At 31.9% G+C, this 52,201-nt stretch overlaps 4 protein-coding genes and 1 long non-coding RNA gene across 7 annotated transcripts; all 5 read right to left on the bottom strand.

The window, feature by feature from the left end:
• Positions 1-3,550: 3,550 nt before the first annotated feature.
• LOC133697387 (very-long-chain 3-oxoacyl-CoA reductase 1-like) lies at positions 3,551-6,795 on the bottom strand. The gene is made up of 3 exons (XM_062119880.1): positions 5,844-6,795; positions 5,662-5,731; positions 3,551-4,016 (listed from the first exon to the last, which is right to left on the bottom strand). The coding sequence occupies exons 1-3, from the start codon at positions 6,479-6,481 to the stop codon at positions 3,762-3,764; spliced, it is 963 nt and encodes a 320-aa protein (XP_061975864.1). The 5' UTR covers positions 6,482-6,795; the 3' UTR covers positions 3,551-3,761.
• A 2,374-nt stretch (positions 6,796-9,169) lies between these two features.
• On the bottom strand, positions 9,170-11,173 carry LOC133697935 (very-long-chain 3-oxoacyl-CoA reductase 1-like). Its single transcript, XM_062120769.1, has 3 exons — positions 10,470-11,173; positions 9,659-9,728; positions 9,170-9,566 (listed from the first exon to the last, which is right to left on the bottom strand). The coding sequence occupies exons 1-3, from the start codon at positions 11,144-11,146 to the stop codon at positions 9,291-9,293; spliced, it is 1,023 nt and encodes a 340-aa protein (XP_061976753.1). The 5' UTR covers positions 11,147-11,173; the 3' UTR covers positions 9,170-9,290.
• Positions 11,174-25,857: 14,684 nt separating this feature from the next.
• Positions 25,858-29,198, bottom strand: LOC133695754 (uncharacterized). Of its 2 annotated transcripts, XR_009842527.1 has the most exons (3): positions 28,820-29,198; positions 28,274-28,343; positions 25,858-26,294 (listed from the first exon to the last, which is right to left on the bottom strand). It is a non-coding gene; the product is annotated as an uncharacterized LOC133695754 (long non-coding RNA). The 2 variants fall into 2 exon arrangements; XR_009842526.1 differs by having other exon boundaries at positions 28,274-29,198.
• Positions 29,199-30,082: 884 nt separating this feature from the next.
• Positions 30,083-34,890, bottom strand: LOC133696993 (very-long-chain 3-oxoacyl-CoA reductase-like protein At1g24470). Its single transcript, XM_062119307.1, has 3 exons — positions 33,829-34,890; positions 32,369-32,438; positions 30,083-30,383 (listed from the first exon to the last, which is right to left on the bottom strand). The coding sequence occupies exons 1-3, from the start codon at positions 34,470-34,472 to the stop codon at positions 30,138-30,140; spliced, it is 960 nt and encodes a 319-aa protein (XP_061975291.1). The 5' UTR covers positions 34,473-34,890; the 3' UTR covers positions 30,083-30,137.
• A 1,208-nt stretch (positions 34,891-36,098) lies between these two features.
• Positions 36,099-43,916, bottom strand: LOC133697518 (trans-Golgi network-localized SYP41-interacting protein 1). 2 transcript variants are annotated; one of them, XM_062120133.1, is made up of 8 exons: positions 43,582-43,916; positions 43,275-43,481; positions 39,864-43,169; positions 38,910-39,771; positions 38,177-38,826; positions 36,880-37,039; positions 36,718-36,799; positions 36,099-36,493 (listed from the first exon to the last, which is right to left on the bottom strand). In XM_062120133.1, the coding sequence occupies exons 1-8, from the start codon at positions 43,663-43,665 to the stop codon at positions 36,391-36,393; spliced, it is 5,454 nt and encodes a 1,817-aa protein (XP_061976117.1). In that variant the 5' UTR covers positions 43,666-43,916; the 3' UTR covers positions 36,099-36,390. The 2 variants fall into 2 exon arrangements, with proteins under 2 accessions (XP_061976117.1, XP_061976118.1); XM_062120134.1 differs by having other exon boundaries at positions 38,934-39,771.
• Positions 43,917-52,201: the final 8,285 nt, after the last annotated feature.

The raw sequence follows: 52,201 nt of genomic DNA, 5'->3' as shown, positions 1-52,201 counted from the left end.
CATACTTCTAGTAAAGAATTGTTACTGTCAAGAAAAAAAATACATGAATGAGAAAAGATAATTTGGACTAAAATAGATTCATTTCTCTCCAGAATCTTAATCACTATTTATTTTTACAAATATTTATTTTAATTTTAATATAATTAAATAAGAATATATATTTTAAAAGGTATTTTGCTCATAATAAGAAGTTGAGTAGGAGGTAGACGGAGTGGATTCATATATGAGAATAATACATGCTCATAAGCATGAATTCTAAGCACTGACTTTAAATCGTGTGTGTTTCTTTATTTACCACACAAAAAATTATGTAAATATGTTCCACAATAAAACACACAGAATTTCAATGTAAAAACATTTTTTTTTATATGGATATTAAAAGAAACTAAAAGTGATCCTGCTTTCAATGTATCGCCATAATTGTTCACCATCTCATAAAGATTTATGAATTGGAGAAGTGATTTTTTAAAAAATTTAATTTGATTTTTAAATTTTGATTTTATATAATTTAACTATTTTAGACCCAAACTAATACACAAATGCATATTTTTTTTTTGAGTGGGAGTGTTAAATTAGAAGACAGAGAACTAAAATGATAAAAACATGTAAAATAGGTGGCACATTTGAATTTTTTTTGAAAAGTTTATTTTAGCCACTTATTTTTTTGAGCTCTCACGTTACTGGTCCTTTTAATTTTTAAAAATTCAATTTTGATATTAAATTTTATTTTTTTTATTTTTCAGTTCATTTTTTTGTGGGAGGAGAGAGAGGAACTTGTTGATTTTTAGTATATAGAGAGAGAATTACCATTGATGTTGATTCCACATCAAAATGGTTGATTTTTATGCTTCATATGATGAGATAAGCTTGAATTTGGTGTGTATTTGTTTTTATCTTAAAAGTGCCTAAAAAAATAAATCCGAGCTCATAAAGATTTTTGATTTCAGGTTGATTTTAATTATTTGAACCATTTTTTCTTTTTTGAAGTTTAGGGTGCCATGGATTAGTTTAACAAAGTTCATAGAGTATTTTCTAAGTGTTTTGGGTTAAAAATAGGTTAAAAATAGATTTTTGAGTGAAAAAAAACATGAACCTTGTTTTTCCATCCACTAAATCTGAGGAATTCAGATTAAGCACCGTATATTTTTTTTTGAAAATAATTGGGTTGGACGACATGTCATCCACCCTATTAACTTAAAAAAGTATTATAGGCCCCCGCGAGGGCCATTTGTTGATGGGCTAGCGCTTGGCTTGACTTATCAGGTCCAACAATGCCTAGCCTCATTCTTTTCTTTTCTTTTCCTTTTCTTTTGATTTTTTAAATTAATATCTCTTTAATTTTTTTTTTAAATTAATATCTCTTTAATTTTTTTTAAGTTTATATTTAATTAATACCCTTTATATGTATTTGTTTTGGTTTATTTAGCCTTTTTTAAATAACAATTATTTTTTAATTATATTTGATATATTTAGTTTTTAAAGAGGTTAATATGATTCATACGTTATTTTTTTTATATAGGTTAAATTCATTTTAAAAAATTAAAAATGTTCATTTTTTATAATATTTTTAATATGTGTAGCCTTGCATATATTTTTTTATTCAATAAATTTTATGTGTGTATCGATTTCTATTACAAATTGATTTTAATAAAAAATTTTATTAAACACAACCAAGTAAATGATCCGTGTTTCTATATTAAATATCTTGATTTACATTTGTCTTTTAATTTTTTTTATTTATTGTCAGTTTTTTTCTCTATCGAATTATTTTAATCTCATGATCTGAAATACTCGATAGACATGTCATATTGACATATCTCATGTTCAAGTCACAAGATTCATGTGATAGCCCAACTTTGCCTTAGACAATTTTTTATTTATTTAATTGTTGTTGTTGTTACTTTATTTTCTTATCGTATTATTAAATTAATTGAGATTTAAAATAATCATCAAATTTCTCTTATTTCTTTAAAAATATAATCATCTTTTAAATTTTTTTTTTATTAATCCACCGCACCAGATAAGCAACGAATCTAGTAAAAGTCTAAACATGCATTCACTTAAAAGAAAAAGAAACCCTCGTAGGGGATTAGTAATGTTGGGAATTCCGACCGGTGATGTTCTGATAGTTGCTTATCGGAGGCTTAAGCACACTGACACAATATTTTACGTGGTTCGGCAAAACCGCCTACATCCACGGGAGAGGTTCATTTTATTAGAGATAGAGAAAGGATACAATAAATACATGTAGAGGAGGAGGATTACATCCACTTTACTCAACTCATCAACTCTCTTGCTGCATTTGCAGCTGCTGCAATGGCAGCAAGGTTGCTACCATTGCAGCCCCTCACTTTCTCTCTTCTTCTCTACATTTCTTACAACTCTCACAACTCTCTCATTTTGCTCTCACATAATGCCTCTATTTATAGGCATTTCATGGCAACCTTCTTACTTTGTTGTCAACATTGATGGCTGCCAACTCCTACTCTTCTTCAACAAAGATGGCTGCCAACTCCTCTTCTTCTTCAACAAAGGTGGCTGCCAATAGTCAATGGTTGTTGCACATTAATGGCAACCAACCTAACAAGTAATTCTATGATTCTTGTTTTTTTATATAAATATTATATAATCTCTTTTTAATATTTAGTTATTATAAGACACCCAAGATGTATTTATTGTATAATTCTAAACTTTGAGAAGACACTTATTTTAAGTGTACAAAAATGAAAGCATATACAATTTTAACACAAAGACTTGCTCTAGTGGAAAAAGGTTGGGAACTGAACAACGAGATGTTCAACCATTGATGAGTAATCAATCCAGGATAATTCTCAGTTTATCATAAATGGTCCATGTTGGTGGGCATGGCACCTCCAACATTTTCAATTTTACACTTGAATTCTCATTTTTTTTAATGTTATTTATATTAGTAATCGGTTTTATATATAAGTGTTCTTGGAATAGTTGATTTGGTTGTGAACCTAAATTCCCATGACTTTGTTTCTTAAAAGAACAGGAACTTGAGCATTTAGTTAACATGAATTATCATAATAATTGTCAAGGTAATTTAAGCTTTTTTACTGTAAGTTGTAAGAAAACTCGATTAAATCCTTGAATTGCTGTCCTTATTCCAATCTTGCAGAAGGCATCGCATTTGTCGTTCATTGTTTTTCTGCCCACGGCCGTGGAGCGGTTTGACATGAAACATGCGTGGATCTTCCCTCGGCTGTGGAGAAGAAGACATGAAGTATGCCCCCATCTTGTTGGGGTTTGTTCCTGTAGTGTGCACGAAAGCGCGGAAGCTTCAAGTTAGACCGCAGTAAATTGGCTGCTCTCATGCAGGTGAGAAAACCTGGAGGAATATCAGATTCGTTTCACATGAAGAGAACCCTGTCCTAATAAAATCAAGATCCTAATGCTAGCCAAGAAAAAAAAAATTATATATATATATATATATTGCAACTTCTCCCCATACGGGCAAGTCTGCGTGTAAACGGCGGAGGGAAAAAGATCTTCGTTATAAATGAAAAGGGGAGAAAACCAACTAGAATTTTATATGCTTAATCATTCTTGCTTTTATTAACTAGTAAAATTATCAAGGCATACCAATGGTCCTCCATTCATAATAACCAAAAGGCAACATGAAAACGAAAATGACAGGAACGTTTTGGAGAAGGTCAATTACAAGAACACAATCAGCATCCTAAAAGTTTAATCCACAGACCAAACTCCCTGGCTAAACCAAAGTGGAACGATACTGTTCATTCATCCTTTCTAGAATCTTTAAGCTGTCCTCTCTTTCGAATCCTAAGGCAAAAACCTAGTCGCCAGGAATCAACAGCTGATTCTGGCAACAATTGTATCAAACCCCAAAGAAGGGAATGGGGCCAGTAAGGTGTGCAGCGAGGTTCATAGCCTATAGCACGCAGACCTGCCTGGGCATAACTGTCTGATGAAGGAACCCAAAAGGAAGATCTCTTTATTGATGCCATCTTTGTTGCAACGTAAAGGGGAACCTGCATCAAGAAATCCCTTGGTTGATCGAAGAAGCATAAAACAAAGGAAAAAAGTGTGTGTGTGTTATCCACTCTGGCAACACAGTTCTGATGCTCAAACCAAACCTGATAATAAGCAGAACATGTTCATCATCCTGTGTCGAATAAGATCTGAAAATTATACTGATATATTTATGCAAATCAAGAGACTAAAACTCAGGATGTTGGACCTCCATCTCTCTTGATAAGCACAAAAGGAAACACTTCTATTTACAAGATGAGTGGTATACTCAGGAAGAAGGGGACACAGATCACAAACAACAGATAGACAAGGCTTGGTGATTCAAATACTCAAAGCTAAAGCCTTATCAGTTATCAAAGTCACAGCTTTAGGAATGGTTTGCTAGACGGGTAGCTCTATTGCATATGAGGTAGCTGCACCATTGATTTTACTACTTGCCTAAATGACATCTATTTGGTTAATTTCTCCAACAAGCATTTAGGTGTGGGTTTTTCCGTATGCTTCAGTGTTTATGATTCTTCCCACTGGAGCTGTCAATGTTACATCGCCTTTATATTTCCTTACCCTGTCACTTGCCAACTTGAAGTTATATAACATGTATTCAATTAGTAGCAAGTTCTAGTATCATCTCACATCTAAAACTCTAAATCATCTATGCTTCTCACACTAATCATACTAGCCAATTCAGACAAATGGGTAGAATAGAGGGAGAAATTCAAAAAGACACGAGTAAGAGAACCAAAAGAAGGAAAAAGATGATGAAGCATTAATGGATAAAAAATACAATTAGCATGTTATAGTCCATTTCACCAAATATAACACAAACACATATGATGCTCACTGTGATATCCACGGCTTTATTGATTCTAGTAGATTGCCTTGTTAAAAACTGTATAAGTTCATCACTTCATCTTTTGCTGATTATGATAGGTAAATTATTTAGGTTTGTAACACTTGAGGATTCGGTAGGGCCAACTAACACTTAGAGACAGAAGAAAGTTGTTACAACAATTAAGTGCACGAAAGCATCCTGTGTTTATCAATAAATCTGTTATGAAAACGAAAGAAAGATAGCCTCTACCTAACAAAATATATTAGAAAATTCAGTCATAAACTTTCTTGTTGACTGAATAAACCACTAGCTTGCATAGAAGAAATAAGATACATCCTATCCAGATTTCTAATAAGCAAATCATAATTTATTATATTTAGTGTCCTCCGTTATTGAAAAAACATCTGTTGGGGTAACGACAGACCATACATAAAATCATTTCCCAATCATGGCCAGTAGCTTATAGCACTGGACATGCAGCTATTCCATATCGATCAATTCATGTTTCTGAGTTTAATAATTACTCTAAATGGCGAAATACAGATAAAGATTACTTTTTCTCATTGCCTTTAACAAAGAGCAGAACTCTGATTAACGCAACTAGAAAGAAAATCTCACCACCATCTATGATTGAAAGTTTACTCAAATACTGTATCTATATTCGAAATTTCAGATGCGAAAATCATATAAGCAAACTCATTATGACACAGTCACAGTTTGACCAGAACATCAACATAAACTAAATCTATTACATAAAGATCAGGATAAGTATTGAAAGTAACAGAGTAGTGTAGAATGAAGAAGCACGGTACCTGACACTGCACATCAATCCCACTTTTCTTGTATTCCACATAAAGGCACCTTGAGAATTGATCGATGTACCTGATAACATACACAAAATAAATAAATAAATAAACTAACATGAACCTACTGCAAATCTCCAGGAATTAAGACCTTACAAGTAAATCACTAGGACATAAAAAAAAGGTCTTACGCTTTAGTAGCAGCATAAACAGCATAAAGAGGATCAGAAGGGATTACAATGGCAGCTCCAGAACCAATATTAACAATAGCACCCTTCTTCCTCTTCAACATCCCAGGCAGAACAGCTTGTGTAACTTTAGTAGTACCTTCAACATTCACTCTAATCAAATGCTTCAACAGCTCCTCGTCAACCTCATGAAAGAACCTGGCATAAGGATAAGAAACCCCGACATTATTAATCAAGATACCAACATCCAGTCCTTCAACAGTCTCCTTAATCTTTTGAACACCCTCGTCAATATCGCCACTGAAATCAACAACAACGTTCTTGATTTGGACATTACTGTATTTGGATTGAATTGAAGTCGACACATCTTTGAGTTTATCGGGATTTCTGCCCACCAAGATTAAATTGAGACCCTTTCGAGCCAATTGGAAAGCGAATCCTTTGCCAATACCGTCAGTGGGTCCAGTAACGAGAGCCCATGATCCGTATTTCTTGAGATTCTTGGCAGGTCTGAGGAAACTAACGTAGACCCATTTGAGAGAAGCGAAAAGGAACTTCAGAAATGAAAGAGAACCCAGAGTGAAGAGCACAAGAAGCCATGAAGGCTGAGACTTGAGTTCGTCAACGAAACAGAGACTCATCTTTTAGTTTTTGTTTTGGATCTGAGAAGCGGGTCTTGATGAAGACTTAAAAAATGCTATGAAGAAGGGAAAAGCTAAGCTTCTGCTAATATTAATAGTGTAGAAAGTGAAGATTACAAGGAAAGCACAGGATAGGGAGAGTGAGGAAAATCAAATGGGAGATATAGGGTTAAGCAAAAGCAGGTAGAAGGACAGCGGACTATTTAATGAAATTTGATGGAGAGATGGAGAAGGATAGAGAGGTGGCCATGGAGCGATGAGGTAGATGATCTGAAAACCACCGCATTTAACTACTATACGGCGACAGCCAAGACAGTTTAGTCTGAACTCTGAATAACATTTATGATAAGAATATTAAAGTTTTTTTTTTTTGTTTTTTTTTTTTCAAATTTCCGTTAACAATATTCACCGATTAGCATCCATATGTAGTATTACTATATTAGATATTGTAAATTGAAGCATACACAGACTATTAAAAAGCAGTTATTAAACCCAGTTCTGATGACCCGGTTAAAGGATCAGGTTTCTAATTTTATAAATCAATCTGGATTAATTTAGAAAAATAAAAATATATTTAAAATTTTAATATTTCATATAAAAACTCAAGAAAAAATTTATATGAATATAGGCTATACATGTTAAAAATAATAAGGTTTAAAAGAATATTTTAAAAAGTTTTTATTTCATATTAAAAAGATATTATGTTATACTTTTAAGTTGATACATTTAAATAAAAAAAGTTTTTTTTATTTCACATTAAAAAAACATAACTTTTTTCTTATGAATATAGAATATATATACTAAAGGGTTTTAAATCTCACATTGAAAAAAATAATTTTTTTTCTTGAAAACATAGAGTATATATACTAAAAGGTTTCAAATCCCACATTGAAAAACATAACTTTTTTCTTGTGAACATAGAGTATATATACTAAAAGGCTTCAAATCTCACATTGAAAAAATAACTTTTTTTAACATAAAATATATATATTAAAGGGCTTCAAATCCCATATTAAAAAGATACTATGTTATTTTTTTGAGTTGAAGTATTTAAACCAAAAAGTTTTTTTATCCCACATTAAAAAAACATAATTTTTTTTTGTGAACATAAAATATATATACGAAAGGACTTTAAATCCCATATTAGAAAAACAATTTTTTTCTTGGAAATATAGAGTATATATACTAAAGAGTTTCAAATCCTACATTGAAAAAACATAACTTTTTTTCTTGTAAACATAGAGTATATATACGAAAGTGTTTCAAATCCCACATTGAAAAAATAAAATATATTTCTAATATTTATATGGTAAACTTTAAAAAGTGTTAATAACCAACTAAAAAAAAATGCAAAAAAAGGGGTATAGGAGAAAAACCATATTAAAAAAAACACCGGGTCTCGACCGAGTTCGCTAGGGTCATGGGTTGATCTTCCGGGTCGACCGAGTCTTGCCGGATTGTTGCACCAGCCGGTCTTTTAACAAATCCAGACCAGTCTAGCTACCGGATCAACCTACCAGGCTGACCCGAGTCTAATAATAGTGTTAAAAGGTATTAAATATCTTAAATAGTGAGAATAAAAATTGAAATTGGACGGATGAAGCATCCATGAGATATCATGTACATTTATGAAAGCATTTTTATAAAATACCTCCAATTATTCTAAAAAAATGTTATGTATTTACTTATTTTGGATTCGTTTGAGGAATTTTGGGTATATATCATGAAAAATAAAATATAAATCCAGTACTCATAAATCATGGGGTAACTCTAAGGAACATAGATTTAATGATTTTTTTTTGTTTTTAATAATTCTTTAAATACTATTAGTTTTTTCCATATTAAATTAGGTTTATTTTTGAATTATTCATATTCAAATATGTGTATTTGTCAAATTGAAATTTGAAAATTTCATCTCTTAGACTAGGTTGAGTGTAAAATAAACCAATTTAAAGTTGATTTAATTGACCCGTGACCCAATTAATTGGGATGAAATTTAAATTGAGTGTTTTTTTTTTGTTAAAAAACAATATTATTTTTATTTTTTTATTTTAAATAATTCACCTGGCTATTTCACTCAATCAATTACCTTGTCCTGGATTCACCCTAATAACCATGCGAATTAGACTAACTACCCAAGAATAAAATATTAGTTAGATAACCATTTGGGCAAGCTAGGTAGGTAAACAACCTCTCGAGCTTGTCCAGCTTTTGGATTGGAAATCTGAAGGCATCATTGCTTGCCCGACAGGTAGAGATCTGTCTCACTGCAATTTTAGCAATAAAATCACTCTGCTACAAAGTCATGAGTTCTTTTCATTTTTTTTTCTTTCTTGAACGATAAAAGTAAGAGCTCCAAGTTCCCAACCTTCATTGTTTTGAAAGGCAATTAGCCTTAGGCGAAGGGGTAGAGAGCCCAGAGGCCTCCCCATCACGGAGAAGGTCGTTTCGGGTGCCTTTCCATTCACTTAAATCTCGATGCCCTCCTCTGTTTAGTGGTAACAATTTAGCCCCATAACGTTCAAGTAATGGTCGATTTAGTCCTCTTCTCACCAACTCACAAACGACGAAAAATGGCATGGATGCATGAAATCAACTAAATTCTAATTCAAGTTTCTTGCTTTTTGCAATTTGCTTGTGTTTGATGGCTTTCGTGGAAATAACCCTTGAACCACATATGGCATGATCTTTTTAATAAACATGGAAAGAGGATTTTTTAATTTCGAAACGAGTCTAGCACAGTAATATTATACCGAACACCTGACATTTATAATTTCAAAAACCCCTTGCAGTGTCCATTTATAATTCATTAAGTTTGTGCTGCTGCTCGACCCTGAGCTCTCAAGGATTCCTTCTCCAATCTCTTACGGCGAAGCCGAAGAAAAAAATGGTAAGTGCACCAATCTAGTAGTGTGTTAGGCAATGCGTCTAAGATAAACCTTTGCACAGAGTGCGAGCAAAGTGGCATGCTCAGATGCTCATAGCCAATGCATCTTATGCTTGCTTTGGCGTACATTTCCGGTGATGCAATCAAGAAAAGAGATTTTTTGAACTTCGTCATCTTCGTTGCCACAAAAAGTGGTACCTGGCGGCTCACAGAATATTAACAGCAGCAACGTCATCTTTGTTGCCCATTGGCATTGATAAAATGGGATATGGAATTAATAGCTAAATTACCTGGCATTGAATGTCAATTCCATGATGCTTATATTCCAAATTGATGCATCTTGAAAACATTCCAAGGTACCTATATATATTAGTTGAAAATGCTTCACACGTACAAATGGATTTTACTGAGAAAAAATGCTTCCAGAGATATATATTTCTTGAAATTACAGAACATTAATTACTAATTATTGATGATCTCGTTGTAGGACATATTAGCACTTCAAGATTTATTTTATTTTTTTCTCATTGGTAGTTCCAGCTTGTGTATGACAGTCTAAGCCCTAGTTTCCACATTCGAAACCTTTCTGACATTTGACTTCATTCCATTTTTTGTAGATCAATTATAAATTTGGGTTTGGTGGGTTGAAAATCTAAGAACTTCACTAAAAAGGACTTAATTTACTTCAATAGAAAGTGAAGTGTAGATTTATGAGAGAGAGAGTGTGTGTGTGTGTGTCTATAGTGTATATAAAAGAAATCTTGAAAGGGAAATTAGCACAATTGGTGAAGACGGAGCTTTCTGTTTAGTTTGCAGAGGGAGGGAGGCAGGCTGATTTTTCACCAAACCTTGATAAATTTGTGTCATCTTGCTAGTCTTTTAAAAAATTGATGATTGCTTCAACAATCCACACAATTCTACTCGTCCAGTTTAATTATAACCAAGTTAAACCTCTAAGTTTTCTTTTTCCGACGATTAGATTGGTTTTTTAAAATGATTTCTATAGTTAATATATATAGCTTTTTGGATAATCTATTCCATTCAAAAAATAGAGAAAAAAGAAGAAGAAATAATTTAAGAAATTAGCACATATAAACATACGCTTTGGTTGAGGCATAAATAGCGAACAACGGGAATGAAGGAAGGACGGCGACGGAGGCGGAGCCCATATTGACTACTGCACCTTTTTTCTTCTTTAACATAGCAGGAAGCACTGCCCTAGTGACCCAAGTTGCTGCCTCTGAATTCACCTTGATAAGACTCTCCGTCATCTTCCAGTCAACCTCATGAAAGAACCGAGCATTAGGGTATGAAACTCCAGCATTGTTTATCAGAACACCAACATCCAACTCTTTAATACTTCCCTCTATTGCCTTTGATATCTCCGGTCCGCTCAATGTTGCAAAGTCAGCCACAACGTTTTTTATGTCTACTTGCTGATCACCAAATCTTGCCCGTATTTCATTTGATGTAGCTTCAAGTTTTGAAGGGTTTCGACCAACAAGAACTAGGTTAAGACCCTTCGATGCTAGCTCGAAAGCAAGGGCTTTGCCTATCCCGTCGGTGGAGCCAGTGATTATAGCCCAAGAGCCATACTCCTTCAAATTCTTTGGTGGTCTCAAGAACATGACCCATATCCACCTGATAAAACAGAAGATATGCTTGCAAAGAGAAACAAAACCCAGACAACTCACTGCTACCAGGAAAACAGTTTGTAACTCCATTTCCATAACATGTGGTAGGTGAAATTGCTCATGGTATATGATCAGTGCACGCATGTGTATCTATATATATATGATATACCGGGTTTGTCAACTTGTCCGCCTGGACAGCTTAACATCATATCAATTTAAAGGAAATTAAATGCTATTGGTACGACGTTCTTTCTTTTCTTTTCTTTTTGAGTAAATTCTTTCTCCTTAATTTTCAATCTGATTTCCCCCTTTTCTTCCTCAAACGTCAGCCTAAATGCTAATGATAACTATCATTATTTTTGTTGAATCCAAGCTAGCCGCATATAGGTTTTTCAGAGAATCTTTTATTTTTAGAATTAAAAGAAACTAAAAGGGATATTCATTTTATTATGCACTTATTTACTGTTAACTCTATGTGGATTGAAATAGTTATTTTTTTTAATTTTTAATTTGATTTTTAATCTTTTGTTTTGTACAATTGCACTCTTTTAGATTCAAATTAATAGCTAATAAATTCTTTTTATTTTTTGAAAAAAGAGTGAAATTAAAAAATAAAAAACCAAAGTGAAAAACAGAGGATAGGGAGAGTGAGGAAAATCAAATGGGAGATATAGGTAAGGCGAAAGCAGGTAGAAGGAAAGTAGATTATTATTTAATGAAATTTAATGGAGAGATAGATAAGGACAGAGAGGTCGCTATAGAGTGGTGAAGTAGATATCTGAAAACCACCGCATTTAACTCTACTATACTGCGACAGCCATGAAAGTTTAGTCTTCACTAGGTATAGGACCCGCATGTTCTTACGAGTTAATTTTTTTTTTATAAAAAATATTAAAAAAATTAAAATTTAAAAGTGTTAGTTTTTTTTACAAAATTATACTTAAGAGTCTTGGGTTTGATTGCAATAACTGATCCAAGAGTAATATTTATAACATTAATAATAACATTAAACTTGCATGATCCAAGTTTAAGTGGGTCTGACTGCAATACCAGACCCAATAGTCTTGAATATGGGTCTGGTTGCAAGATTGTGTCATAAAAATATGATAATTAAATAGATTAATTAAAAAAACAAAGAAAAAAAACTAATTGTAAGAAAAAAACTAATGAAGAAAAAAAATGAATTAATTGGGTTAACCCTTCAAATTAGGTTTACCCGTCAAACCTTGGATTCGTGTTGTGAAAGTTTGATAACTAAATAGAAAAAAAAATGGACAGATTAACCCAGAATTAACTGGGCTAACCCGTCAAACCCGGGATCCGTGTCATGAAAATTTGATAACTAAATAGAAAAAAAAATTGAACATTAACAAACTAAATTAAACAAAAAAAAATTAATTAAAAAGAAAAAAAAACAAAAGGCATCAGCCTTTTCACTGTGGACTGCACTGTGCAGTCCACAGTTAAAGGTATAAAAACAGCAAAAAAAAAAAAGAAAAAAAATTTAAGGTACCAGCCGATAACTAAATAGAAAAAAATTTAATATTGATGAACTAAATTAAATAAAAAGAAAAAATAAAAGAAAAAAAAAACTTAAAAGAAGAAAAAAACTAATGAAGAAAAAGAAAAAAAATTTAAATTAATTGAATTAACACTTCAAGCCTAAGATCTGTGTCATGAAAGTCTGATAACTAAATAGAAAAAAAAGTAATATCAACAAAATAAATAAATAAATAAATTAAAAAAAAAGGCATCAGCCTTTTCACCGTGGACTGCACTGTGCAGTCCACAGTGAAAGGCATAAAAAAAAGAAAAAAAAAACTAAAGGTATCAGCCTTTTCATTGTGGACTGCATACAATGTTAAAAGATGAAATTGGAAGAACAAGACTAATGAGGAAAAAGAAAAAATATGAATCAACTGGGTTACCCGTCAAATCAGGTTAACTCGTTAAACCTAAGATTCATATTATGAAAGTATGATAACTTAATAGAAAAAAGATTTAATATTAATGAACTAAATTAAAAAAAGATTAATTAAAAAGAAAAAAAGCAAAGAGAAAAAAAAACCTACAGGAAGAAAAAAACTAATGAAGAAAAAGAAAAAATATCTGAATCAACTGGGTTAACCCGTCAAACCAGGTTAACCCGTCAAATCTAGGATTCGTTTCATGAAAGTCTGATAACTAAACAGAAAATTTAATATTAAGAAACTAAATTAAAAACAAATTAATGAAAAAACAAAAAAACATAGAAGAAAAAAGACAAAAAAAAATTAAAGGCATCAGCTTTTTCACCATGGACTGCACTGTGGAGTCCACCGTAAAAGGTTTAAAAAGAAAAAAAAAAACACAAAGGCATACGCCACATGTATTTTTTTTCTTGCATAAAAAATATCAAAAAAGGCTAAGATCTAAGAGTATTGAGTCTTTTTGCAAAGATATGCCCAAAAGCCTTTGATCTAGCTGTCATGATTGATCTCAGAGTAATATTAATAATATTAATAATAATATTAAACTTACATGACTCAAGTTTAAGTGAATCTGGCTGCAACACCGGACCCAGGAGCCTTAGATGTGGGTCTGGCTGCAAGGTTATGTCATAAAAGTGTGATAATTAAATAAATTAATAAAAAAGAAGAAAACAAAGAAAAAAACCAATAGAAAGAAAAAAACTAATGAAGAAAAAGAAAAAAAAATCTGAATTAATTCGGTTAACCCTTCAAACTAGGTTAACCTGTCAAACTTGAGATTCGCGTCATGAAAGTTTGACAACTAAATAGAAAAATAAATTGATGGGTTAATCCAGAATTAACCAGGTTAACTCATCAAGCCTGAGATACATGTCATGAAAGTCTGATAATTAAATAGAAAGAAATTTAACACTAACAAATTAAACTAAACGAAAAAAATTAATTAAAAAGAAAAAAAGAAAAAAAAATTCCGGGTTAACTCGTCAAACCAGGTTAACTCACAAACCCGGAATCCGTATCATGAAAGTCTGATAACTAAATAAAACAATTAACATTAAAAAACTAAATTAAACAAAAAAAAATTCATTAGAAGAAAAAAAAACCCATAAAGGCATAAAAACAAAAAAAAAAGAAAAAAAAAAGATAGCTCAGCGTTTCACTGTGGACTGCACAGTGAAACACTGAGCAGTTTTAGTATATGTTATAATATTAATTATTATTTTTTTAATTTCCATTAACAATATTCACCAATTATCATCCATTATAGGATATTCATCTGTGCTGTGCAGTTGATCAATAATAATATTTTTCAATATAAAATAAATATAAAAAGTATAGAGAATATTTTAAATGTTTTGGATATGATGTTCGAGCCAGACTTAAAAGAATTGGATCTAAAATTATGGTGCAAAATATTTTTTAAAAGTATTTTTTACTTGAAAATAGTTCAAATATTTATTTTTATTTTTAACAACAAAACCTTAAAATTATTTAAAAAATACATCAATATAATGTTGTTTCAAGATAAATATACCTTTAAAATACAAAAACAAATAACTTTTAAGGTAAATATGAGAGAAAACGTTATTGAGTTTAGTATATATCTAAAAAAATTCATATTAATTAAAATAAATATGCATTTGGTCAGGTATGGTGATTTTTTATAAAAAATTAAAATCCATATTAATTAGGATTGGGTCCGGCTGTGAAGCCAGACCCAATAGCATTGAGTCTGGCTAGTTGGGTCTAACGGTCTAGCCAGACTTAATGAACCTTTGTTCTGACGGGAATGCTAGATCCAAAAATATCGGGTCTGGCGACCGAACTGGGTCCAACAACCTTGGGTTTGGCGGCGAGCCAAACCTAATAGAATTGGGTTTGGTTACCTGGCCATACCCAATAACATTTTAAAAGTATTTGTTACTTGAAAATAGTTCAAACATTTTTTTTTAACAACAATACCTCAAAATTATTAAAAAAATACATCATGTTGTTTCAAGATAAATACACTTGAAAATACAAAAACAAACAATTTTTAAAGCAAATATGACAAAGAAAACGTGATTAAGTTTAGTGTGTGTGTATAAATTCCATATTAATTAAAACAAATATGTATTGGGTCAGATATGGAGATTTTTTATAAAAAATTAATATCTATATTAATTTTTAACTATTTTGCAGAAGAAGATTTTTTATCCATGTAGTCAGGTATGAAGATGATGCTTAAAATTTGCAAGCAGGTAGATGCCATGACAGTTGTGGTGACCTCTAACCCGTCTGGCTTTCATAACCCACCCAAGTATTTTTATATGCATGCATTTTTATATTTACAAAATTTTCTTTTTTTTGACCCAATGCATATTTGTTTTAATTAATATAGATTTCTTTTATATATACTAAACTTAATCATGTTTTCTTTGTCATGTTTGCTTCAAAAGTTTGTTTCTTTTTTTAATTTTAAAGGTGTTTTTATCTTGAAACAAAATTATATTGATGGATTGTTTAAGTATTTTTTTTTATAATTTTGAGGAGTTGTTAAAAAAATTATTTTAACTATTTTCAAGTAAAAAAAAAATCTTAAAAAATATTGAATAACATTGGTTCTGGCTGCCAACCTAGACCTAATAGCATTGAGTCTTGCTGTCGAGTAAGACCTAATATCTTTGGGTTTGGTGGCAAGCTGGGCCCAACATACTTGGGCATAGTTACCCTGCCAGACCCAATAGCCTTGTTTCTAGCGGTTCTTGATTCGGGCGGCTAAGTCAAACCCAAAAGCATTGGGTCGGGTGATCAAGCCAGACCAATAATCTTGTTCCATTGTTCTTCATCAACCACCGCCTTTCCTCTATATGAGACATGTAGTCATTTTTTTTTGGAAAATTCAAAGTTTTGAGGACATACACCACTTTCAAAAGAGCATTCGTATTCGTGTTAAAATGATTTGGGGTCTGGCTTACCCAATAGCTTTTGAAAGAAAACTTGGGTCCGGCTACCCAGCCAGAACCAATAGCGTTGGATTTAGCTACCAAGCTAGACTTAGTAGCTTTTGGCATACAAACCAGAAAACACAACATCTCCAGATGCTACAGTGTAACAGTACAAACATTCTATGTCTACAGTGCAATGAATCTATGTACACAATACCTGCATAGTATTTTTCTCACGTGTTTTAAAATATAATATAATGTAGTTTTACTATATTAGATATTGTAAATTAAAGCATACCCAGATATTAAAAAGTATTAAATATCATAAATAGTGAGAATAACAATTGAAATTGGACGGATGAAGCATCCATGAGATATCATATACATTTATGAAAGCATTTTTATAAAATACCTCCAATTATTCTAAAAAAAGTGCTAACTATCATTAATTTTCAATCTGGTTTCCCCCTTTTCTTCCTCCAACGTCAGCCTAAATGCTAATGATAACTTTCATTATTTTTGTTTCTTTCATATTCACTCCTAATATTAAATAATTCTCAATTTGTTAAAAGACAAGAACAAAGAAAAAGAAACATGTTGAATCCAAGCCGAAAATGGTTTTTTTTTTCAGAGAATCTTTTATTTTAAAATTAAAAGAAACTAAAAGGGGTAGTGATTTCACCATACACTTATTCACCGTTAACTTTATGTGGATTGGAATAGTTATTTTTTTAATTTTTAATTTGATCCTTAATCTTTTATTTTGCACAATTGCACCCTTTTAGGTCCAAATTAATAACCAATCAATTCTTTTTTTATTTTTTGAAGAAAGGGTGAAATTGAAAAATAAAGTATCAAAGTGAAAAATATGAGCAAAACAGGTGACAGATTCTAATTTCATCCATAAAATTTAGTTTAGTCACCATAGCGAGTGACATGTTGTTTGCCTTTTTTCAAAAACAAATATGTTCTTCGCCCTTTAAATAAATAAAAAATTAACAGGCCCAAGCTCTCAAGTCTAGGTTTAAAAGCCCACGCGTCTAGGATTTTCCTTTCAATGGCCTAGGGGTTGGGCCATTGGGTCACACTGTTGGGCTCATTTTCAGTTTTTTTTAGAATGTATTTAAGTTAGATATAAATCTATATAAAAAAATATTGAACTTGATGACCCGAATCATAACTTTGATGGGATAAGCCACATAACCTGAGCTATTATTTTTTACTTTTTTTAATATATTTTTGTTGCTCAATTTAAAAAAAAAATACAATTTCCCCCTTTGTTATAAAAGATCGATCTTTTCTATCTTAGTCCCACGCGCTTGTCATGGTTTTTTTTCTTTCAAAAAATATTTCATGCAAAAAAATTGACAGACACTTTGTTGTCATATAAAGTTTTCAAATAAAAAATAATCTATGCGATAAAAACATTATTGAATTCGATGACATGTATGATTTGCGTCACAAGTTTGTTTGCTTCACCCGAATTTGAATGATAATATTTTTAATTGAGTGTTGTTTTTTATTTTTTACTATTTTAATCATTGAATATTGAGTTAATTAGAGATTTAGCTTCCCGTTTGTTTTTTTCAAGATTATCCCCACAAGTTTTGTATGTCAGCTCCGGTTGACTCATGTAGATCTAATGTGTTTCTATCTTAATATCAAATAAAAATATCATTCACCATGCAATTGATTTTAAAGGCATTGTTAAAATCTATTCCTTTTTATAAGCAGCATGTTAACAATATCTAGACCTTTTTTTCCACTTAAAATAACATCGCTCCAACTCATAAAGTAGCGCGAGCCAATGCACTAGTAACTACTAAATATTGTTACTAGAATAAGACAGATCTAGAAACATTTAGTATCAAAAAGCTATTATATATTGGGAGAAAAAACAAAATGAAAAAAAAAAGATCTAAGAAGGGACCTTCATTGGTTGCAACTAAGGAGATGTCGAAGTAGAGGTGAGATGTAGGCAAGGTTGTTAAAATCGCGATTTAACTTGTAAAATCGTATGATTTTACGAGTCAATGTAGGCTTTACGTGTTAAATTGTTCATAAAAATTTGAAAATGGATAAAATTGAATTAAAATCGAGTAAAATCGTTAAAATCAGGTAAAATCATGTAAAATCACGATTTCACTACCAATTGAATGATTTTATCATAGAACATAAAATGTCATTACTGTTGGCCTATTACTCCAGGTGTCCAGCGACTATTGGCCTATTGCTATTACTGAACAAAAGCAAAATCACATTCTATTGTTCTTTACTACTTTCACTTTCCCTCTCACTGTCCCACTCCCACTCCCACATACACAGAACAAAATTGAAATCCCTAAATTTCTAAACCTTAGTCTCTTTCTCTCAGCCTTCCAAGTTCCAACAATTAACCACCACCAGGCTCCAACAACCCTATTCTTTTTTGTTTTTCCATCATCGATGGCATCTAGAAAACCAGCCACCGTTTATCACCTCTTGCGGAACACCAGGGAAGTGACCGGAGCACCAACAGTGATGTGACCGACGTCTCTCAAGTCTCCACCAGGTAAGTTATTCTGTTTATATTTTTTTTACCTTCTGCAAAAAGCATCATGATCTAGAGTGCACACTGTGAGTTATTTCTTACTCTCTTTTTCACCTTTTGCAGAGCACCAAGGAAAATACATGGCTATAGTAGTTAAAAGATTTGCAAGGCCCTTTTCACTGGTGCCTGGTGAAAAGTCTGGCTACAGTAGTTAACCCCCTCCTCAGTTGGTTTCAAAAATCTGGCTTCCATGTTATAGGAATCTCTCCTTTTATGATGCTTTTGGTCATAATATGGATTAACATCGAGATCCGGTATGGATTGTTGATTTGGTTTATCCACTCTTATCTATTGATCTGGTATACAAAGAGTAGGAGAAAGAATGAAAAAGGTGGTTTGAGGTGAAAAAAGTCAAAAAAGCAAAAGAAGAGATGTTGCAGAAGAGAAGATGAATCCATAATGAAAAGCAAAACGAGAAATTAAGAGATCTAAAATGAAATCACTTTTTGAATCCATAGTAATAGCTCTCAGTCTACAGTACAATCCTGAGCCCCTTTTAGTTTTTTTTTTTGTTAAAGTTAATGTTAGTTGTTTTTTCATCATATAAATATGCTATGTCTGAGAAATATCCTGGTTTATTTGGGACGCTTTTTTTATCTTAAGTAATCTCTTGGCATTATTGAATTTAACAAAAATATTTGGTACTTTTTTTTAACAAAAATTTAATTACAGTTATAAAATTTTATTTGAAGCATGTATTTTAAGGTGTTTGAACTATGTATGAATTTTTATTTGAAACATGTATTTTTTTAATGTATTTTAAAATTCCTTACAATTTTACAATTTTACGATCTGTTTTTACGATCCGAGTTTATTTTGTATTTTCCATGCCGTGTCAAAATCACGATTTTAACAACCTTGGATGTAAGGATTTACTCAGGATTTGAAAAATAATTTTTGTATCGTATAAGAGATTGAAAAAATATATAAAAAAATAAATAACATATATATTTAATATGATTTGGTTAACTGATGATTTTCCAGATGGAAAAGATATCAAATTTTACTAGAATCAAAAGAAAAAAAAATACAACAAACCCCCTCTAAACCTCAAATTTCAATCACATCCAAAAATATATCACAAAACTCAACTAACAAAATAACATCATATTCTTTTTCTTAATGACTTACAATTCATGAAACTAAAAAAAAAAAAAATATTTGAAAATTTTGAATAAAAAATTTAATAGAAAATAAGCTGAATCTCCAAACAAACATATATGTTATGATACTTCCAAAATAACTATACAACTGATAGTCGGTAGAGATTTTGATGGCTAAGTATGGTGATCGAAGTCTTACATATTGTTGTTACCTACTTTTGATAAAAACAAATCCAAAAATACAAGAAGAAAGCTTAGAAAATTGCTTAAGTTGGTGGTAGAGGACTAAGATGACAAATGAAAACTTTGGAGGATCAAATATATAAGATTGGTAAAATTAGCAACTCATTTCTGACTGATAAAACGCCTCATTGGTGAAAATATTTTTATTTTGGATAAAGAAATACAAATTTGAATGGCTAAAAACTCAATGAGGATTTTCAAAGGCTTAATTAATTTTATTGAGGATTTTGTTGCAAGGAAAATCAATTTTTGGAGTCAATTTGAAAGAAATTGGAAGAAATTGAAGTTTGGAGATTGAAATTAAACTTTGAAAGATTTAATTGGTCAAATCATGGGCTTAATTGTGAAAAAAAATTAATGTTTGGAAGCCAATTAAAGACTTAATTGCAGATTCCTAAGATCAAGTACCAATTTGTAAGTGGCACATAATTTCTAGGGTAAACATTGGTCAAATCAAGGGGTTAAATTGAAAGGTGTGCACCTCCTCTATCAACTTTAGGTTGTTTTCGATGACATTTGCATTGAAGTTTCTCCGGCTAAGTCTCGAAAGTAATCAACCCAATAAGCCTTGACTGTGACACCTATTTTTCAAAAACCACCCATTTTTCATGTATTCACATTTAAAAGCCTCTCAAAGGGTTCTTATCAAAGGCTTTAAAACCTCCATCTCAAGATCAAAAGGCCAAAAATAGCTCCTTGCCCTTCAAATCTAGAAAAACCACCAAGGACCAAAACTACCATTGCAAAACCAACCTAGTACAAGAGCTTCTAGTTGTTAAATTTTTTCCAGCACCCTCTTATTTTTATCAAAAGTGCTAAATTTTGATCAATCTTTGATTGAATCCACCAAAAAAACCCTGTAATTACCCCTTGAAAAATTAGAAAAAAAAGACAAGGAAAAGGGGTAGAAAAAAGAAGAAAAATGTAGGGAAATACTCTATTAATAGACTTTATTGTGAAGGTTCAAAAACCTAATATAGAAGGAGTAACAAGCTTTGAAAAGAAAGAGAGTGAAAGGGAAAGAAGGAAGGAAAATAGAAGGAAAAACATTAGTCTATAGTCAGCAAGCCTAAAGAAGGTATAACAAAGTAAAAACTCAAGGGTGGAGTCCATGTAACTTACCAAATCATGCTTTCTTAATGTTTAATGACATTTTAGAATTGTTTTAGTGTCACATGATGTTAAACTTGGATGTTATTTAATGCATGAAAATGTAGTTTGTCTTTGCTTGATGTTGTTTTGAGTTAGTTGTTAATATTTTCTGGATGTTTGTGAAATGTTTGGATGTTGTTTTTGCTGAGATAGAATGGTTTTTGTAATCTGTCAAAAGTGGCAGTGGTTGTTTGATACCTATTTCTGGGTTGTTAGTTCACGTCCTTGGCTCCTGAGCTTAGTTTTTGTCTCATGGAGTTAGTTTTAGATGTAGATTTAATGCATTGGTTAACTATCAATAGGGCTGCAATTTTGGTTTTAGGAATTTCATGCATGTTTTCATGATTTGTGGATTTTTGTTGTTTGTTTTGATTAAAACATATATGATATGACAATGTGGTTTGTTAAGGTAAAAAAACTGGAAGTTTAAAGCTTTAAATGGGCATTTTTTGATTTGGCAGCAATTTAAGCATTTTTGGGTTTTTGTTGTAAAATGTTATTCATATTCATCCGAAGAACATTGTCTTGAGTACTAGTTTTAGGTTTTGTTTTTATTTGATTTTGGTTTCTACATGTTTGTGTGACTTGTTTAATAAATAATCTAAGATCTTCATGCATCAATAACAAGTTTTTTTTGTAGATTTTTAATCCTAGAATTTTGATTTTGAATTAAAACTTATTTTGACAAAATCGTATTGATTCTTTGATAATTGAAGTGAATAAATACTTGATTCTTGGTCTATGTATGATTGCAAAAAAATTCTTGCCATTGATTACTTGAAAACTTGTCTGGATTAAGACTTACACTGTAAAATATTGACTTGGATTAAAATACTTGTTTTTTTTTATCAAAATCTCAAGAACTTAATGTTGTCATTTATAAACATAAAAAAAAAATGACACCCATCAGAACTATTTCAAAGAAACATAAAAAAATGCTGTCATTTATCTTGAATGGTACTTAATCCAGACTTGATGCATGCTTACATCTTGAAGATTTCTCTATCACATATAATATGTGCACTTATTCCCTGGAGAGAATAGTTCATCTTCCGGACCTTGAGGGAGGAAGGCATCCGTTTGGTGTGATGTCTGTGCACCCATGCACGTAATCAAGTTATGGATTCTGTCGCTCTTAGCTTCAGCTTGCGGGCTTCTGGCTACAGCTTCTCCTGCCAAGAGTTTTGTGGCTGATTCATCCTCGTCAGCTTCTGCTTGTTTTGTTTTGTGTTAGGTTGGGAGTCTTATATGCTTTGGTTCCTCTCATAACTATTGTTGGCTTCTTCACCGTTATTATTTTTTCAGTGTTTTGCTTTCTTGATCTCTCAGGGAGCATGTTCCCTTTGCCAATTTCTGTATATTCCTTGTATTGCTGGTGTTCAACTTGTACTGCAAGCTTGTCTTGTTCTTTTTTTATTTATACAATACTTACATTTGATCAAAAAAAAAATTATGGATTCTGTCACTACTGTAATTAATTAAAATAATGAAGTCCGGCGTATCAATACATTGAATTATTATTATTATTATTATTATTATTAACATGGGTGTCCGGGTCAGTTTGCGTGCACCTCGATTAATCTCACGGGCCTTGAAATTAACGATTATGTAAACCTCCATTGACCTTGAGAGAACTCGAACTCGTAACCATTGAGGAGCAAATCCAAGACTTGACCATTTGAGTTACCCCTCAGATTTACATTTAATTATTTTGATCCATGTAGTTCTTACACTATATTTTCTAGTAAAGTTTGACTTTGATTTTTTTTTTAATTTCAGATTTTGGCTAAGTATTTTAAAAAATCATTTTTTAATGCAACAAGTTAACATAAAAGTTTCTTAAAATCATTTTAAGGAGAAAATATTTAATATAAATTAATACTTTAAAAATACTTATAACTATGGGGAAAAGAAATTAAATGATTGATAGTTTAATAGAGTATTTCACGAAATAACCAGACATCTTCCGCCTTGTAATAAAAAATCATCGGAATACCTTCGACGGAGCCCATACCATACTGCTTCGATCTCTTCAAACTAATAAACCGAGAGAACCTATGCAACTAATGTTTTTTTTTCTAATAATTAAAAGTAATCTATGCAACAATTTTTTTTAAAAAGAGCTTAGGACCATAGCTAGAAGGGGGATTTGAGATCCATAACTAAAAAATACACAATTCATCTTCCTAATTTTTCTAAAAAAATTCAAACTAATTTAAGTATTGAAATTTTTGTTTTGTGGGTAACTCTAATTACAAAAATACAAGCCAAGCCTAATACATTACTAGTAAGGAAAAAGCCCAAGGATTCATTGAACTTTTTGTTGACTTCATCAATTTGCATTTGTAAAATTCCATCAATGCCAATTTGAAAATGTTTAAGAAAAAAATACAAATTCATCAGCCTTTGAAATTTTTAAAAATGCTTATGAAACAGGAAAATTTGTGATTTCCTTGGAAAACTATGATTTTCGGCCTTTTAAACCACTAATTTTTTTTGAAAATGTTCACAAAATAAACAAATTATTCTCTTAATTAGATTATATTTTTCAAGAAATTAAGAGATCATATATATATATATATTTTTAAAAATTTCTCAACTCAGGAACTAAAAACATTTTTTGGAAAAAATCTTAAGAAATAAAAATATATTGAAAATTCCCAACCACTGTTTTTATTTATTATTATTTCTTAATCATTTTAGAATATTTTGATTTTTTTAAAAATAATTTTCTATTTATTAATGGATTAAATTTTGTTAATTATTCCTTCATAGGATCGATCTGAATAAGTTTAATTTTAATGCAATACGAATAATCCACATATTGATGGAAAGATGGATAGGGATAGAAAGACAGAACCAGGGAGAAAAAATGACAATCTTCGTGAATTAACTGATGTAATTAACGCCTTTTTTATGTTTTTTTTCTTCTTTAATGTGTGCATGGTTATTGCATTTACTGCCTATATTTTTTTTATTTTTATAATTAATATAAATATTCAAATCAGCTTGCGTAATTAACTGATTTGTTGAAATAAATAAATTTAAGGTTTAATTTTGCCCCATAAGTTTTGAAGCGATCGAGTCCAATTTCTCTTCTTCAAGTTTCGTTGTTTTAATGTCTCCTTTAAAGTTTTAGCAATCTATTAATTAATATCCTTCTCCAGTTTATGCAAAGGAAGACAATTTTCTTTTTTAATTAAGTCCCTAAACAGTTAAAATTTGATCAAATAGAACCATCTTAAAATAATTTGATAATATCAAATTAAATCTTTTACTTCAATTAAAAAGTCCAAACGATACCATGTATATCGTTTATGATTAAAAATATAAGATACAAATTAAAATTGATATTTATTCTAAGATGTTTAATTAAATTGAAAACAAAGAAAAAACATAACATAATATAAAAATTAGAAGAAATAAAATTAAGAACACCCCAAATGATTAAAACCTCAAAACTTAGAAGAAAAATGGTCAAGCATGAGTTAATTTTTTTTTGTGAAAATTACTTTTTGCATTTTCTCTATAGCAAAATAAAAAAATAAAAATAAGAGAACATCTTTCAATCAATTTATTAATAGTACTCATTTAAGAAGATATTTTAATATAGTGGAAAATAATTTCCACGAAACTACGTGCCAACTGATCATAATTTGTTGTTAATTCATTGCTTAATCATCTCAATTACCATTAATATCACAGCAATTACCTTATCATTGCTAGCTGTCATAATTCATACCACTGTTTTGTTATCAACGTAATCATCACTGATGGCAAAGGTTAAAGCAGATCGATAACTTGCTGATAATTAATGAATTTTAGAAATAAATCTACTAATTTCTGAAAGCATGCATAGCAACATCGTTAAAATCGTGAGCTCACTCTTAAAATCTTATGATTTTATAAGTCAATATGTATATAACATGTAAAATCGAGTTAAAACTTGAAATCGGCCAAACTCGGTTAAAATTAGTCAAATCAGCTTAAAACTTGAAATCGATCAAACTTGGTTAAAATCGGTAAAGACCGATTTTACGAGTTTGACCGATTTTAACCGATTTTGAGTTTTAAACCGTAAAAGTTAAAAACAATTACTATCTTCCTGTCCGAGTCCTCTAACACTCCACTAAATAGTCCCCACTCCCCAGTCTCTCCTTTCCCCGTTGCCCAAATCTCAAATTTTCAATCTTAGGAGACTAACACCAGCATAAGAGGATCTTGAGCATGGGAAAGCCTTATACTGTATTTTAAGTTGGGAAGGCATGATCGGAGGATCAAAACTATGGAAAAACAGAGGTAGATGGTAAGGAATCAAATGAGTAAAATAAGATATAGGAATACTTATATAGAGAAAAATACTATGTTTTAGACTAATCATTTATTAACTATAAGGAGAGACGACAAAGACTCAGAGAGAACTTAAAATACATGTCTTGCTTTGTGAGATATTTGGACATTATTTCTAGAACTTGTTACTAACATAAAAAAAGATGAAAGAAGGTGAGGTGGCATGAGATTAAATTGATGTCATTTTATACGTTTTTGTTCTCGTTATCACAAGTTCATTGTATTGGTCTCTGTTAATTTTTTTTTGAAGTTGGTGATATACCTTAAAATGTTGTATCATCTCACTAGTTGCTTGCAGTGTGTTTCAAAACTTGTCCTCTAGAAAATATTTTGAAACTCTATCAATAAAATATAGTTGTTTAATCTTTTTTTTTGTATTTTTAAGTTATTTAAATCATGTATGAATTTTTATTTGAATTATGTATTTTAAGATGTTTAGATATTTGTATTGTTTATTTCACTTTTATTTTAATTGTGTTATATTATTATTTACTGCTTGACTAAAATTGTTAATATATAATTAGTTAAAATATTGTTCTTGCGATTTTATTATTCGAGTTTATGATCCGAGTTTATATTATATATTTCGTGTCGTGTTAAAAACATATTTTTGACAATCTTGATGCATAATCTTAAATAGAAATAAAAACCTCCAAAACCCCTCGCCCAGTAGCTGTTTCACTGACTGATACGGAGAAAAACAAAAAGAATTCAGGCAATGAGCTTTTCTCTTCGGTGGATACCAACAGAGAGACGCCAAGCATCAAGAACACACTCTGGAAGCAACCAAGCAAAGCACCATTGAAACGAGTGAGCCCAGTAGGGAGCGCACCGAGCTTCATAGCCTATTCGACCAATCGCAGACTTTGCATAATCTTCTGGTGCTGGTATGAACAAGGACGATCTCCCAATCGAAGCTACTTTTGAGGTCATTTTTGTTGCTACATATAGCGGCACCTGAGTAGGAAGCTTTATTATGTTAATTCGATTAGTTTATTAATATTAATGAAAATTTTCTTTTACAAACTTTAAGTGTGTAAAAATAATTGAATGGAATAGAGATGACATCACTACTATTATAAGGAGAGTTTGAGAGAATCACACCACAACTAGGTCAGATTGGAATCAAGATAAAAAAAATTTAATTTTTTTATTTAATTTAATTTTTCATTTACTAACAAATAATTCATTTTCATCATCTAGGTTTTTTGATTTTTGATTCGAGATGCAAAAGAAAGTTAGAACCGACGTGAGTTTGGAAGGATGTGGCATTTTGAAAGGATATCTGGCCATCGTATGTCTTATAGGTTGTTCGGGTGAAATATATTTTCAACACATGACATCCAAACATTTTGTGCGACAATCACACTCTGATGTGAAGAACTAGAACCGACGTGTTCACACGCGAAGTGAATGGTAAGATTCTTTTTTAATTACATCCATTTTTTATTCATTGTTTTTTTATAAATATATTTAACTAACAACAATTCTCTCTTGCATACTACGATTCTTGGACGCGAGCTAAGTCCAATAAAGCTTTTTTTTTTGGAAATGTATGTATGAAGTGATGACCATGAAAAAGGAGCGCAACAGCTCGTGGACAGTCGTGCTCATTACTTTGTGATAAGTTGATTTTCAACCTTTGTTTCTTAAGTTATTATTTTTCTTGAACTTGCTCACCTTTTTTCCAGGATACATATAACATCCGGATGACGGAGAGATACGAGGATGATCCTTCAACCCATTCGGATTTCAATCCGGATTTGTGGTTGGAGGCAGGATCGTCCAATGGACTCAATAGAAATTATGTGTACGATAGCTCTAACACTACGGTCAAGAATTTGCAGAAGACCCCTAGTGTTTCAACCTTTGGGTGCTCGTAATTATTTCTGAGCACTTAAACTCTAGAGTTCAAGGTGATTTTAGACCAACAAGTTCAAGTTTGAACGACCCATTTTATTGTTGATTATGAATGACTCAGTGCTGAAACGACCTAACTCCACTGATTGATAATGGAGATGAGATCATAGATAAGTGGTATATGTGCTCTCCCTTATTGGCCCCACAGTCTCAGCGAAGATCCTCCTCCTCCTCCTCCTCTAGTGCCTCTATTCTAGATTAATTGCATTTGAACTTATAAATGTTTAAATTTGTAATAAATATTTTATTTTTAAAATAATTTAATTTATTTTAATTATTTTCTATTTCTGTTTAATAGATTTTAAAATATATATTTTTAAATTATTACTGACGGGATTACCGGCGGACTAAATCTGTCGGTATATTCTAGAGAGTTGAGAATGAATTACTGCAAATATCACTACCACTGTTTACTCTCGTTTGAATTACAGACGGTTTGTTTGACAATTATATGTCAAATTCACCAAGGGGCATATCGATGGAAAAAAAAACTCACCAATGAAATTACATAAAGTTTGTTGTCGATAATATGTTATATTCACCGATGAATATGCCGATGAAATGAAGTGGGTAAATTAATTTTTTTTGGTGTGCTTTTTTTTACTAGTAAATCCATCGGTAAAATTATTACCAATGGACTAATTGACAGATCACAAACCATCAACGAGAGGTTTTTTAATGAAATATTGTTATTCACAAGCCCATCAATAAAATTTATACAAGCAAACTAAGAGCATAAATAATAACATAAAATTTTATCGATAAATCTAAAGATTCGAGTAGTAATCTCAGATATATAGTATACGATGAAATAAATATAGATGAAAGATAAAAGAAAAATTCAAGTGGAAAAAGGGTGGAAACACAATATGTTATATATTTTTAAAAATCCATGTGCCCTCTTCAGAAACTGTACTGATGTAGTTCTTATCTTTTTTACTTTGATTTACCAGACAAACATGGGTTATGGAGATCGAAGTAGCAATTAGCAAGAACAGAGATGGAAGTTATAATACCTGACACTGCACATGGATTCCATAACGTTTGTACTCCACGTACAGACATCTCGATAACCGGTCAACATATCTGCAAGGGCTCAGCGCAACTCGGTAAAGTAATTAGAGATTACTCCTAATTAAGAAGAGATCATATATATTGCTTCTGTAGCAATTTTAAAAGAGTATATAGAGATATCTGTTAAATTAAAAGGATACGATCGAGAAATCAGCAGTGCCGATTATAGATGATTAAGCTGGAGAATTTTCTGTTTAATTATCCCAAAAAAGAAGAAAGCTATGTATTTTGATTTAACTTTCATTATTAATTAATATCTTTTTCAAAATATTTTCGTATTTAATCACAACATTTATTTTTAAAATAAGTATAATTATCGTTATATATTTTTAAATTAAAACATAAACTAAAGATTACACTCTTACTATAAACATAATTATGTATGAATATCTTATGGGTGTATATCACATTCGATCGTATGTGATATACACTAAAGAACACCACAAAACATGGAATTAAAGAGGAGGCGCCGACTAAAAATTAACCACCTGAAAACTCTTCACGGTGTGCCGGCCATAATTAATAAATCATGATGAGAAATGCGGTTGGTTGGTTCCGGTGTAAAGAAGTCTTCAATTCAGTGACCTAATGTCCTGTAAAATCCTTTATATTTGGCCTCCCTTGAAAAACGATGGAACGAACAGTCAAGATCTATGTAATTAATAAAGTTCAGTCAACTTATTTTTCTGCCCTTCTAAGTGAGAGGGAGTGTGGTGTCAGCGTTTGAGAAATTTTATATTATTGCAGAAATAACTAATAATATTAATAATTCAAAAATAAAATAAAAGGTTGAAAAAATCTAGAGAAATTATATCAGAAGGTTATTTTTCAGAAGAGATATAAATAAAACATGAAAGAAAAAAAAATATAAACTCACCAATAGTCCCCACTCCCCAGTCTCTCCTTTCCCCGTTGCCCAAATCTCAAATTTTCAATCTTAGGAGACTAACACTAGCATTAGAGGATCTTGAGCATGAGAAAGCCTTATACTGTATTTTAAGTTGGGAAGGCATGATCGGAGGATCGAAACTATGGAAAAACAGAGGTAGATGGTAAGGAATCAAATGAGTAAAATAAGATATAGGAATACTTATATAGAGAAAAATACTATGTTTTAGACTAATCATTTATTAACTATAAGGAGAGACGACAAAGACTCAGAGAGAACTTAAAATACATGTCTTGCTTTGTGAGATATTTGGACATTATTTCTAGAACTTGTTACTAACATAAAAAAAGATGAAAGAAGGTGAGGTGGCATGAGATTAAATTGATGTCATTTTATACGTTTTTGTTCTCGTTATCACGAGTTCACTGTATTGGTCTCTGTTAATTTTTTTTTGAAGTTGGTGATATACCTTAAAATGTTGTATCATCTCACTAGTTGCTTGCAGTGTGTTTCAAAACTTGTCCTCTAGAAAATATTTTGAAACTCTATCAATAAAATATAGTTGTTTAATCTTTTTTTTTGTATTTTTAAGTTATTTAAATCATGTATAAATTTTTATTTGAATTATGTATTTTAAGATGTTTAGATATTTGTATTGTTTATTTCACTTTTATTTTAATTGTGTTATATTATTATTTACTGCTTGACTAAAATTGTTAATATATAATTAGTTAAAATATTGTTCTTGTGATTTTATTATTCGAGTTTATGATCCGAATTTATATTATATATTTCGTGTGTGTTAAAAACATTTTTTTGACAATCTTGATGCATAATCTTAAATAGAAATAAAAACCTCCAAAACCCCTCGCCCAGTAGCTGTTTCACTGACTGATACGGAGAAAAATAAAAAGAATTCAGGCAATGAGCTTTTCTCTTCGGTGGATACCAACAGAGAGACGCCAAGCATCAAGAACACACTCTGGAAGCAACCAAGCAAAGCACCATTGAAACGAGTGAGCCCAGTAGGGAGCGCACCGAGCTTCATAGCCTATTCGACCAATCGCAGACTTTGCATAATCTTCTGGTGCTGGTATGAACAAGGACGATCTCCCAATCGAAGCTACTTTTGAGGTCATTTTTGTTGCTACATATAGCGGCACCTGAGTAGGAAGCTTTATTATGTTAATTCGATTAGTTTATTAATATTAATGAAAATTTTCTTTTACAAACTTTAAGTGTGTAAAAATAATTGAATGGAATAGAGATGACATCACTACTATTATAAGGAGAGTTTGAGAGAATCACACCACAATTAGGTCAGATTGGAATCAAGATAAAAAAAATTTAATTTTTTTATTTAATTTAATTTTTCATTTACTAACAAATAATTCATTTTCATCATATAGGTTTTTTGATTTTTGATTCGAGATGCAAAAGAAAGTTAGAACCGACGTGAGTTTGGAAGGATGTGGCATTTTGAAAGGATATTTGGCCATCGTATGTCTTATAGGTTGTTCGGGTGAAATATATTTTCAACACATGACATCCAAACATTTTGTGCGACAATCACACTCTGATGTGAAGAACTAGAACCGACGTGTTCACACGCGAAGTGAATGGTAAGATTCTTTTTTAATTACATTCATTTTTTATTCATTGTTTTTTTATAAATATATTTAACTAACAACAATTCTCTCTTGCATACTATGATTCTTGGACGCGAGCCAAGTCCAATAAAGCATTTTTTTTTTGAAATGTATGTATGAAGTGATGACCATGAAAAAGGAGCGCAACAGCTCGTGGACAGCCGTGCTCATTACTTTGTGCTAAGTTGATTTTCAACCTTTGTTTCTTAAGTTATTATTTTTCTTGAACTTGCTCACCTTTTTTCCAGGATACATATAACATCCGGATGACGGAGAGATACGAGGATGATCCTTCAACCCATTCGGATTTCAATCCGGATTTGTGGTTGGAGGCAGGATCGTCCAGTGGACTCAATAGAAATTATGTGTACGATAGCTCTAACACTACGGTCAAGAATTTGCAGAAGACCCCTAGTGTTTCAACCTTTGGGTGCTCGTAATTATTTCTGAGCACTTAAACTCTAGAGTTCAAGGTGATTTTAGACCAACAAGTTCAAGTTTGAACGACCCATCTTATTGTTGATTATGAATGACTCAGTGCTGAAACGACCTAACTCCACTGATTGATAATGGAGATGAGATCATAGATAAGTGGTATATGTGCTCTCCCTTATTGGCCCCACGGTCTCAGCGAAGATCCTCCTCCTCCTCCTCCTCTAGTGCCTCTATTCTAGATTAATTGCATTTGAACTTATAAATGTTTAAATTTGTAATAAATATTTTATTTTTAAATTAAATTAATTTATTTTAATTATTTTCTATTTTTGTTTAATAGATTTTAAAATATATATTTTTAAATTATTACTGATGGGATTACCGGCGGACTAAGTCCATCGGTATATTCTAGAGAGTTGAGAATGAATTACTGCACATATCACTACCACTGTTTACTCTCGATGGAATTACATACGGTTTGTTTGACAATTATATGTCAAATTCACCAAGGGGCATATCGATGGAAAAAAAACTCACCAATGAAATTACATAAAGTTTGTTGTCGATAATATGTTATATTCACCGATGAATATGCCGATGAAATGAAGCGGGTAAATTAATTTTTTTTTTTGTGTTATTTTTACTAGTAAATCCATCGGTAAAATTATTACCAATGGACTAACTGACAGATCACAAATCATCAACAAGAGTGTTTTTAATGAAATATTGTTATTCACAAGCCCATCAATAAAATTTATACAAGCAAACTAAGAGCATAAATAGTAACACAAAATTTTATCCATAAATCTAAAGATTCTGGTAGTAATCTCAGATACATATATAGTATACGATGAAATAAATAAATATAGATGAAAGATAAAAGAAAAATTTAAGTGGAAAAAGGGTGGAAACACAATATGTTATACATTTTTAAAAATCCATGTGCCCTCTTCAGAAACTGTACTGATGTAGTTCTTATCTTTTTTACTTTGATTTACCAGACAAACATGGGTTATGGAGATCGAAGTAGCAATTAGCAAGAACAGAGATGGAAGTTATAATACCTGACACTGCACATGGATTCCATAACGTTTGTACTCCACGTACAGACATCTCGATAACCGGTCAACATATCTGCAAGGGCTCAGCGCAACTCGGTAAAGTAATTAGAGATTACTCCTAATTAAGAAGAGATCATATATATTGCTTCTGTAGCAATTTTAAAAGAGTATATAGAGATATCTGTTAAATTAAAAGGATACGATCGAGAAATCAGCAGTGCCGATTATAGATGATTAAGCTGGAGAATTTTCTGTTTAATTATCCCAAAAAAGAAGAAAGCTATGTATTTTGATTTAACTTTCATTATTAATTAATATCTTTTTCAAAATATTTTCGTATTTAATCACAACATTTATTTTTAAAATAAGTATAATTATCGTTATATATTTTTAAATTAAAACATAAACTAAAGATTACACTCTTACTATAAACATAATTATGTATGAATATCTTATGGGTGTATATCACATTCGATCGTATGTGATATACACTAAAGAACACCACAAAACATGGAATTAAAGAGGAGGCGCCGACTAAAAATTAACCACCTGAAAACTCTTCACGGTGTGCCGGCCATAATTAATAAATCATGATGAGAAATGCGGTTGGTTGGTTCCGGTGTAAAGAAGTCTTCAATTCAGTGACCTAATGTCCTGTAAAATCCTTTATATTTGGCCTCCCTTGAAAAACGATGGAACGAACAGTCAAGATCTATGTAATTAATAAAGTTCAGTCAACTTATTTTTCTGCCCTTCTAAGTGAGAGGGAGTGTGGTGTCAGCGTTTGAGAAATTTTATATTATTGCTGAAATAACTAATAATATTAATAATTCAAAAATAAAATAAAAGGTTGAAAAAATCTAGAGAAATTATATCAGAAGGTTATTTTTCAGAAGAGATATAAATAAAACATGAAAGAAAAAAAAATATAAACTCACCAAGAATGATAATAATATTTTCAATTAGGCTAAAAATATATATATTTAATTTTCTTCTCCTCCTTTTGTATCTGTATGATCTCTCATATAGAGTACTAAGCATTGATGATTAATTTTCAAGTACTCTAAAATTTCTCGAGAAAATCATATTCAAACCTACAAATATATATATATATATATATATATATATATATATATATATATATATTTTAATTCTCTAACACTTCTATGTTATATAAATAATCATCCTTTAGTACTCTAAAATATCTCTCATCCCATCTTTTGCTGTTTAATTAACTAATTATGATCAAATTTAAATAATTGATATTATTAGGAGTACGTACCAATATAAATAATAACTATTAATTACAATCTAATATTTTTTTATTTTTTTTTGCCCTTGATGCTTATCAAAATTTAAAGATGGAAGAAAAAAATCAATATAAACACCAAAATTTAGAGTTAGAAATTGAAAATCAGTAGTTGAGAAACAAAGAGGATGGTTCATGGTTATGCAATGCGTACGCTTTGGTAGCAGCATAGATTGTGAAGAGGGGATGTGAAGGCATGACACTAGAAGCTCCAGAGCCAATATTAACAATGGCACCTCTTTTCCTCTGAATCATCCCTGGTAAAACTGCTCTAGTAACTCTACTAGTGCCCTCCAAATTCACTCTAACAATGTCCATCCAAACTTTCTCATCCACCTCGTGGAAAAACCTGGCTGCGGGGTACGTGATTCCCACGTTATTTATCAACAAACCAACATTTAGTCCCTCTACGGCCTTTTCTATAACTCCTTGGACAGTACGAGTGGAAACTTTGCTTGAAAAATCAAACACCACTGTCTTAATCTTGGTGCCTGGATGTTCTGCTAGGATTTCACTCGAGACTGTTTTGAGCTTGTTGGGGTTTCTACTCACTAATATAAGGTTTAGACCCTTTTGAGCTAGTTGATGAGCAAAGGCTTTCCCTATACCGTCTGTAGCTCCAGTGATGACAGCCCAGGAGCCATAGTCTTTGAGATCCTTTTTTGGTCTGAGAAACGTTGCATACACCCAGTTGAGAAGAAGGGTTGAGGTTTTGAGGAAGGAGATGAATCCAAGGGATGAGAAAAGAAGAAGCCACATGGGCTGGGTTAAGAGGTGGTTGATGCATGCTGAGAGCATTCTTCTTCTTCTCTTTTTCTTGGTGCTTTTGATGAGAAAGAATATGATCTATTTTGCTTGAGTTCAAAGACATGCAAGGACTTTCGGCTGGTCCCTGGTAATGGCAATGATATATATATGATGATCAGCTAGCAATATTGACGTTTACGCCTCAGCTGTCAATTTGGCCATGATTCGTGTGGGTGGATGTGGTTGTCACATTATAGCTGTGAGGTCACTCGTACCTCTCTCTCTTATGCATGCCAGTGCAAACGGCTAGCTGCAATGAACAAACTAGCTAGTTGCCGGAAAGGAAGAGTACCCGGCATGCAAGAGGTTCAGTTTTCTGGTTTAAAAATTAATCCGGCGCTAGCTAACTGTTTGATTAACCCTTCAAACCGAGCTTCATGGCACTTGACACAGAATAAGGTTTGGTCCACAGCAAAGAACGGGTCATTGTCGAGTGGCTCAGGTCTGGCTCAAATGGTCTGCTATGCAAAGGAATTGGGTGTGCTTTTAAATAATGTCTGGTCCACAGCTGCCACTGCCACTGCCAGTTGAATAAAAACTTAATGATATTTTTCTTATATTTGCTCCAAGGGCAATGTTAATATGAATAAATGGAAGATCTTAATCGGGTTTTACACAATTATATAAGTTAATTAAATTAATTAACTCCCAAAATTGAGCTAACAGTTTCATCGAAATTTTTTTTTACCAGTATTTACATTAATAATCTGTTTGTGATTATTTTACAGATAGGATTACGGATGAAAAATATCCGTCAGAAAAATACTCGTCAGTAATTTCTTGTTAATAAAAATACCGATAACTTTACAGACAGACCATGTGCGCCAAAAAAAATTACTTATTTCATTTCTCCGTAATTCTCCCGATAATATTTAACATATCACCAATAGAAGAACCATATATAATTCTTTTAGTGAGTTAACAGTTACAGTATTTATTTTCTAATTTTCTGAAATATACTGACATACTGATTTTGTTGGTGGGTTAACAATAGCACTATTATTTACTGTAATTCTTTTCCAACTCTCTAAAATATACCAACCGAATAAATCTCTAGATAACCCCATCAATAATAATTTTAAAATATTTTTGAAACCATTTCTGAAGAGTCAGATTGAAATCGGTGATTGAGGTGTAGATGGACGAAATTGAAGGACACTTGTATGCATTCATCTACATTAATTTATTGATAGTATCTTAGCGAAGCAAGTGAGTCAAGAGGGAGAGCATCAACTAGGTCACATGTTAACGGGGCAAGTTGGGAAGAAATTTATTTTGTTCATGGGGTTCTCTTGACATAACTACTTTGCAATTTCTAGACGAGGTACGTACGTAGTCAATTAGGTTGGATCTATTTATAATTTACATGACAAACGGTGACATCTAATGTTCAGTACAGTCATGAATATCCATTGAATAAAAAAAACATGTATTTTCTAGTACTAGTTGAGGGTGCTATGCAAGCTCCGATATCCATTGTTAGAAGACATTGAGTAAAACTAATTGGGTTGTGGTGAATATATTGTTTATTTGTAAGTTTAAAAATTCTTGATAGTCTCTAAGAGAGGTCTTCCTGAACTATATATAAAAAAAAAAAGGGCACGCAGACACGGGAGAGAAACCAAGGTGAGCCACTAGTCGCCACCAATTTTCACATTCCTGTTATCACTCACAAAGCTATATCTCAATTTTTCCTACAAAAGGGTATAAACAAACGTGGATTATTTTCCACAAGCAGATTGGATTCTCTGCACCCTAAAATATGATGGCAGAGGATCAATGATGGTAAAGAATTTCAATGTGAACAACAATAACGAAAGGAATGGGGTAAATATCTATGATACAAGTTGCATACGCTGACGCTTAAGGCTGTAACTGTGGTCCAGAAAGGAGATGGTCACAGACTTTGTTACAAAATGGTTCCCAAAAGCCATATATGCAAGAAAAGCCAATAGGCAATAAGGCCTAGCCTCGCCCTGGGACGGCTCATTAGTACTCGGCCGCCAGATACCCTGCATAGGTAGAAAGCAGCTTAGTTTCAAGTTGGTTCACTGAATTGAATCCCACTGACAATAAAAAACAGGTGAAGACCGATTAATACATATCCTCATACCCACCAACTTATAAATTGATCACATTGAAAGTGCAATACGAAGAGTTAGAAACAGCAATTTGAGCTTTCCTTATTTTTTCCCTTACTCCCTAATTATTCATTTATGCGGTTTTAGCACTTTACCATATGCTGTCCATTCGATCTGCAGCTGACTTTCCTTGTTTCGGAATGAGACCTGATGTGTTAAGAGACTTGAAAACATGACCTGTCATAAAAAATGATACAAGATAAAGTTTTCAATCCAAGAAACTTCTATCCAGGAGAAGGAAGCCGTAGAATGCAAACCTTTGTCCTCATCAGTTTCCTCGTGGTTGATCAGACTACCAGATTCCAGATCAACATTGAGTGCAAGATGGTCGGTTGATCCTTTTCGCATAGTTCGCACATGAGCAGCTGAGGCAGTAGATGAGGCAACAGGAGATATTCCATTCTTTCCAACTGGTCCCTGAAAAAACATCAGGAAGATAAAGGCTTAATAGAGGCAGCTTCTGAAAAAAGTTGACAAAGCATTATGAATCTCCCAAAGCAGAATTAAGAAACAGAAAGGCTAGTCTTATTTAATAGGATCAGCAAGTAACTTGTGGTGTAACATGATTACTCTTCCTACTGAATTACTTTTAATAGGATCAGCAAGTAACTTGTGGTGTAACATGATTACTCTTCCTACTGAATTACTTTATATGCACTTAATATTGGCCTAGAAAGAGAAACTAAATTCGCACAAGAAAATTAGATTGTGTACACACATGAAATTGCTATGCATTGCAATTGCAGTAGTGGTATCGTGCATTTGAAATGGATTTTTTCAGCCAAACTGTCAGCAAATCTAAGAAATTCCTGTGGTGCCCACAAGGGACAGCACGTTAAGAAATTGAAATGCACAACAAACAGGCATGTTACACTTGTCAGAAGAATCTGTTAAAAGCTCCATAATAAGTGGAAAAAAAAATTGCTATATAGAACGAGTCGGCAGGAAAACAAACCATCCATGCCAGCATATCACTTTAAGAACACATATTTGGAAAGATGCGATGATAAATTGCACTTTGATCATATGGGACATCACTAAATTATTGATATATGGGGTAACAAAATCTCTACAACTAAAACAAGATGCTAAATTCTTGCTAGTGTCAGGAACAGTAACAGGAACTTCCAAAGGACCACAAAATTGAACACAAGGAAAAAGAGGGGAAAACCACTGCATGTGGGAGAACAGAAGCAGGCATGCATATCAAGGTCTCCATTTATTTTGGGACTTCTCTAACATGATATTATCTTCCAGGGAAAGCAAAGGCATCCCAAATGTTTCACTGCCACTCAGTGGACATAGAGTTGTAAAAGCAGAAGGAATGTTCATGGTGTAGTAGTGCACCCCATGTTCATCTCCTATGCTTTGACTAAAACAAGAATGTAGAAGTCTACACCTGTTGGTAATTTATCTGGAGTCCACAGTTAAGAGGCCCATAAAATTAAATTTGTCTTATTAGGTAACAAAACATCTATCAAGACTTCAGCGGCTAAGTGATAGTGGCGTATCAAGAAAGTCTGTCATGGAAAACATGACATAAAGAGTATTTACCGCATCTTCGATTTCAGATATTTCTGAGACAGCAGGTGGAGGTGCCTCAAAGATGCTCCTTTCCTGAACAATCTCTGGCTTAGCAGTTCTACTTTGAAGTGAATCTTCAAGCACTTTAATCTTAGATGACAATTCATCTATAATTTTCTGGCTCCCAAGTAACTTTATATCGAGTTCCTCAGCATGGGAATTTGAATTATCAACTTCCAGGAGCAGGGCCATGACCTGTTTTTCCAATGCTGGCAGCAATCCCTGCTCACCGGAGGATTTTTGTTCCCCAACAAATCCATGATCTCCAAATATATCAATAAGCTTCTCTAAACCAAAGAATAGCTCAGACATTTCATTCTTCATCTTTTCATAGTCTTGCCTATTTCTAAATTGGGTTTCAGTTTCCTCTTTCAGATTCTCAATTTCAAGAATCCTTGTTGACAGCATTGATTGTAGCTCTTCTTTGTCATGAGATAATGTATTTAATTGATTATGCAACTCACTTATGCTATCAACAATGTAAAACAATTTCTTTACATCAACTGAACTATGAGGTTCCAAACCTCCTACTTCTGAACCTTCAAAAGGAATTTCAATCCTACTTATCTTCTCAAAAAGGGTTTTCCATTGCGATGCTGACATGAGAGGTTCTTCGGCCTCTGGAACAACAAGCATTCACAAATAAGTTAGTAGAGAGCAAAACAACTAATTAGATTTTAAAAAAATTACCAGAAATATTCACCTTGATCTTTCACCAACAGATTACCTTGTAAAGCTGACAGTTCAGCTTCCTGTTCCTTCAACTTTTCCTCCATAACTTGATAGTCTTTTATTTTGAGTCTCAACTCTTTGCATGAATTTTGTAATGCTTCGACATCAGTCTCAAACTCCAAAACCCTATTTTTGAGTATAACACATTTTTCTGTGGCTTTTTCTGAAGTTGCTGTGCTTTCTACCAATTTGTTCTGCAAGTCTTCTATTGTTGCAGCTGCCACATTACTTGAACTCTCAAACAGTTTAGCCAGATTTTGCGCTCTTGTTGCAGCTAATGACAACTTCTCTGCTATCATAGCATATTCTCTTTCATCAAGCCTTTGCTGATGCTCTGTGTCCTCTGCACCAGCTTCACTTGCTTCTTGAATGGGATTACTGTTCAACTTTTCAAGCTCAGGAATAGAGCTTAGTTCCAGTAGCTTGTTCGTAACTTCAAACTGCAGTTCTCTAGTGGCATTAGTACAAGCAGATAGCAAAATTTTAAGATCTTGTTCTAATGTGGCTATGGTTTTCTCATGTTCCTCTTTAAGCAGTTCCAAATTCTTCATTTTTTCTTTCAAAGACCCCATGTTTTCAAAAACAGAACTTACAGCATCCCTGCTTATCCTTAATTTTCTCAATAGTGCTTCAATAAATTCATTTGTGAAAATTGAGAAACCTTCAAAATTTTCTGCAAGATTTTTGTTTCTCAACTGAAACTCTTCAACAGTCTCCTTAAAATACAAGGGAATGTTATCAACATCCACTGCATTCACCTGACCGTTAACAATTCCACTGTTCACCCTATTGCCAAGGTCATATGGAAAAGGTTTTGTCACACACGAATCTTCCTGGAAAAGAATTCAATTTAAAAGCATTGATCAGAAATAGGCCAAAATCCTTCAGCAAAACCAAAAAAATAGGAAAAAATGAAAATTATTACCTCCATCACATAGTAACTTTTCAGTGCTTCCAGATCTGTGTCAACGAAGTGTACTGTTATGTCATTGAGAATGAGATCAATATTTTTCAAGCTCTCAAACTGCTTCTCAAAATGTTGTCTGACCATGGACAATAAACTCTCATTTTTCATAATAATTTGAAGATCACCAAGGAGATGCATGAGCTCCACAGACCTGCTTTCTAAGCTGCCGCTGGTTCCAGCTAATTCATCCATGCATGTGTTCAACTTAGAGTTAAGCATAGAAATCTTCTGCTGGGAAATCTTCTTTTCATCTTCTAGCACAGCAATATCATTTGACGCCTTCGACAATGCATCCTCCAGTGATTTTATAGTTGACAAGGCAGATGTCAGTTTGCCAGTCTGGGAATCAGCTTCTTCTGTTAACTTCTTTAGCTCGCTCTCCAAATTGGATCTGTCATCCTGAAAACGATTGTTTTGTTCAGTCAGCGAAGAAACATTGGTCTCTGCCTGAGACAGTGCATCTTCAAGAGCCTTTACAGTTCTAAATGTCTCAGTAAGTTTGCTAGTTTGAATGGTGATATCTTCTCTTAGTTTCTCTAGTTCAGCCTCGGTAGAAGCTCTGCTCAGCTGGACCTCTTCTCTCTCTTTGGTGATCATAGAAATATTATTTTCTGCTAGTGACAATGAATCTTCCAGTGATTTTATAGTAGCACAAGCCTCAGTAAACTTGCTAGTTTGACTAGTTGTTTCATCTATTGCCTTTTGTAGGTCCAGTTCAACAGTTCTTTTTGCAACTTCCATTTCCCCTTTCTCTTCAGATAGTTGAGAGATTTGGTTCTCTGCAGCTGATAATGCATCTTCGAGTGATTTCATTGCTCGTTGGGCATCTGCTAACTCACTAGCCAGAAAATTAGTTTCTTCCTTAACTTTTTCCAAATCTTGCTCCATGTGGATCTTAGCCTGCTGGCATTCATTCAAGTACCCTGCAAGCCAGTTCACCTTTTGTACAGGCTCTTCAAAATCAGATGCAACAGGAAGAACAATACCATCAATGGATTCGATAACTCTCTGTAACATGTTATTGCTCTCCAATAAGAATTGCTCAAGTTGATTACGTTGATCTTTGGCAGCAACAAGATCAGCCTCCAACTTTGGGATTTGCTCTAAATCAGCAGACAATCTATTTATCTCATCCCTGCAGTCAGTAACCATAGATTCTTGCTTCTGTAACTCGAGTTTGAAATTCTCAACTTCTGATTTCTTCTCTTCCACGACAAGTTTCAGGTTTTCTCTATCTTGAACCAATCCCTTGCCTTTCTTAACTGCCAAGGACAACTTCTCCCTCAGTAAAGCAGATTTCTCCTCCGTACGCTCAAGATCTTTCTGCAGGGTGTCTTTTTCCTCCTTCAATGCAGAAAGTCCTAGAGATGCCACTTTTAGCTCACCGGACAGATTAATCACCTCTGATCTCACCAGCATGTCTTCTTCAAGAAGTTTCTCACAAAGCATCAACTCCTGATCCCTGACATACAAGAGACTCTGCATACTTTCGAACACTTCAGCAACAGCAGAAGTGTCAGAAGAAAAATTGTTTTCTTCTTTTATCTTCCCAAAGCATCTATCGATAAGCATGGGCAGATCAGAATAAGTCTGATTGGGTTCAAGACTGTCTGTTGTTATTCCAGAACGCTCTAACAACATCTGCACCATCTGATGCTTTTCGGATGAGGCTTGACGGACCTCTTCAAAGTTGCGTTCTAAGACATCCAACTCCATTTTAATATATTCCTTTTCTTGTAACTCTGCTGAAAGCAAAGCACTTAACTGGTCAATCTCATTTTGTGCAGATGTCTTTGTTCTAGCAAGTTCTTCCCGCAACTCATTTATTTCACCTTTTGATTGGTTAACTGATTCCTTGAGCCAACCTATTCGAGTTTTCAAGTCAGAGGATGAAGCAGTTTCAGGTAGGTCAATTAAAGATAAGGCATCTTTCAATTTGTGGAATTCCAGCAAATTATCCTTAAGTGCATTTCTCTCCTCGACAAGCCATTTCAACTTTTCAACAGTATCCACTGACTGAAGTTCCACAGGCACACTTATCTGAGAAAAACTTTCTTCAAGATAGTCAATAATTTTATTCCTTTGTGAAAGAGTTTCCTCGAGTGACGAAGTCAAATTCACATGCCATCTCAACTTCTCAATAAGATCTGTTTCCTCCTTGGGAACATTATTGTGCGACAGAATTTCTTCAAAGTTCTCAAAAATTGCATTCTTTTCCGAAAGCATTCCCTGCAGTGATGTAACCTCATTTGCTAACCATTTCAATTTCTCTACAACATCCATGGTTTGAAGTCCCTCATGTACATCAATCTGAGAAAAAACTACTTCCAAGCTTTCAGAAACTGCATTTCTTTGTGCAAGCGTTTCCTGCAATGATGCCACCAAGTTCTCACATTTGACCAACTCGCCCTTGCATAGCTCTGCGGTCTCAATGGCATTTGATTTCTCTTGCAATTCAGCCAGACATTTGTCAAGCTCACTTGTTTTCTCAGCCAGAGCATGCTTTAGTGAATCCCGTTGCTGAACCAATGCCTTCCCCTTGGTCACGGCCATGCTAAGCTTATCCTTTGTATTTGCAAACCTGTTCTTTTCCTGCTCAAGTTCAACCTTCATTCTTCCAAGTTCTACATTTGCTGCCTCTGCCGTCATTTTTTCCTTCTCAGCCTGTTCAACCAATTTCCTACTTTCATCCTCTAAATGGCCTAGTTTTTCCACCATCTCTACTTCCTTTCTCTTGAGCTCCACCAACTCACCACGGGCAGCAGCAAAAACCAATGCAGGCCCAAACGACTCCTGCCCCTCAAAATTAAACCCTCCCTCAGTTAAACACGCCCTAAGCTGATCGATTTCATAAAGCATCCAGCTATAATGCTCAACTAACAAAGAGCCACTTCTCTCAACATGAGCTAGTTTCCCCATAACTGAATAATCCAACAACTCTCCAGGATTAACCACCACGCCAAGTGAAGCCAACAGCCTGTCTGCAACAACCTCAACACCCTCTTCCGCCTGAGCCTTCACTGTAAGATCCTCGATCTGTTGATTCAGCTCTCTTATCACCACCTCAGTCCGTAAGCGCTCATCCAATGCAACCTTGACAAACTGAGAGCACTCACTTAACATCTCACGCAATAAGGAAGTATCATTACCGGCCACCATTCCCTCCTGATTTCCATAATCAGCAGACAAAGACTGTTTATCCGCCAAACCCTTAAGCTCATGGCATAGAATAGAAACTTCCCTCGCGATGCTTTCCCTTTCTTCCTGATCAAAAAATTAAAAAAAGAAAACCCAAAATATCATTTACAAATCAATAACGTCAAAAGGGATTGAAAAAATAAAAAAGAAGAAAAAGAAGAAAAAAAGGACCTTTAATTCAGTAGAGAGGGTCTGTTTTTCTTGAAGAGTCTTGTCAAGGATAGCTTTTAATTCATCAATAGAAGGAGAAGAAGCACCATGTTCTTGTAGTTGAGTAGCATCATCGACAATTTCTTGAAACTGATTCTCTTCAATATCATCAGTTGCATCTTCGAACATGTCTTCTTTGCTTTCAACATGCCGCATCTCTCCTCCCTCCTGCACGCATTTCCTCTCTCCCTCAAATAATAATAATAATAATATGCAAAATTCAATCCATAAAAAAAAAAGTGAAACTTGAGAGATAATCAGTGATTACCTGGTTGGTATGAGCAGCATCAACTCCATTTGATTCTTCATCTTCTGCTGCTGTCACTCCATTTTGCTCCTTTGATTCTGACATTTTCTAATTAAATTATAACCTAATTGCTATCAGATCTGCTAATTAAATTAAATTATTCAAGGTTGGAAAGAAGGGTACCCTAAGGGAATTCGAGACTTTGATTTGGGGATTTGAACAGACGGGGAAATAAAGGAATCGCAGTTGGATTTGAGTTGTGGAGGAATTAACGGTGATTTGTCCGTTGATTGTTAAGTGCGGAGCAGAGAAATATTTCCCACCCAAACCTAGAATTTGGCGTTACTTGCTTTCATAGATCTGCGTGCCTCTTGGTTTTTTTTTAACAATCGCGAACGTGGTGGAAAAAACCAAAACGGCTTGGTTGTGGCGCGTTTTCGTGAAGTTGACTGCGACGGTGTCGTTCCTATGTCTCCCGTTGGCATTGCTGAGCTTTCAGTTTGGGTAAAAGTTATTTTAGCTAGCTAGTAGCTATGATGATATCCATGTTTTAAAAAAAATAAAAGGTCATAAGTATTTTATTTTTTATTATTAAAATAATATATGAGATGAATATTCGAGTGTATATTATTTTATGTTGTTGATTGCTTTCAAATTATATTGATAAATTTTTGAATTCTTTAACTTTTATTATAGTAGTAATTAGAAATAAAATGCATATACTAAAAAATAAAAAATAAAAATTTAAAAATCCTAAGAGGTGTATTTTAATTGGTCAGACTCTGAATTACTCCCCAGAGATCACTAGTTCAAGTGTCACAAACCTCAGAGTCACTGGAGGCGTACATGATTGTTAACATTATTTTCTCCACTTATTATTGTTGTTTCAATAAAAATTATTCTCGTATCATAACAATCTTATCTTTTTCTATCTTTTCCTTTTTATTTTTTTACCTTTGCTTTCTTTTCCTCTGAAGCTTAAGATTTTTCAAAAAAATTCCATCAGTTTCATTTTCATTTTATGGTCTTTGTAATCTACTAGGATCGATCTAACATGCAAAATTGTGTTGCCCTTGTCTTTTTAGCCTACTTCTTTGTCGCCTTTTTACATGTCGATCTCTCCATATTATCATTATCACCAAGAACATATCTTCTTACAAGTGAATTGAACTTTGTGTAATAGAAAAATAAGCTATGAGAGTTGCATTTCTAATATTTGTTTTTTTTATTTTTTCTTTCAATTCTCAATTATTGATTTAGGTTGGCTCTTCAATTTATCTCAGCAATGTTGAAATGAAAATGATTGGTCTTGAATTTTTTTATATGCAATCTTCACTTCATTTACCTAATATTAAAGTCACATTGAAATGCATTACTTAAAAAAATGATAAATTAAAGTAATTTAAATATATGAGTTTTATATATTGAATATCTTATCTTCATAGGTGAGATCACTTTGATTTTATTTTTTATTTGAGTATAGGGCAAAAAAAACTTATTCATCGCTAATTAAATGGTTGACCAACGAGAACTTGATATATACTCTGAGACAAACTTCTTATTTTTGTTGAAGTTGACATGAATTATTTTCTAATATACCTTATTTTATTTATTTATTTTCACATATCAGATCCGTGTTAGTACTAATTCATGCCTCTATAAATCTTTTTCATCTCTAAAGTTGCTTAATTGCTTTATCTTTTTAGTCGTAGATGGATTTTCACATGGATCTTGAGATGGCACAACAAATTGATTGGAGTATTTGGCAGGTAGATCATAAACTTTTTTTTTATGAAAATTATGTATTCAAATTCAGACCTTTCATACATGATGAAAGTGAAATAGCCATAACCTTGAGATTCCTTGAAACTTTTTTAAGTAATTGTGATTGCGAAAGAAATTAAAGTCAAGGAAATATAAATGATAATGTGTAGAGAATAAAGTTGAAAGATATTGATGCAAGTGTAAATTTTCAATAAAAAAAATACTTCATTTTATAGAAGGATTTGGATTAGATATAAATTATATTGTTTATCTTAAATGGTAAAAGTTTTATCTTTTTATCTATTAGATTCAAATGACATTTTTAAATGTAACAAATCTTTAATTTACTGATCTCTACAAGTTACAAACAAATAACTCCTAGAGTGCATTTGTTTTTTAGGTAACTTTTGTGGTTGTAGTTTTCAAAAAATATGGCTAGGTGTGGTTAATTGAATTTAAATGCATGTTTGGTAAAAATTGTGGTTGAGGTTTATATGCAGCAAAAATCATGTATAAAATATTTGGTAGTTGTGGTTGCTTTTCAAAGTGTTTTTTATTTGGAAATACATCAAAATAATTTTTTATATTTTTTAAAAATTATTTTTGATATCAGTGCATTAAAATGATCTGAAAACATAAAAAAATATTAATTTGAAGTAAAAAAATTAAATTTTTCAAAAGCGCTTTTGAAATGCAAAAACAAACAAAGTTCTACGAAACTCAATTACAAAAGCATGTAAAAACTGCTTCTCAAAAACTGCGTTTCAAACTCAATTTTTGAGTAGGCTCCACAGTAAAAAACACAGTTTAGTGTGTTACCAAACACCTTACTGTGTTTTTTGCACCGCAAATGCAAAAGCTTCAAGTAAACAAACACAACCTAGATCATGTGTCTAAAACTTTTATTGATTGGGTTGTCTTTATATGCTCTTTAAAATTAGTCAATACATATCAAGGTCTTAAACTTCTAACACCGATGTAATTCAAAAGTTGTTCCAAATCATACAACCAAATGGAAATTTTAACATCATTGGGGAGAAGGCATATAAAAATAGTGCTTAGAATTCAACTAGATTTCAATATGTTATGCATCTAAAGGAACTCCTAACAAATTAAATTAAAATAATAAATAAAAGATAAGGATATATAATAGCTTGAGACCTCATTGGGTAGTCTAACAATAATTTCTTTCCTTATATGAAACAAAAAAGAATTATCAGGAAAATGAAAAACAACAAATTATTAACAAGGAAAAGGGAATGATGTTCAAGGAGTTCCAATACAATACTTTCCAAAAGAATTCCTTGAATTAATATCAGTAGAATGAAACATAAATGAAAATAAAAATTGATTCAATACAAAGCAATGTGTTTGTAACATACTCATCTCCTTCTCCAGGTGGTGTCAATACCAATGAAAAGAAACAATTAACTAAAGATGAAAAGTAGAATATATGTTATAGCTAACTAGTTAGAGATACATTAATAAGAAAAAAGTCTAAAACTTTTCTCAAACCTAACCCATGAACAATCCCAATTAGAAACAACCATCAAAAAACAAAATGAATATAATGAAACCAAGTTATATCTAAAATAAAGTTGTATAATGTTGTAACACAAAATTATCACCAATGGAGTTAAACATTTAATTATATTGACGATTGACATTCATTTCCATAATATCCAAACTAAATTTATTATTCGTTGAAACATGAATTCTACAAAGTTAATTGTCTTTGTCTAACTTCTTCAAACAAAAAAGACAAGACCATTATTCTTTCTTAAATGCACAAATCATATACCTTAGACCTTTATGTTAATGCCAAAATTGCATTTTTAATCATTCACTTGTGGATTTCATGTATAAAGCAATGTTCGATAGGGAAATGAAGGTGTCATCATGTGAATTTATGATAATATAACCTACATTGCTCAAGCTCCACTACTAAGCAATAAGAATTTTTCAATGACAAAAATGGGTTAGGTGTTGTGCAAAAAAGTTAAAGAATAAAATTTGATCAATAACATCCCTGGAATATTATGCAAAACCATTAAAATATTATTATCTAATTCATCTTGCTAACCAAGAATTTCTCTTCTAATTTTCTCTTCCCACTAAGTAAAAACATACCATCCTTGTTTGCACTTCAAAATAGTTCACAATCATTTAGGATACATGTTAAACTAGAATATTTCTTTTTTATCTAATGAGTTAATATTTTTTTGACTCAATATTTTTGTGACTTAAAAGAGTCCAAGACAATATGGGTCTGGTAATATACTAGATCTAATACGCTTGGGCTCCGCCATTAGCCGAACCCAAGATAACTTGGGTCTGACAAATTATCAAACCCAATATCCTTAGGTTCCGTCACCAGCTAAACCTAAGGTAAAGTGGTTCTAGCAAGACACTTGGGTTCAGCCATTGGTCCATGCCAATATACTTGGATTCAACCATTAGCTAAACATAAAGTAAAGTAGGCTTGACAAATCGCCAAACAACATGCACTTGAGTTCAATTGTTAACTAAACCAAAAGTTTTATTAATTTGATGAACAACTATGACCTTTTTATTTGAGTTTTTCCATATGTTAGGTCCAATTGGCATTAGAAATCCAGGACTATGTAGCTCTACTTTTAGATTAATTACATGAATTATTCAGAGGTAATAATCTCCCTTCATTTATAGATGAACAAAATGGCTCTAAAGGGTCTTACCATCTCATTAATGACATGTAAAAGATATTTATCTCTTATTAATTAAATTCAAATGATATTTATTTCTCATTAATTTCATTAAAGCAAAGAACTTCTCAGTTCTTCTTTTCCCTAAAGACGACAAGGTTCCAATTACTAAAAAAACAAAGAAAGACTAATTTAAATGTGTTATTTGACCTTTATCACCTCTATTTTTTATTGTTTTGAAAATGTTTAAGGTTTTGAATTGATGGGTTCTTATATTTGAGTTTGTGTTTGAATTTTTAAGGTTTTTAGATTGATTTTTTTGGATTTATTTATATTTAGCATTATACTAAATCATTGGTCAGCTCTATGCTATTGTCAAATCAAACTTTTTTCAGCATAAAAAAAATATACAGGCATTATTGATGTTTTTTCCAGAAAAAAATTAAAACAAAAGGTTGACTAGATGTGATTCGGTCGACTTAGTGGATAAAAAAAAACTTAAACGATCGGTAAAAACAGAGTTTGACTAAAAACAATTCAAGATAACATCCTTTAAAAAAAAAACAATATGGAGACGACAATATATTGGATCGACCCAGGTCATGAAACTATAATAACCTCATATAAAGCAAGTTGAAACAAATTATAAATCCTAATTCCTAATCAACCTAGTGTTGAAGGATAAAATTGAAAAAAAAAATCAATTAAAGAAAGGACAAAATAAAACTGACTTGATTCAACCTAGGTTAATTAGCCAAACCCACAACTTGAGTCATGAGACCAATATAAACCCATATAAAATAAATCAAAACAAATCATGAAACTCAATTCTTAATGTTGAAGGATGAAATAAAAAAAATCAAAAAATAAATGATAAAAAAAATAACTTGAGTTAACTTAGGTTAACCTATCAAACTCATGACTTGGGTCATGAGTTTGATAGGTTAACCTGAGGGTTATGAGATAAGAATAATCTCATAGAAGCAAATTGGAAAAACAACATAAGTTAACTCAGGTTAACTTTTCAAACTCACAACTTGATTCATGAGATCAAAATAACCTCATAAAAAAAAATTAAAACAAATTATGAAGCAATATTCCCATCAATCTATTATTGAAAAAAAATAATCTAGAAAAAAACACATAAAACAACCCAAGTCAATCTAGATTAACTTGTAAAACTCGTGATTTGAGTCATGCAACTATGATAACCTAATATAAAGTAAACTAAAACAAATCATGAAGCTTAATTCATAAACAACTGAATGTTTAATGATGAAATTAGAAAAAAATATATCAATTAAAAAAAATAAAAAACTCGAGTCAACTAGGTTAACCTACTATACTCACAACATGGATCATGAGACTTGGATAATCATATAGAAAACAAACCCTAACAAACCATGAAAATCAATTTCTAATAAATTAAATGTTAAAATATGAAATAAAAACAAATAAAAAAAACTATTACAATAAATAGTATTTTGTAAGGTGATACATAGTAAACACCACTTCTTTTAGTTTTTATTTTTGTTAATGTTAATAAGGGTTTGAAGTTTTTTCCCACCTCTTTATCACTCATTTTATCATAAATAAATTATAATTTAATCCTTAAATCTTTTTATAAATTTAAAATTATTCTTCTAGTTTTGAAAATCCTAAACGTATAAATTAATAATGTATGAGAAGAAAAACATAAAATTATCATAGAAAACTAACAAAAGAATAAGTTACAAACAAATGACAAATCACAAGGATTCAATATTGAAATTTTAAACTAAAGGGATCAACTTATTATTTTACTAATTTCAAGCATCCAATGCTTAAATATCCTTAAATATGATTCTAAAACACATATCTTTAAATTCTTTTTTTTTTCTTTTGTTTATCTATTATAAGCTGAGACCACATCATTATTTTGTAAAAATGATGGTTTGGCTTCCAAATCAATAAATTGAACTATCCCAATTGTTTGGACAATAACTAGCAATTTTGAGTAAAAAAAGTCAATTGTTTATTGTCATGCCACATGGGAGCCTATTTAGGTAGTATTTGTTTTTCCGGTCCAATCCTGTTTTTGAAAAAAAAATTGTTTGTTTTTCTTCAAATTAATTTTTTAGGTGTTTTTAAATCGTTTTAATGTATTGATATTAAAAATAAATTTGAAAAAAAATAAAAAATATTATTTTGATGTATTTTCAAGCTAAAAGAATTTTGGAAAGCAACCACTATCACAATATTAAACACTACCTTATTAAATTCAGCACCACGGATCGACTTGGACGTGAGTTGTGTTGAGTTTCATAATAAATAGAGAGTTGGCCTGGTTTGACAAGTTAATAATCTAGATTGATTAGTGATCTAGTCAACTCAATAAAAAAAAAACATAATAGTTTGATTTTAATTTTAAAAAACAAAGTTTTTATTTTAAAATATTTTTTGAAGTTAATTGGCCTTGTTCATGAACCAAATCAAGTCTATTCTCGGTTCAGGTTTAATAACTATGAGGCTAAGCAGATCTCCATCAACACACTATGCTGATAACGACTCTACAATTGGTATTGTAGTTGCTTTTATGGTTGTGGTTTGAGAAAATTTTTAAAAATCACTTTTTTATGTGGTTTCTTTACCTAAATTATGTGTTTTGTAAAAATTATGGTTGAAATTGCTTTTTCATCAAAAGCATGTCATTAGTGTTGGATTAAAATTGCGGTTGAAATTGTGATTGGACATGAAATGAACAAATAGGACATTAATTTTTTCAATATATGAAATTGAATAATTAATACATATTTAAGATTAACTACTTGTAAAATTAAAAATTCTACAATTCTCCCATCAAACTTGAAGTAATTCCATCTCGAACATAATCCATATGCAAAGTCTATTTACCTCCATATATTTGTGATCATGGAATAAGATCACATAAAAAATCCAGAGGCACAAAATAAGGATAACATTCAAACTTATTAAAAGCAATATCTTGTTCGTACCTCATTCTTATGTAATTATAAAAAGTTATTGCTTTTATGGGTATGAGTTTAAAGTATTGTCATAAAGGTTTAAAAAACTAGAGAACCTATGCCTATAACCTATACCTATTGGGGAATCAATACAACAATAGCATTTTTTCATCTCTAGCTAGATTTTCTCCTCTCAAGTCTTTAAATCTATCATAGAATCAGTTGATAGGATCAAATTATTTCTATGGTATCAATTAAATTGTCTAGCTTTGGATATTTTTCTTTTCTCATGCTTCTTTGATTTTTTCTATGTTACCAATTATTTTCTTCTAGTAATATTTTGAAATGTGGGAGATTGATTATCTAGAACTTAGACAGTCACTCATTTTTTTTTTGAATAGCTATGCTTAAAACCAAAAACAATTTAGGTAATATGAGATTAAAACCAATATTAGTTTGATTGAATTTGTGTTGCATCGATACTAGCTAATATATTTAAGCAAATACTTATTTTCTCTCCAATTCAGTTTAGTTCTCATGTTCCCATGTTATAGTATCCATTACTTGATTTTAGTTTCTTGTACCATATTAATCCTACTAATAATTTTTTTGAGTATTTTTTTTTTGTTTTTGTTCTATCCTTTCTACATCATTTATAAAATCTCAACTTTTTACATCATTTCATCAATCCATATATATTTTTTTAAACTTAAAATAATTGAAGCTACACTTTAAACCTTTGTCCATTTACTTTATGAAATCAAAATTAACAAATTTATCAATCTCCTAAGTAATGCAATTGAGAAAGAAGAAGATTAGGACCACAATTGCTTACAAGAATTATCAAGAGCGGATCAACGGTTCCTACAATAAATAGGGATATAGTTTCAATAGTGAACAACATCTGGTTAAATTTAAAATTTTTAAAAACATGCATAGTTGAAATTGAAGAAATATTAAAATTAAAACTTACCTAGATTTTTCTGCAGAAAACACTTGCTTGTACACGAAAAAAGGATTACAGGACTTAAGGAAAACATATATGGTGGTGGTTTTTGTAGATCTTGGTCGTGGATGGTGGTTTATGTAGATCCAGTGTTGGTTTGTGGGTTTTGTAATCGTTTGTGGCTATAAAAAAAGAAGAAGATAAAAACAACGTTTGTAAACAAAAGTTGTTCAAAAATGAAAAGAGATCGGTGAAGAGGTTGAAAAATATGAACGATGAGAATA

Source organism: Populus nigra, chromosome 6 (assembly GCF_951802175.1).
Source record: "Populus nigra chromosome 6, ddPopNigr1.1, whole genome shotgun sequence".
Classification (NCBI taxonomy): Eukaryota; Viridiplantae; Streptophyta; class Magnoliopsida; order Malpighiales; family Salicaceae; genus Populus; species Populus nigra.
Note: the sequence above shows the minus strand (reverse complement) of the source record. Positions and strands in the feature narration are given on the sequence as shown.

What these genes read in the sequence shown, in the direction of transcription:
- LOC133697518 (XM_062120133.1), bottom strand. Translation starts at nt 43,665, where the DNA reads ATGTCAGAATCAAAGGAGCAAAATGGAGTGACAGCAGCAGAAGATGAA. An exon ending in ATGCTGCTCATACCAACCAG is followed by an intron (nt 43,482 to 43,581) that starts GTAATCACTGAT and finishes AAATGCGTGCAG; the next exon opens with GAGGGAGGAGAGATGCGGCA. An exon ending in GATCGAATGGACAGCATATG is followed by an intron (nt 36,494 to 36,717) that starts GTAAAGTGCTAA and finishes CTACCTATGCAG; the next exon opens with GGTATCTGGCGGCCGAGTAC.
- LOC133697935 (XM_062120769.1), bottom strand. Translation starts at nt 11,146, where the DNA reads ATGCGTGCACTGATCATATACCATGAGCAATTTCACCTACCACATGTT. An exon ending in ATTTATGCCTCAACCAAAGC is followed by an intron (nt 9,729 to 10,469) that starts GTATGTTTATAT and finishes TAATATATATAG; the next exon opens with GTACCTTGGAATGTTTTCAA. An exon ending in GAATTGACATTCAATGCCAG is followed by an intron (nt 9,567 to 9,658) that starts GTAATTTAGCTA and finishes GTGAGCCGCCAG; the next exon opens with GTACCACTTTTTGTGGCAAC.
- LOC133697387 (XM_062119880.1), bottom strand. Translation starts at nt 6,481, where the DNA reads ATGAGTCTCTGTTTCGTTGACGAACTCAAGTCTCAGCCTTCATGGCTT. An exon ending in GTTTATGCTGCTACTAAAGC is followed by an intron (nt 5,732 to 5,843) that starts GTAAGACCTTTT and finishes GTATGTTATCAG; the next exon opens with GTACATCGATCAATTCTCAA. An exon ending in GGATTGATGTGCAGTGTCAG is followed by an intron (nt 4,017 to 5,661) that starts GTACCGTGCTTC and finishes TTCTTGATGCAG; the next exon opens with GTTCCCCTTTACGTTGCAAC.
- LOC133696993 (XM_062119307.1), bottom strand. Translation starts at nt 34,472, where the DNA reads ATGCTCTCAGCATGCATCAACCACCTCTTAACCCAGCCCATGTGGCTT. An exon ending in ATCTATGCTGCTACCAAAGC is followed by an intron (nt 32,439 to 33,828) that starts GTACGCATTGCA and finishes GAGCCCTTGCAG; the next exon opens with ATATGTTGACCGGTTATCGA. An exon ending in GAATCCATGTGCAGTGTCAG is followed by an intron (nt 30,384 to 32,368) that starts GTATTATAACTT and finishes CTTCCTACTCAG; the next exon opens with GTGCCGCTATATGTAGCAAC.